Consider the following 72,089-nt stretch of genomic DNA (forward strand, 5'->3'; position numbering starts at 1 on the left):
TGTCACCCTATTGGGTTATGGTCTGCACAACATGGGGAGTGCATTCTGATCGTATTGGTTTATTGTCTGTACAACATGGAGAACGCAGTCTCACCCTGTTATGTCTTAATCTGTGCAACATGGAGAGGGCATTCTCACTCTGTTGCATTATAGCTTGTACAACATGAAGCGTTCACAGTTGCCCTTTTGGGTTCTGTTCTGTACAACATTGGGAGTGTACTCTCGCCCTCTTTTTAAACATTTACCGGGCAAATTGCAGAATGTAAAGTCTTGTTGGCTCGAACATGCACAGTAACAGAAATCCATTCCTTCCACTTACAATCAGAAACAAAATCAATGCTGAACTCAAATCCACACAAACAAGAGAAATGTCTGCACAAACGCCATATACGAACATGAAAAAAGTTAGAATACAATAATTCCTTGCTCCACCATGTTTCACATGTAACCCCCATAAAAAACATCAGCACATTTAAAATTGTGAATTTAGTTCTGATCTGAAGTCCATGCAGATTCTCAGGAAGAATTTCTATCGTAAACATTAAAGGGAACTGTTGTTTCAATGATTTCTGTGGTAAACATTCAACAAGTATTACAATTTTAATTGAGAAATCACATCAGGGAAATAAGAAAATCACTTGGCATTTAAATGACACTAATAACACGGAAAATATAACATTGATATTCAACATTCACTGTATTATTTCACTGTCTGACCAGGAATACTGATGGCTGCAAGAAACGGGTAGTAAATGAGCTCGATCTGATAAATCACAGAGTATTCTATTTCTTGTGCGAAACACCAATGGAGAGACTTCTTCAGAGGGACCCTTATTAATAGCACAGAGCAACCTCCATGGGGACAGTCATCTCAGGAATGTCTGCAGGGATATTAGTTACATTCTACTGAGCAACCTTACGAATGAAACATTGTTGGTTGTGTGTCATGCGATATAGTCTTCAGAGCATATGGAAAAAAACATAATTTTAGAAATTCGTTATAACCTCCTTCAAAGAACGATTAGCAAATTATTTTGTTATGATCACAGGTGTTGATGTGGACGAACCGTCTCAGGAACAATAGCCCTGGTGTTGATGTGGATGAACAGTCTCAGGAACAAGAGCCCTGGTGTTGATGTGGATGAAGAGTCTCAGGAACAATAGCCCTGGTTTTGATGCAGATAAACAGTCTCAGGAACAATAGCCCTGGTTTTGAAGTGGATGAACAGTCTCTGGAACAAGAGCCCTGATATTGATGTGGATGAACAGTCTCAAGAACAATAGCCCTGGTTTTGATGTGGAGGAACAGTCTATGGAACAAGAGCCCTGCTATTGATGTGGATGAACAGTCTCAGGAACAATAGCCCTGGTTTTGATGTGGATGAACAGTATCAGGAACAATAGCTCTGGTGTTGATGTGGATGAACAGTCTCAGGAACAATAGCCATGGTGTTGATGTGGATGAACAATCTCAGGAACAATAGCCCTGGTGTTGATGTGGATGAACAGTCTCAGGAACAAGAGCCCTGCTATTGATGTGTATGAACAATCTCAGGAACAATAGCCCTGCTTTTGATGTGGATGAACAGTCTCAGGAATAATAGCCCTGGTGTTGATGTAGATGAACAGTCTCTGGAACAAGAGCCCTGTTATTGATGTGGATGAACAGACACAGGAACAATAGCCCTGGTTTTGATGTGGATGAACAGTCTCAGGAACAATAGCCCTGGTGTTGATGTTGATGAACAGTCTCAGGAACAATAGCCCTGGTTTTGATGTGGATGAACAGTCTCAGGAACAATAGCCCTGGTGTTGATGTGGATGAAAAGTCTCAGGAACAAGAGCCCTGCTACTGATGTGGATGAACAGTCTCAGGTACAATAGAACTGGTTTTGATGTGGATGTACAGTCTCAGGAATAATAGCCCTGGTGTTGATGTGGATGAAAAGTCTCAGGAACAAGAGCCCTGCTACTGATGTGGATGAACAGTCTCAGGTACAATAGAACTGGTTTTGATGTGGATGAACAGTCTCAGGAACTATAGCCATGATGTTGATGTGGATGAACAGTCTCTGGAACAAGTGCCCTGCTATTGAAGTGGATGAACAGTCTCAGGAACAGTAGCCCTGGTTTTGATGTGGATGAACAGTCTCAGGAACAATAGCCCTGGTGTTGATGTGGATGAACAGTCTCAGGAACAAGAGCCCTGCTATTGATGTGGATGAACAGTCTCAGGAACAATAGCCCTGGTTTTGATGTGGATGAACAGTATCAGGAACAATAGCACTGGTGTTGATGTGGATGAACAGGATCAGGACCAATAGCCCTGGTGTTGATGTGGATGAACAATCTCAGGAACAATAGCCCTGGTGTTGATGTGGATGAACAGTCTCAAGAACAATAGCCCTGGTGCTGATGTGGATGAACAGTATCAGGAACAATAGCCCTGGTGTTGATGTGGATGAACAGTCACAGGATCAAGAGCCCTGCTGTTGATGTGGATGAACAGTCTCAAGAACAATTGCCCTGTTGTTGATGTGGATGAACAGTCTCTGGAACAATAGCCCTGGTGTTGATGTGGTTGAAAAGTCTCAGGAACAAGAGCCCTGGTGTTGATGTGGAAGAACAATCTCAGGAACAATAGCCCTGGTTTCGATGTGGATGAACAGTCTCAGGAACAAGAGCCCTGCTATTGATGTGGATGAACAGTCTCAGGAACAATAACCCTGGTGTTGGTGTGGATGAACAGTATCAGGAACAATAGCCCTGGTGTTGATGGGGATGAACTCTCTCAGGAACAATAGCCCTGGTTTTGATGTGGATGAACAGACTCAGGAACAATAGCCCTGGTGTTGATGTGGATGAACAGTCTCAGGAACAATAGCCCTGGTGTTGATGTGGATGAACAGTCACAGGAAAAATAGCCCTGGTGTTGATGTGGATGAACAGTATCAGGAACAATAGCCCTGGTGTTGATGTTGATGAACAGTCACAGGAACAATAGCCCTGGTGTTGATGTCAATGAACAGTCTCAGGAACAATAGCCCTGGTGTTGATATGGATGAACAGTCTGAGGAACAATAGCCCTGGTGTTGATGTGGATGAACAGTCTGAGGAACAATAGCCCTGGTGTTGATGTGGATGAACAGTCTCAGGAACAATAGTCCTGGTGTTGATGTGGAAGAACAGTCTCAGGAACAATAGCCCTGGCTTGATGTCGATGAACAGTCTCAGGAGCAATAGCCCTGGTGTTGATGTGGATTAACAGTCTCAGGAACAAGAGCACTGCTATTGAGGTGGATGAACATTCTCAGGAACAATATCCCTGGTTTTTATGTAGATGAACAGTCTCAGGAACAATAGCCCTGTTGTTGATGTGGATGAACAGTCTCAGGAACAAGAGCCCTGCTATTGATATGGATGAACAGTCTCAGGAACAGTAGCTCTGTTGTTGATGTGGATGAACAGTCTCAGGAACAATAGCCCTGGTGTTGATGCGGATTAACAGTCACAGGAACAAGAGCCCTGCTATTGATGTGGATGAACAGTCTCAGGAACAATAGCCCTGGGTTATGATGTGGATGAACAGTCTCAGGAACAATAGCCCTGGTGTTGATGTGGATGCACAGTCTCTGGAACAAGAGCCCTGTTATTGATGTGGATGAACAGCCACAGGAACAATAGCCCTGGTTTTGATGTGGATGAACAGTCTCAGGAACAATAGCCCTGGTGTTGATGTTGATGAACAGTCTCAGGAACAATAGCTCTGGTTTTGATGTCGATGAACAGTCTCAGGAACAATAGCCCTGGTGTTGATATGGATGAAAAGTCTCAGGAACAAGAACCCTGCTACTGATGTGGATGAACAGTCTCAGGGACAATAGAACTGGTTTTGATGTGGATGAACAGTCTCTGGAACTATAGCCATGATGTTGATGTGGATGAACAGTCTCTGGAACAAGTGCCCTGCTACTCAAATGGATGAACAGTCTCAGGAACAATAGCCCTGGTTTTGATGTGGATGAACAGTCTCAGGAACAATAGCCAAGGTGTTGATGTGGATTAACAGTCTCAGGAACAAGAGCCCTGCTATTGAGGTGGATGAGCAGTCTCAGGAACAAAAACCATGGTTTTGATGTGGATGAACAGTCTCAGGAACAATAGCCCTGGTGTTGATGTGGATGAACAGTCTCAGGAACAAGAGCCCTGCTATTGATGTGGATGAACAGTCTCAGGAACTATAGCCCTGGTTTTGATGTGGATGAACAGTCTCAGGAACAATAGCCCTGGTGTTGATGTGGATGAACAGGATCAGGACCAATAGCCCTGGTGTTGATGTGGATGAACAATCTCAGGAACAATAGCCCTGGTGTTGATGTGGATGAATAGTCTCAAGAACAATAGCCCTGGTGCTGATGTGGATGAACAGTATCAGGAACAATAGCCCTGGTGTTGATGTGGATGAACAGTCTCAGGATCAAGAGCCCTGGTGTTGATGTGGTTGAAAAGTCTCAGGAACAAGAGCCCTGGTGTTGATGTGGAAGAACAATCTCAAGAACAATAGCCCTGGTTTCGATGTGGAAGAACAGTCTCGGGAACAAGAGCCCTGCTATTGATGTGGATGAACAGTCTCAGGAACAATAACCCTGGTGTTGATGTGGATGAGCAGTATCAGGAACAATAGCCCTGGTGTTGATGGGGATGAACTCTCTCAGGAACAATAGCCCTGGTTTTGATGTGGATGAACAGACTCAGGAACAATAGCCCTGGTGTTGATGTGGATGAACAGTCTCAGGAACAATAGCCCTGGTGTTGATGTGGATGAACAGTCACAGGAACAATAGCCCTGGTGTTGAAGTGAATGAACAGTATCAGGAACAATAGCCCTGGTGTTGATGTTGATGAACAGTCACAGGAACAATAGTCCTGGTGTTGATGTGGATGAACTGTCTCAGGAACAATAGCCCTGGTGTTGATGTCAATGAACAGTCTCAGGAACAGTAGCCCTGGTGTTGATATGGATGAACAGTCTGAGGAACAATAGCCCTGGTGTTGATGTGGATGAACAGTCTGAGGAACAATAGCCCTGGTGTTGATGTGGATGAACAGTCTCAGGAACAATAGCCCTGGTGTTGATGTGGATGAACAGTATCAGGAACAATAGCCCTGGTGTTGATGTGGATGAACAGTCTCAGCAACAATAGCCCTGGTGTTGATGTGGATGTACAGTCTCATTTAGAGTACCCCTTGTTCGTTGTCGAAGTTAAATTGATTTCAATTACATTCTGTACAAACAGAGATAAAGATAGAGCAGGTTGAGGACAGAATCAATTTGGTTATATCTCGGGGGGGGGGGAAAACAAGGTGTGGTTACATTGCTTGGTGTTGTCTACAGGCCAACAGCTACTGGGAAGGAAGTGGAGGAACAAAGTTCAAGCAAATTTCAGTGAAGAGCAAAAACGTTAGTGTAGTTAAAATATTCGACTTTACTTATCCAAACAAAAACTTGGATAATGGTAGTGTAAAGGACAAGAGGTTCAAGAGTTCCTAGAACGTGTTCAGAATAAATCTCTCATCAATATCCTGCATGTCCAACGAGAACGGAGGCACTGTTGGAGCTGTTTCTTGGGAATGCGGTGTGTCAAGTGGATCAAGTATCAGGAGGAGAGCATTTCAGGGATAGTGATCATTGCATCATAAAGTTGAGGCTGACCACGGAAAAGGACAAAGGGATGTCCTGAGTAAGAATAAATAATTGGGGCAAAGCCAACCTCAATATGGTTAAGAATGGAGCTGGGGTGAATAAATTGAGTCAAAATCTGTCAGGAAAACTGATAGATGAACAATGGGCTACCTTCAAAGGAAAGATAGTTGGGTACAGTCAAGGTGTGTTTCCTCGAAGGGGAAAAGTAGTGCAAACAAATCCAGATATAAAGAAGAAAGATTTGGCTTCTGACAGATGCCAGATCGAAAATACTTTAGTTTAGTTTAGAGATACAGCACTGAAACAGGCCCTTCGGCCCACCGAGTCTGTGCCGACCATCAACCACCCATTTATACTAATCCTACACTAATCCCATATTCCTACCACATCCCCACCTGTCCCTATATTTCCCTACCACCTACCTATACTAGGGGCAATTTATAATGGCCAATTTACCTATCAACCTGCAAGTCTTTGGCATGTGGGAGGAAACCGGAGCAACCGGAGGAAACCCACGCAGACACAGGGAGAACTTGCAAACTCCACACAGGCAGTACCCAGAATTGAACCCGGGTCGCTGGAACTGTGAGGCTGCAGTGCTAACCACTGTGCCACTGTGCCGCCCTACTATTGAGAACAAGGCTGAATATAGAAGGTCCAGAGGGTAGTGAAAAAGCAAATAAGAGAAGTAAAGAGAGAGCATGAAAAGAGACTGGCAGCTAGCGGTAAAGGAAATCCCACAGTTTTTTTAGGCATTTCCATAGTAAAGGGTTGGTAAAAGGAGGAGTGGGGACAATTAGAGACAGAAAGGGGATTTACACATGGAGGCAGAGGGCATAGCTGAGGTAGTAAATGAATATTTAGCATCTGTCTTTCCCAAAGAAGAAGATGAAACACAGGCAATTTTGAAAAAGGAGGTAGTTAAGACACTAGAGAGGTTTAAAATTGATAAGGAGGAACTATTCGATCGGTTGTCTGTACTTAAAGTGGATAAAACACCAGGACCAGATTAAATGCTTCCAAGTATACTGAGTGAAGTGAAAGTGGAAATCATATAGGAACTGGCTATAATCTTTCAGTCTTCCTTAGACTCAGGGGTGGTGAGAGAGGACTGTAGAATTGCAAACGCTAAGCCCTTATCAAAAAAGGGTGTGAAGATCAGCCCAACAACTACAGGCAGGTCAGTTTAACTTCAGTTGGAGCTTATTCAAGGAGCAGCTAATGCGTGTCCTTGATAAGTATGTACCTGTCAGGCAGGGAGGAAGTTGTCGAGCAAGGGAGCCGTGGTTTACTCAAGAAGTTGAAGCGCTTGTCAAGAGGAAGAGGGCGGCTTATGTTAGGATGAGACGTGAAGGCTCAGTTAGGGCGCTTGAGAGTTACAAGCTAGCCAGGAAGGATCTAAAGGGAGGGCTAAGAAGAGCAAGGAGAGGACACGAGAAGTCATTGGCGGATAGGATCAAAGAAAACCCTAAGGCTTTCTATAGGTATATCAGGAATAAACGAATGATAAGAGTTAGAACAGGGCCAATCAAGGATAGTAGTGGGAAGTTGTGTGCGGAATCAGAGGAGATAGGGGAAGCGTTAAATGAATATTTTTCGTCAGTATTTACAGTAGAGAAAGAAAATGTTGCCGAGGAGATTACTGAGATACAGCCTACTAGGCTAGATGGGATTGAGATTCACAAGGAGGAGGTGTTAGCAATTTTGGAAAGAGTGAAAATAGATAAGTCCCCTGGGCCAGATGGGATTTATCCTAGGATTCTCTGGGAAGCCAGGGAGGAGATTGCAGAGCCGTTGTTGTTGATCTTTAAGTCGTCATTGTCGACAGGAGTAGTGCCGGAGGACTGGAGGATAGCAAATGTTGTCCCCTTGTTCAAGAAGGGGAGTAGAGACAACCCTGGTAATTATAGACCTGTGAGCCTTACTTCGGTTGTGGGTAAAATGTTGGAAAAGGTTATAAGAGACAGGATTTATAATCATCTTGAAAAGAATAAGTTCATTTGCGATAGTCAGCACGGTTTTGTGAAAGGTAGGTCGTGCCTCACAAACCTTATTGAGTTTTTCGAGAAGGTGACCAAACAGGTGGATGAGGGTAAAGCCGTGGATGTGGTGTATATGGATTTCAGTAAGGCGTTTGATAAGGTTCCCCACGGTAGGCTATTGCAGAAAATACGCAAGTATGGGGTTGAAGGTGATTTAGAGCTTTGGATCAGAAATTGGCTAGCTGAAAGAAGACAGAGGGTGGTGGTTGATGGCAAATGTTCATCCTGGAGTTTAGTTACTAGTGGTGTACCGCAAGGTTCTGTTTTGGGGCCACTGCTGTTTGTCATTTTTATAAACGACCTGGATGAGGGTGTAGAAGGGTGGGTTAGTAAATTTGCGGATGACACGAAGGTCGGTGGAGTTGTGGATAGTGTCGAAGGGTGTTGTAGGGTACAGAGGGACATAGATAGGCTGCAGAGCTGGGCTGAGAGATGGCAAATGGAGTTTAATGCGGAGAAGTGTGAGGTGATTCACTTTGGAAGGAGTAACAGCAATGCAGAGTACTGGGCTAATGGGAAGATTCTTGGTAGTGTAGATGAGCAGAGAGATCTTGGTATCCAGGTACATAAATCCCTGAAAGTTGCTACCCAGGTTAATAGGGCTGTTAAGAAGGCATATGGTGTGTTAGCCTTTATTTGTAGGGGGATCGAGTTTCAGAGCCACGGGGTCATGATGCAGCTGTACAAAACTCTGGTGAGGCCGCACCTGGAGTATTGCGTGCAGTTCTGGTCACCGCATTATAGGAAGGATGTCGAAGCTTTGGAAAGGGTGCAGAGGAGATTTACTAGGATGTTGCCTGGTATGGAAGGAAGGTCTTACGAGGAAAGGCTGAGGGACTTGGGGTTGTTTTCGTTAGAGAGAAGGAGGAGGAGAGGTGACTTAATAGAGACATACAAGATAATCAGAGGGTTAGATAGGGTGGATAGTGAGAGTCTTTTTCCTCGGATGAGGATGGCAAACACGAGGGGACATAGCTTTAAGTTGAGGGGTGAAAGATATAGGACAGATGTCAGAGGTAGTTTCTTTACGCAGAGAGTAGTAGGGGCGTGGAACGCCCTGCCTGCAACAGTAGTAGACTCGCCAACTTTAATGGCATTTAAGTGGTCATAGGATAGACATATGGATGTAAATGGAGTAGTGTAGGTCAGATGATCGGCGCAACATCGAGGGCCGAAGGGCCTGTACTGCGCTGTAATATTCTAATTCTAATTCTAATTCTAATTCTAAAACATCTAGAAAAAAAAGGGACAGAATCAATAGTCACATGGACAAAAGCAAGATAATTAAGGAAAACCAGCATGGAGTTATTCAGGGAAAATCATGTTTAACTAACTTGCTGGAGTTTTTTTGAGGAGGTGACAAAGAGGGTTGATGAGGGCAATGCTGTGGATGTGGTAGACATGCACTGTCAAAGGCACTTCTAACAGTGCCATACAACAGAATTGTGAGCAAACTTGCAGCTCTTGGAACAAAAGAAACAATAGCAATATGGACTGAGTGAGTGCAAACAAAGGGTAGTGGTTAATGGATGTTTTTGGGCTGGAGGACGGTTTGAAGTGGAGTTCCCCAGAGATTAGTTTTGGGACCCTTGCTTTTCCTGATATATATTAATGACCTAGGCCTTTGTGTGCAGGCACAATGTCCTAGTTCACAGAAGACACGAAACTTGGAAACATTGTGAACTGTGAGGAGGATAATGTAGAACTTCAAAAGGGCATAGACACGATGGTGGAATGGGCAGACAAGTGGCAGATGAGGAAAAACTTTGTTACACAGCGAGTGGTTAAGGTATACAATGCACTGCCTGAGAAAGTGTTAGCGGCAGGTTCAATTGAAGCGTTCAAAAGGCAATTATCAGTGATATGGAAATAAGGACTATGCAGGGTTATGGGGAGAAGGCAGGGGACTGGAACTGAGGGAGTTTCTCTTTCAGAGAGCCAGTACTGACGTGATGGGCCGAATGTCCTCCTTCTGCGCTGTAACGATTCTGTGATTCTGTTCAATGTAGATAGAATAGCCTGTGAGTGCAATGTTCATTATTCAATAGTTACCCAGAATTTTGGCAGAGATGTTGTGAGTGTGAATGGAGAAAGGCTTCCACGAGATAACAACCGAAATGTTAAGCAGTTGATACTTTTGAAGACCAGACTTTGATGCTCAGTTTCCATATCTCCGTGCAGCCCAGATTAGATTTGGTTGAATCCTCTTTTTATGCAGAGCCGTTTCACATCCGATGATCACACGGAGAGTGCAGAGGGAGATCTGCTTGTTGATTGGTTTTCTTCCTCTGAACTATAAGTGGAGGATGGAGCTTGTGCAGTGCAGATGAACAGTCGCTGAAGGAAAAGCCTTTCATTATCTATGAGGTCCCTGCTCCACTCATAGCCAGTGTAACTGCTTTTGTCTCAATTTATTTGGGAAAGTTAAAGAGCCCTGTGAAGTGCAGCCAACACTGAATATTGTGAACAAATTCTAATGATTGAGTTGCTGTCTGTTGCTGAAACAGGAAGAAATCCAGGTGCATTGCTGTTAAGTCTAATTGTGGATGTAACTCAGTGGTACAGTGGCAACTTTGTCCATATAGACCTTGGTTTAAGGCCCCAGAACCATGAGAATCATTGAATCTGAAAGGTCAGAATGAGTCTATTCAACTCATGGTGCCTTTGCTGAGATTTTTAAAGATTAATCCCATTAATCCCACTTCCCTGCTGAGTCTCCTTTGTCCTGTAAATGCTTAATTTGAAAATATATATCCAATTCACTGCTGAAAGTTGTGAATGAATTGTCTATCCCGGGCCTTTTAGGGAGTGAATTCCAGGTTGTATCAATGAACAATGGAGAGATGCTTCACTTTTAAATCATTGGTTCAACCTCAGCTGAAACAATTTTAGACACCACACTACAGAAAGGATAGGAAAGTCTGAGAGATTTACCAAAATTACAAAAGACGTGGTGGACTTCTGTTTTGTAGATAGACTAGGATTACAGGGAAGCAGAAGGGGAGATTTAATGAATGTGTTAATGTTGATGAGAGTTTGTAATAGATTCAGAGTGGTCTTGGTTAGACTTTGCTTATAGAAATGTGGTTGGTTCTGGTCTTCATAGTACAAAATGTTGATAAAAGCATTGGAGGAAGTGTGAAAAGAACTGCAGAATGATATCAGAACTAAGATGGTAGAACTTTAAAGACAGATTGGACAGGCTGGAGATCTTTTCTCTGTAAAAGTGAGGTTTGAGAGATTTCTTCATAATTAAGAGGGTTTAATCAGGCAGAAATAGAGAAGGAGTTTTTCAATTGGTGGGAAGGGAGGTTTGACATTGAAGTATAGAACCATAGAATCATAGAATGGTTGCAGCACAGAAGGAGGCCATTCAACCCATTGTGTCCATCCTGGACTCTACGAGAGCAACACAGCAAGCCCCACTCCCCCATCTTTTCTCCAGAGGCCTGCATTTATTTCTATTCCAATAATTATCTAATTCCCTTCTGAAAGACATGATTGCATCTCCCTCCATCACACTCTCAGGCAGTGTATTCCAGATCCTAACCACACGATGCATTAAAACGTTTTTCCTCATGTCACCTTTGATTCTTTTACCATTCACCTAAAATCTGTGTCCTCTGGTTCTCTCCCTTTCTTCCAATGGGAACCGTTTGTCCTTAACTACCCCGCCTAGACCCCTCATAATTCTGAACAATTCTATCAAATCTCAGCTCAACCTTCTCTTCTCCAAAGAGAACAGTCGCAGCTTTGCCAGTCTATCCATGGACATGAAGTCTCTCATCCTTAAAACCATTCTCTTCAATCTTTTCTGTATCCTCTCTAATTCTTCACAAGTGTAGTGCCCAGAATTGGACAGAATAATCCAGTTGAGGCCAAACCAGCGTTTTGTAAATATTCACCATAACGTCCTTGCTTTTGTACTGTGTGCCTCCAGTTATAAAGCCCAGGATCCCAAATGCCTTTTTAACCACTTTCTCAACATGTCCTGCTACTGTCAATGATTTGTTCACAAATATTCCCAGGATTTTCTGGTTGCAAACTGTAACTGGTGGAGTGCTGGGCCCTGACCTGTTTACAATCTTTATTAATGACTCGAATGAAGGGATTCAGTGTATTGTAGGCAAATTGGATGACGGTTTAAAGATAGACAGGAAAGCAAATTATTGGGAGGACACATAGAGGACAGGATTTTACAGACCCCCCGATGTCGGGTTTTGTGGCGGGGTGGGGAGGAGCAAAATGCCTGTGGAAGAGGGTTGACACACACCTCGAGACCGGGAGGAGGTCCTGGCGTGATATCGCCTGTGGTGGTGAGGCCTTGTGGTGCCAAGCCCACCACCCCCCGCCCTCACTCCCTGGCACTCTGTGACAGGAACCCATTTGTATTTTCAAATAAATGTAAAGAAATGCATTCTTTATCCTCCTGTTCCCACTCAGATCTTCAGTTTGGTGACCGGCACTCCCCAGCCTTCGGATCTCCATCTGAGGAAATGAAGTGGAACGCTTGTAGGGAGGGGAGAGGAGGGAGGTTCCTCAGTGCGGGAGGTGGAAGGAGGCACAGGCTCAAAGTGACATCATTGTGTAGCAGATGGTGGAAAAAATGTGAGGTTAAAGTTTATGTCCGTTGTGGGGGGAAGAAGCTAATGTGGACAGGTAAATGTTTTAGTGGAGGGGGGTGGACGGGAAGAGGGCAAGTTATTAATTTAATTGCTATTGGCGGGTGAGAGAGGGGAGAAGAAATGTCCTTAATTAATTTTATGCCCTTGCACTTTAAACATGTAAACATAACGGTCGGACTCAAAGCCCTTTGAAAATGGTGTCAGCACCTGTGTACAGACAGCTGACACCATTACCAGAAACAGACAGACAGTCCACTCCATGTGATCGGGGGCACCTACCCCGGTTATTTAAATGAGCTGCCACACTTCGGATTGCAGCAGCTTCATGAGGTGCAGCCTGCCCAGGCAGACAGCCATTGATTTTGACGACAGGCTGATAAAATTCAGCCCAGAGTCTGTGAAGAGATTTCGATAGGTTAAGTGAGTCAGCAAAAAATTGGCAGATGGTGTTTGTAGGTTTGTAGGTTTGTCCACTTTGTTGACAAGACTGGAAAACAGAATTTCTTTTAAATAGAGAGAGATTGCAGAATGCTCTGGGATCTGGGTGTATGAATCACAAAACATTCGCAGGCAGGTACAGCAAGTAATTACAAAGGAAAGGAATGTTGCCCTTTATTGCAGAAGGGATGGTGTATAAAAGCAGTGAAGTCTTGTAACAGCTGTAGAGGATGTCGGTGAGTCCACACCTAAAATAATGCGGAGAGTTTTGGTCTCCTTATTTAAGGAGGGATATACTTAAATTGGAAGCAGTTCAGTGAAGTTTCACGAGGTTAATTCCTGTGCTAAAGGGGTTTTCTTATGAAGAAATGTTGAACAGGTAGAATCACTACTCATTGAAGTTTGGAAGAATTAGAGGTGGTTTCGAGGCCATTAAAACATTTGTTTAATTTTCATAGTTTTCAAACTATATTTGTCCCCTCTTTGGGTAGTTTCAGAAACACTTCCCTTTGTTGAAAGAGTTTTTTTTTTATTTCATTTGATCTAAGTTCCCATGTGTGGCCATAAATATGATAAATATTTTTAATATTACTTTTCCACCTATAGGAGGATGCAGACGAACCTCTGAATTAGATCTTAGAAGAGAAGTCAAAATTAAGCAATTATAAAGACAAAGAGGAACTATGAAATTAAATTAACAAGGAATGTAAAGCAAGACACTTAAATAATTTCCAGGAACCTCAATGAAAAAGGAATTATGGGATCGGAATATAACCATTTAGAGATAGTTAGTATACTACCACAGGTAACAATAATGATAGTGATAGTGATACTAATGATACTGATATGGAAAGAATGCTGAAGACCGCAGTAAGCATGGTGTAAGTTTTGTAATGTGTCACCACCTGACAACGTCAATTGATCCGCCAGTAGCAACCTCGGAGAGCCTCAACTCCCAGTGTTATCATCTGATGGATACACAGTCAACATCATATGTGTCTATGCACCAATTCTGAACACCAGCATCTCAGATAAAGAGCATTTCTATGACTCTCTAAGTGACATTCTGAGGAACACACAGTTGTGGAGAAAATCTAACCACTCTCAAGATCATGGGATTAAAACAAATATTAACTTTATTTCAAGCATATGAGGGGGAGAAGCTTCTGGTAACCCAAATATCTTCACAGTGATACAGAGTTACAGCACACATTTAGAGGATATAATAGTCATTACTCACTGTTCACACTACACCCGACACCTTCCAGGTATACGACTTGATCAATAAACTGGATTGTATTGCCCCACAGATGTCTTCCTGGGTTCACCTCTCCTGACCTTGAAGCTGGTAGTTCCCATGGCTTATTGCTGCCTGTCTGATCTCCGGTCTTCCCTTATCTCTTTGATCAGTGAAGGAAGGACAGCATGTTTACAAAGGCTGTAGAGGCAACTAGGTACTGAGTTGTATAATCCCAGCACAATGGTCAAGTATCCCATCATTAAACCGGTCCTTCACAACTACAGTGTTTCTTCTGAGCTTATTAATGCATAATAAGGCCAGATCTACTAATGTTGCCCCTTTGGTCTCACTTCAGTCCCTCCTTTTAGACCCCTGGTGCACCACCTGACACAGGCGGGACATTCCCGAAATCCTTTACTCACCAATTGTTCCAGGGATGCTAGTGGAGTTCAGTGGGATTCGGACATCCTTGTTTACAGTTCTCTTACATGTCAAGAATGTCCTATTAACCTAGGCTGGTCCCGGAACCATCATCCCATTAGATTGCAACATCCTCATAAATGTTGCCGACATTTATATTCCCTGGGAGATGGGCTTCAACTGTGGTGGATACCAATCTGCACCCTTTGTTACCCAACATCACCATCTGCACCACATGTGATAGCGTCAGCCTCTGGTGGCAACAAATAGAGAAACTGACCAAAAGTACCACAACGGACACAATGGCTGTAGTGATTCTTCCCATTTCCCACATGTTATACGGCATTCTTGACATCTTGGCTTGATTACTGGCTGAGTCCTCAAATACCACAGCCACTCCATTGGGTAGGTTTACCTGCACCTTGCCCCTCGTGATTGCTTGACAGCTTTGCTCCATAAACCTCCTTGTGGTGGCTCGGGCACATTATGCCATTTCCCGGGCTATTCTTCCTGGGATATCATCAATGTTTAACAAACCAACACACCATGGGCTGAATCCATATCCCATGAGGGCCCTGCCTGCAAGGTGGAATTCTCTCACTGTAAAGGAATCTGTCATCTGTAGGCAGAAGGAATGGTTATTGTCACACTCCAATCCTATATATAAGAGCCTCATCCTGTCTGTCATAAAGCATCACTGTGTATGGGAGGTTAGGATTGCCTTAAATGATTTTTCAAGAGGGTTGACCGAAACCACTATTGCAGAGTCACTACTGATGGGTGTCAGGGTATTACAAGAGCAGGTGATGTAATACTGCGACTCAGTACAACATTCAACATTCTGGTGTTGTCATAGAAAGGGCACCAATTAAACCTGGAGCTATATACCCCCCGGAACACACCAGATACACCAACCCATTCCTCTCCACTCCCAGGGATTCAAATTCATATCCCTTTCAATAAGTTCCGTTAGCATGTTCTTGAGGCACAATCATTAGGAACTTAGGTCTCTGATACCCACAAGTTGACAAATGAAAGCATCATATATCATTACATCAAAGCTGATTAACAATGTCTTCATTGCTCTTGACAATATTGTCCCTCTAACTCTGGTTCCTAAACTAATGAAGGCAGATTAATCCATCCCACCATGATGTCCAATCCGGTGTTGGACACCCTCGAGCTGCTCTCTCCTTTAGGTAGGTACACATACTCTCCTGGATGTAGACAAGTGGTTCTGTTGATATTTACGGTGGGTGCCTCTCATGCCACCACAGTTACCAGGAGGGTGATCACCGTGACTGCTACCCACCGGGCTGCCATTGCTCCAGTGGTTTACCAGAAACAAAATAATTCAGAGATCTGCTGCTGCTCTTCCTGTTGGCAGAAACAGAATGTGAGTCAAGTAGTTTGACCTGAGACCATTGGGAGTGATGTCACACCGTGAGGCATTCCTGGAAAGTAAAGTACCAATCACATCATTTTAAGAATTTTCCTTTTACAATCTAAATATACAGGATATCCCTGTATCAAACCTCTGAGCTGAAACACAGTGATGTTGTTTTCATATTCAATCCACTATTTACTGTTGTCCAAACAGAAAGCACGGAGACTGATTCTATTGTTTTATTGTTTTCTAAAAATCTCTTTAAATTTCATATTAGAAAACCAAATCAAAGGAATTTAATATAATTCAACAATTTCAATTCATTGCAGATGTCTAATCAAACTATTGAAGCTGTTGACAATCTTGTTGCACTTTCAGTTCGCTAGAAATAGAAACTTAGAATCATAGAAAGTTTAAGGCAAAGAAAGAGGCCACTTGGCATTTCGTGTCTGTGCCAGCTGAAAAATGATGCAGCTATTCAAAACGCTGGTTTGGCCTCAACTGGATTATTCTGTCCAATTCTGGGCACTACACTTGTGAAGAATTAGAGAGGATGCTAAAAAGATTGAAGAGAATGGTTCCAGGAATGAGGGACTTCATGTCCATGGATAGACTGGAGAAGCTGCGACTGTTCTCTTCGGAGAAGAGAAGGTTGAGATGAGATTTGATAGAATTGTTCAGAATTATGAGTGGTCTAGGCGGGGTAGTTAAGGACAAACGGTTCCCATTGGAAGAAAAGGAGAGAAACAGAGGACACTGAGTTAAGGTGAATGGTAACAGAATCAAAGGTGACATGAGGAAAAACGTTTTAATGCATCGTGTGGTTAGGATCTGGAATACACTGCCTGAGAGTGTGATGGAGGGAGATGTAATCATGTCGGTCAGAAGGGAATTAGATAATTATCGGAATAGAAATAAATGCAGGCCTCTGGAGAAAAGGTGGGGGAGTGGGGCTCGCTGTATTACTCTCGTAGAGTCCAGGATGGACACAATGGGTTGAATGGCCTCCTTCTGTGCTGTAACCATTCGATGATTCTATGGTTCTATGCTTCAATGTCAAATTTCCCCTCCTACCATTTGAAAAACTCCTTCTCTATTTCGACCTGATTAAACCCCTCCTAATGATGAAGAAACCTCTCAAACTTCACTTTTACAGAGAAAAGATCTCCAGCCTGTTCAATCTTTCATGAAGGTTCGAACATCTTAGTTCTGATATCATTGTGCAATTCTTTTCACACTTTCTCCAATGCTTTTATAAATATTTTGTACTATGAAGACCAGAACTAAACACATTTCTATAAGCAAAGTCTAACCAAGACCACTCTAAGTCTATTACAAACTCTCATCAACATTAACACCTTCATTAAATCTCCCCTTCTGCTTCCCTGTAATCCTAGTCTATCTACAAAACAGAAGTCCACCACGTCTTTTGTAATTTTGGTAAATCCCTCAGACTTTCCTATCCTTTCTAAAGTTTGGTGCCTAAAATTGTTTCAGCTGAGGTTGACCCAATGATTTAAAAGTCAAGCATCTCTCCATTGTTCATTGATACAACATGCAATTCACTCCCTTAAAGGCCCGGGATAGACAATTCAATCACAACTTTCAGCAGGGAATTGGATATATATTTTCAAATTAAGCATTTACAGGACAAAGGAGACTCAGCAGGGAAGTGGGATTAATGGGATTAATCTTTAAAAATCTCAGCAAAGGCACCATGAGTTGAATAGACTCATTCTGCCCTTTCAGATTCAATGATTCTCATGGTTCTGGGGCTTTAAACCAAGGTCTATGTGGACAAAGTTGCCACTGTAACACTAAGTTACACCCACAATTGGAGTTAACAGCAATGCACCTGGATTTCTTCCTGTTTCAGTAACAGACAGCTACTCAATCCTTAGGATTTGTTCACAATATTCAGTGTTGGCTGCACTTCACAGGGCTCTTTAACTTTCCCAAATAAATTGAGACAAAAGCAGTTACACTGGCTATGAGTGGTGCAGGGACCTCATAGATAATAAAAGGCTTTTCCTTCAGCAACTGTTCATCTGCACTGCACAAGCTCCATCCTCCACTTCTAGTTCAAAGGAAGAAAACAAGCAGATCTCACCCCGCACTCTCCGTGTGATCATCGGATGTGAAACGTCTCTGGATAAAAAGAGGATTCAGCCAAATCTAATCTGGGCTGCACGGAGATATGGAAACTGAACATCGAGGGCCGAAGGGCCTGTACTGCGCTGTAATGTTCTAAAAAAAAGTCTGGTCTTCAAAAACATCAACTGCTTAACATTTCGGTTGATATCTCGTGGAAGCCTTTCTCCATTCACAATCACAATATCTCTGCCAAAATTCTGGGTAACTATTCAATAATGAACATTGCACGAACAGACTATTCTATCGTCTCTCTTTGGCCTCCTTATCTCGAGAGACAATGGATACGCGCCTGGAGGTGGTCAGTGGTTTGTGAAGCAGCGCCTGGTGTGGCTATAAAGGCCAATTCTGGAGTGACAACCTCTTCCACAGGTGCTGCAGATAAATTTGTTTGTCGGGGCTGTTGCACAGTTGGCTCTCCTCTTGCGCCTCTGTCTTTTTTCCTGCCAACTACTAAGTCTCTTCAACTCGCCACATTTTAGCCCCGTCTTTATGGCTGCCCGCCAGCTCTGGCGAACGCTGGCAACTGACTCCCACGACTTGTGATCAATGTCACAGGATTTCATGTCGCGTTTGCAGACGTCTTTCTAGCGGAGATAATGACGGTCGGTGGGTCTGATACCAGTGGCGAGCTCGCTGTACATTGTGCCTTTGGGGATCCTGTCATCTTCCATGCGGCTCACATGGCCAAGCCATCTCAAGCGCCGCTGACTCAGTAGTGTGTACAAGCTGGGGATGTTGGCCGTCTCGAGAATTCTGTGTTGGAGATACGGTCCTGCCACCTGATGCCAAGTAATCTTCTGATGCAGCGAAGATGGAATAAATTGAGACGTCGCTCTTGGCTGACATACGTTGTCCAGGCCTCGCTGCCATAGAGCAAGGTACTGAGGACACAGGCCTGATACACTCGGACTTTTGTGTTCCGTGTCAGTGCGCCATTTTCCCACACTCACTTGGCCAGTCTGGAAATAGCAGTGGAAGCCTTTCCCATGCGCTTGTTGATTTCTGCATCTAGAGACAGGTTACTGGTGATAGTTGAACCTCGGTACGTGAACTCTTGAACCACTTCCAGAGCGTGGTCGCCAATATTGATGGATGGAGCATTTCTGACGTCCTGCCCCATGATGTTCGTTTTCTTGAGGCTGATGCTTAGGCCAAATTCATTGCAGGCAGCCACAAACCTGTCGATGAGACTCTGCAGGCATTCTTCAGTGTGAGATGTTAAAGCAGCATCGTCAGCAAAGAGGAGTTCCCTGATGAGGACTTTCCGTACTTTGGACTTCGCTCTTCGATGGGCAAGGTTGAACAACTTGCCCCCTGATCTTGTGTGGAGGAAGATTCCTTCTTCAGAGGACTTGAACGCATGTGAAAGCAGCAGAGAGAAGAAAATCCCAAAAAGTGTGGGTGCGAGAATACAACCCTGTTTCACGCCACTCAGGATAGGAAAAGGCTCTGATGAGGAGCCACCATGTTGAATTGTGCCTTTCATATTGTCATGGAATGAGGTGATGATACTTAGTAGCTTTGGTGGGCATCCAATCTTTTCTAGTAGTCTGAAGAGACCACGTCTGCTGACAAGGTCAAAGGCCTTGGTGAGATCAATGAAAGGAATGTCGAGGGGCATCTGTTGTTCACGGAATTTCTCCTGTATCTGACGAAGGGAGAACAGCATGTAAACGGTCGATCTCTCTGCACGAAAGCTACACTGTGCCTCAGGGTAGACGCACTCGGCCAGATTCTGGAGCCTGTTCAGAGCGACTCGAGCAAAGACCTTCCCCACTATGCTGAGCAGGGAGATTCGACGGTAGTTGTTGCAGTCACCGCGGTCACCTTTGTTTTTATCGAGGGTGAAGATATTGGCATTGCGCATGTCCTGGGGTACTGCTCCCTCGTCCCAGCACAGGCAAAGCAGTTCATGTAGTGCTGAGAGTATAGCAGGCTTGGCACTCTTGATTATTTCAGGGGTAATGCTGTCCTTCCCAGGGGCTTTTCCGCTGGCTAGAGAATCAATGGCAGCACTGAGTTCCGATTTGGTTGGCTGTATGTGCAGCTCATCCATGACTGCTCGAGGCTGGGCTGCATTGAGGGCAGTCTCAGTGACAACATTCTCCCTGGAGTCCAGTTCTCGGTAGTGCTCAACCCAGCGGTCCATTTGTTTGTGTTGGTCAGTGATTATGTCCCCTGATTTAGATTTAAGTGGAGCGATCTTCCTGATGGTTGGCCCAAAAGCTCTCTTCATGCCATCATACATTCCTCTGATGTTTCCGGTGTCTGAGGCCAGCTGAATATGACTGCATAGGTGTTGCCAGTAGTCGTTTGCGCAGCGCCTGGCTGTTCTTTGTGCAGTGCTTCTGGATGCTTTAAGTGCTGCGGATGTTAAATCGCTGGGGGCTTTCTTGTAGTTCAACAGTGCAATGCTCCTAGCGGCTATGACAGGTTCCAGCTCTTCATTATGGGATTGAAACCAGTCTGCATTTCTCTTCGCACTTTTGCCATAAATGGTCAAAGCTGACTCATAGATGGTGTCTCTGATGTGGGCCCACTTGGTCTCAGCATCCCCTGTGGGAGTGTTTTGAAGAGCTGTTACAAGTGAATTTACAAATTTTTGTAACAGCTGTGGGTGAGAAATTCTGCTCGTGTTGATGTGCGGGTGGACCTTCTGCTTGGAATGATGCAACTTATTTGGTCTGAGTCTAACCTTGCTGCACACCAGGGAGTGGCCGGTGTCGCAATCCGCACTGTGGAAGCTGCGTGTGATTTGAACACTGTTTAAGGCAGCTCGCCTTGTGACAATGAGGTCTAGCCGGTGCCAACGACGCGATCTTGGGTGCCTCCATGAAACCTGGTGACAGGGTTTAGTGTGAAAGAACGAGTTGGTGATGCAGAGGGTATGATAGGTACACAACTCAAGCAGTCTCTGCCCATTCTCATTCATCCTTCCAACGCCATAGCGCCCACGGCAGGAGGGCCATGAGTCATGGTTGGCCCCAACACTGGAATTAAAGTCCCCCAGCAGGAATCGGTGTTCGGCATTGGGGATGCTGCTAATGATGTTATGGAGTTCCTCGTAGAACTGATCTTTAGCTTCAGGTGGGGAGCAGAGTGTTGGAGCATAGATGCTGAGTAGGTGAACTGGACCAGAAGTGGTGAGCATTCGGATGGACAGTATGCGTTCCGAGCCATTTGAGGGAGGCTCTATCATGCTGAGCAAGGAGTTTCTGATGGCGAAGCCCACTCCATGCTGTCTTGGTTCTTCAGGATCCCTGCCCTGCCAGAAGAAGGTGTAGTCTTGCTCTGCTAGAGATCTACTCGCGGGGAGGCGTGTCTCCTGAAGTGCTGCAATGTCTACATTGAGTCTACTGAGCTCGTTGTTAATGATGGCGGTCTTCCGAGAATCGTTGATTTGTGTAAGGTCTTCTGATAGGCCAGGACACATAGTTCTGACGTTCCAGCTTGCAAAGCGAAGGGCTGGTACCTTCTTTCCTTTGTTTGTGTTGTTTGGTGCGGTGTATCAGTCCACCTTTCGGGCAATGACCGAGCTCCAAGCACCCATTGAAGCAGGTAGACTGTGGCGGGACAGAACCTTATTGACCGGCGGCTGCCCGGTTTGAGGCGGGCGGTAGCTGTCCAGTGAGGTGCAATGACCTCTCCCACCGACAAAGGCAACCGGGGCGCCTAGTTTCTTCGCCAATTTATCTGGACTTATAACCCGTAACTGCTGCCTTCCGTGTTGTTTCAGTCGCTGTGAGGCAACTATGGAGTGACCTCTCCACGGCGCATGCCTGGGCAAATTTATGGAGGTTGAGAGTTGCCCAGTCGTCAAAATCCCCCTCTCGGCCGTTCTGGTGTGGTCCAAAGGAGTGCAGGGCACGACGTTTGGCACCAGTATGGCTGCAGGAACTGCCGGAAACATGCCAAAGGTGACACATGACCGCCTCCGGGGTTCCACTCCGGATAATCTGTTAGGGTTTACTCCCTTAGCCTTGGTCTCTCCCGAGACGCCCACAAGGCAGTGGGGTTGTTAGGGCCCCTACACAGGTGCAGGATGATGCCGGTAGGAGGAGGGGATGCGAGGGGGAGGGGTGGAGGCAGTGGGGTGCGAGGGGGAGCTGGGAAGGGGGCTGTCAGGGGGTGGGGGGGTGCAGGGGAAGGGGGTGTGAGGGGGTGAGCTGAGAGGGTGGAGCAGGGAAGGGGACGGGGGTGGAAGGGGGGAAAGGGGAGGGGAAAGGGTCGGGGGGAAGCGGATGCAGGTAATAAGCCATTTCCTCAGTGCCCACCATCGACGTCCGGAAAGCTCATCCACGTCCTTCGGGAGGTGAAGCATCTTTTGGCAGACTGACAGAGGTGATTACATTCGCAAAGGGTTTCTTGCGGTGGTTTAAATAAAGGCATACAGCATTTACGACAGTGCGCTGCAGATGCTCTCCGAGCCATCTCCCGCGGGCACTTTGAAGTTGCGGCCGGGGGGGCCGTTCGTGGATTTTTTGGGAATTCTATCTCCACTGAACAGAATACCAGAATCGTTACAGCGCAGAAGGATGACATTCGGCCCATCACGTCTGTACTGGCTCTCTAAAAGTGAAACTCCCTCAGTTCCATTCCCCTGCCTTCTCCCCATAACCCTGCATAGTCCTTCTTTCCATATCACTGGTAATTGCCTATTGAACGCTTCAATTGAACCTGCCGCCAACGCTTTCTCAGGCAGTGCATTGTATACCTTAACCACTCGCTGTGTAACAAAGTTTTTCCTCATCTGCCACTTGTCTGCCCATTCCACCAACTTGTCTATGTCCTTTTGAAATTCTACATTATCCTCCTCACAGTTCACAATGTTTCCAAGTTTCGTGCCTTCTGCGAACTAGGACATTGTGCCTGCACACAAAGGCCTTGGTCATTAATATATATCAGGAAAAGCAAGGGTCCCAAAACTAATCTCTGGGGAACTCCAATACAAACCTTCCTCCAGCCCAAAACCATCCATTAACCACTACCCTTTGTTTGCACTCACTCAGTCCATATTGCTATTGTTCCTTTTGTTCCAAGAGCTTCACGTTTGCTCACAATTCTGTTGTATGGCACTGTTTAAAGTTCCTTTGACAGTGCATGTATGCCACATCCACAGCATTGCCCTCATCAACCCTCTTTGTTACCTCCTCAAAAAACTCCAGCAAGTTAGGTAACATGATTTTCCCTGAATAACTCCATGCTGGTTTTCCTTAATTACCTTGCAATTGTCCATGTAACTATTGATTCAGTTCCCTTTTTTTTCGAGCTGTTTTCTTTCAACTGAAGTTAAACTGACTGGCCTGTAGTTGCTGGGCTGATCTTCACACCCTTTTTTGAACAAGGGTGTAGCATTTGCAATTCTCCAGTCCTCGATCACCACCCTTGAGCCTACGTAAGACTGAAAAATTGGGACTAGTGCCTCTATGATTTCCACCCACAGTTCACTCAGTATACTTGGAAGCATTTAATCTGGTCCTGATGCTTTATCCACTTTAAGTCCAGACTACATATCTAATAGTTGCTCCTTATCAATTTTAGCCTCTCTAGTTTCTAAACTCCCTCCTCTTTCAACATTGCCTGTTTTTCATCTTCTTCTTTGGGAAAGACAGGTGCTAAATATTCCTTTAATACCTCAGGTATGCCCTCTGCCTCCATGTGTAAATCCCCTTTCTGTCTCTAATTGTCCCCACTCCTCCTTTTACCAACCATTTACAGTGTATATGCATAAAGAAAACTGTGGGATTTCCTTGAATGCTAGCTGCCAGTCTCTTTTCATGCTCTCTCTTTGCCTCTCTTATTTGCCTTTTCACTACTGTCTGGACCTTCGATATTCAGCCTTGTTCTCAATAGTTTTTTCTATCTGGCATCTGTCAGAAGCAAACATTTTCATCTTTATCTCTGGATTTGTTTGCACTACTTTTCCCCTTCGAGGAAACACACCTTGACTGTGCCCAACTATCTCTCCGTTGAAGGTCGGCCATTGTTCATCTATCAGTTTTCCTGACAAATTTCGGCTCAATTTATTCACCCCAGCTCCATTCTTACCTCATTGAAGTTGGCTTTGCCCCAATTATTTATTCCTACTCTGGACTTCTCTTTGTCCTTTTCCGTGGTGAGCCTAAACTTTATTATACAACGATCACTATCCCTGAAATGCTCTCCAACTGATACTTGATCCACGTGGCCCACCTCATTCCCAAGAAACAGCTCCAACAGTGCCTTCGTTCTCGTTGGACTCACAGGAGACTGATGAAGGATTTGTTTCTGAACACACTCTCGGGACTCTTGCCTCTCTTGTCCTTTAAACTACCAATATCCCAGATTTTGTTGGATAAGTAAAGTATAACATTTTAACTGCCCTATCATTATTGCACCTCACTGAAATTTGCATGAAATTTGTTCCTCCACTTCCTTCCCAGTAGCTGGTGGCCGGGAAACAAGACCAAGCAATGTAACCACACCTACTTTTTTCTCCCCCTAGCTCTAAGCAAATTGATTCTGTCCTCAACCTGCTCTGTATTTTATCTCTGTTCGCACACAATGTAATACAAACCAATTTAACCTCGACAACTAACAAGGGCTACTCAAAATCAAACTGTTCATCCACATCAACACCAGGGCTATTGTTCCTGAGACTGTTCATCGACATCAATACCAGGACTATTGTTCCTGAGAATGTTCATCCACATCAACACCAGGGCTATTGTTCCTGAGATTGTTCATCCACATCAACACCTGGGCTATTGTTCCTGAGACTGTTCATCCAAATCAACACCAGGAATATTGTTCCTGAGAATGTTCATCCACATCAACACCAGGGCTATTGTTCCTGAGACTGTTCATCGACATCCATAAAAGGACTATTGTTCCTGAGAATGTTCATCCACATCAACAGCAGGGCTATTGTTCCTGAGATTGTTCATCCACATCAACACCTGGGCTATTGTTCCTGAGACTGTTCATCCATATCAACACCAGGAATATTGTTCCTGAGAATGTTCATCCACATCAACACCAGGGCTATTGTTCCTGAGACTGTTCATCGATAACAATACCAGGACTATTGTTCCGGAGAATGTTCATCCACATCAACAACAGGGCTATTGTTGCTGAGACTGTTCATCCACATCAATACCAGGACTATTGTTCCTGCGATTGTTCATCCACATCAACACCAGGGCTATTGTTCCTGAGACTGTTCATCCACATCAACACCAGGGCTATTGTTCCTGAGAATGTTCATCCACATCAACATCAGGAATATTGTTCCTGAGACTGTTCATCCACATCAACACTAGGGCTATTGTTCCTGAGAATGTTTATACACATCAACAATAGGGTTATTGTCCCTGAGACTGTTCATCCACATCAATACCAGGGTTGTTGTTCCTGAGACTGTTCATCCACAACAACACCAGGGCTATTGTTCCTGAGACTGTTTATCCACATCAACAACAGTGTTATTGTTCCTGAGACTGTTCATCCACATCAATACCAGGGCTGTTGTTCCTGAGACTGTTCATCCACAACAACACCAGGACTAATGTTCCTGAGACTGTTCATCCACAACAATACCAGGGCTGTTGTTCCTGAGAATGTTTATCCTCATCAACACCAGGGCTATTGGTCCTGAGACTGTTCATCCACATCAACACCAGGGCTATTGTTCCTGAGATTGTTCATCCACATCAACACCAGGGCTGTTGTTCCTGAGATTGCTCATCCACATCAACACCAGGGCTATTGTTCCTGAGATTGTTCATCCACATCAACGCCAGGGCTATTGTTCCTGAGACTGTTCATCAACATCAACACCAGGGCTATTGTTCCTGAGAATGTTCATCCAAATCAACACTAGTGCTATTGTTCTTGAGATTGTTATTCCACATCAGCACCAGGGTAATTGTTCCTGAGATTGTTCATCCACATCAACACCAGGGCTACTGTTCCTGAGATTGTTCATCCACAGCAACACCAGGGCTATTGTTCCTGTGATTGTTCATCCACATCAACACCAGGGCTACTGTTCCTGAGAATGTTCATCCACATCAGCACCAGGGCTATTGTTCCTGAGATTGTTCATCCACATCAACGCCAGGGGCTATTGTTCCTGAGACTGTTCATCAACATCAACACCAGGGCTATTGTTCCTGAGATTGTTCATCCACATCAACACCAGGGTTATTGTTCCTGAGACTTTTCATCCACAGCAACACCAGGTCTATTGTTCCTGAGATTGCTCATCCACATCAACACCGGGGCTATTGTTCCTGAGATTGTTCATCCACATCAACACCAGGGCTATTGTTCCTGAGATTGTTCATCCACATAAACACCAGGGCTGTTGTTCCTGAGACTGCTCATCCACATCAACCCCAGGGCTATTGTTCCTGAGACTGTTTATCCACATCAACACCAGTGTTATTGTTCCTGAGACTGTTCATCCGCATCAATACCAGGGCTGTTGTTCCTGAGAATGTTTATTCTCATCAACACCAGGACTAATGTTCCTGAGATTGTTCATCCACATCAACACCATGGCTATTGATCCTGAGATAGTTCATCAACATCAACACCAGGGCTGTTGTTCCTGAGATTGCTCATCCACATCAACACCAGGGCTATTGTTCCTGAGATTGTTCATCCACATCAACGCCAGGGCTATTGTTCCTGAGACTGTTCATCAACATCAACACCAGGGCTATTGTTCCTGAGGATGTTCATCCAAATCAACAATAGTGCTATTGTTCTTGAGATTGTTATTCCACATCAGCACCAGGGTAATTGTTCCTGAGATTGTTCATCCACATCAACACCAGGGCTACTGTTCCTGAGATTGTTCATCCACATCAACACCAGGGCTATTGTTCCTGTGATTGTTCATCCACATCAACACCAGGGCTACTGTTCCTGAGAATGTTCATCCACATCAGCACCAGGGCTATTGTTCCTGAGATTGTTCATCCACATCAACGCCAGGGGCTATTGTTCCTGAGACTGTTCATCAACATCAACACCAGGGCTATTGTTCCTGAGATTGTTCATCCACATCAACACCAGGGTTATTGTTCCTGAGACTTTTCATCCACAGCAACACCAGGTCTATTGTTCCTGAGATTGCTCATCCACATCAACACCGGGGCTATTGTTCCTGAGATTGTTCATCCACATCAACACCAGGGCTATTGTTCCTGAGATTGTTCATCCACATAAACACCAGGGCTGTTGTTCCTGAGACTGCTCATCCACATCAACCCCAGGGCTATTGTTCCTGAGACTGTTTATCCACATCAACACCAGTGTTATTGTTCCTGAGACTGTTCATCCGCATCAATACCAGGGCTGTTGTTCCTGAGAATGTTTATTCTCATCAACACCAGGACTAATGTTCCTGAGATTGTTCATCCACATCAACACCATGGCTATTGATCCTGAGATAGTTCATCAACATCAACACCAGGGCTATCGTTCCCGAGATTGTTCATCCACATCAACACCTGGGCTATTGTTCCTGAGATTGTTCATCCACATCAACACCAGGGCTATTGTTCCTGAGATTGTTCATCCACATCAACACCAGGGCTATTGTTCCTGAGATTGTTCATCCACATCAACACCATGGCTATTGTTCCTGAGAATGTTCATCCACATCAACACCAGGGCAGTTGTTCCTGAGACTGTTCATCCACAACAACACCAGGGCTATTGTTCCTGACATTGTTCATTAACATCAACACCAGGGCTATTGTTCCTGAGAATGCTCATCCACATCAACACCATTGCTATTGTTCCTGAGACTGTACATCCACATCAACACCAGGGCAATTGTTCCTGAGATTGTTCATCCACATCAACACCAGGGCTATTGTTCTTGAGATTGTTTTTCCTCATCAACACCAGGGCTATTGTTCCTGAGATTGTTCATCCTCATCAACACCAGGGCTATTACTCCTGAGACTGTTCATCCTCATCAACACCACGGCTTTTGTTCCTGAGTCTGTTGATCCACATCATCACCACGGCTATTGTTCCTGACAATGTTGATCCACATCAACAGCAGGGCTATTGTTCCTGAGACTGTTCATCCACATCAACACCAGGGCTATTGTTCCTGAGACTGTTCATCGATAACAATACCAGGACTATTGTTCCGGAGAATGTTCATCCACATCAACAACAGGGCTATTGTTGCTGAGACTGTTCATCCACATCAATACCAGGACTATTGTTCCTGCGATTGTTCATCCACATCAACACCAGGGCTATTGTTCCTGAGACTGTTCATCCACATCAACACCAGGGCTATTGTTCCTGAGAATGTTCATCCACATCAACATCAGGAATATTGTTCCTGAGACTGTTCATCCACATCAACACTAGGGCTATTGTTCCTGAGAATGTTTATACACATCAACAATAGGGTTATTGTCCCTGAGACTGTTCATCCACATCAATACCAGGGTTGTTGTTCCTGAGACTGTTCATCCACAACAACACCAGGGCTATTGTTCCTGAGACTGTTTATCCACATCAACAACAGTGTTATTGTTCCTGAGACTGTTCATCCACATCAATACCAGGGCTGTTGTTCCTGAGACTGTTCATCCACAACAACACCAGGACTAATGTTTCTGAGACTGTTCATCCACAACAATACCAGGGCTGTTGTTCCTGAGAATGTTTATCCTCATCAACACCAGGGCTATTGGTCCTGAGACTGTTCATCCACATCAACACCAGGGCTATTGTTCCTGAGATTGTTCATCCACATCAACACCAGGGCTGTTGTTCCTGAGATTGCTCATCCACATCAACACCAGGGCTATTGTTCCTGAGATTGTTCATCCACATCAACGCCAGGGCTATTGTTCCTGAGACTGTTCATCAACATCAACACCAGGGCTATTGTTCCTGAGAATGTTCATCCAAATCAACACTAGTGCTATTGTTCTTGAGATTGTTATTCCACATCAGCACCACGGTAATTGTTCCTGAGATTGTTCATCCACATCAACACCAGGGCTACTGTTCCTGAGATTGTTCATCCACATCAACACCAGGGCTATTGTTCCTGAGATTGTTCATCCACATCAACACCAGGGTTATTGTTCCTGAGACTTTTCATCCACAGCAACACCAGGTCTATTGTTCCTGAGATTGCTCATCCACATCAACACCGGGGCTATTGTTCCTGAGATTGTTCATCCACATCAACACCAGGGCTATTGTTCCTGAGATTGCTCATCCACATCAACACCGGGGCTATTGTTCCTGAGATTGTTCATCCATATCAACACCAGGGCTATTGTTCCTGAGATTGTTCATCCACATAAACACCAGGGCTGTTGTTCCTGAGACTGCTCATCCACATCAACCCCAGGGCTATTGTTCCTGAGACTGTTTATCCACATCAACACCAGTGTTATTGTTCCTGAGACTGTTCATCCGCATCAATACCAGGGCTGTTGTTCCTGAGAATGTTTATTCTCATCAACACCAGGACTAATGTTCCTGAGATTGTTCATCCACATCAACACCATGGCTATTGATCCTGAGATAGTTCATCAACATCAACACCAGGGCTATCGTTCCCGAGATTGTTCATCCACATCAACACCTGGGCTATTGTTCCTGAGATTGTTCATCCACATCAACACCAGGGCTATTGTTCCTGAGATTGTTCATCCACATCAACACCAGGGCTATTGTTCCTGAGATTGTTCATCCACATCAACACCATGGCTATTGTTCCTGAGAATGTTCATCCACATCAACACCAGGGCAGTTGTTCCTGAGACTGTTCATCCACAACAACACCAGGGCTATTGTTCCTGACATTGTTCATTAACATCAACACCAGGGCTATTGTTCCTGAGAATGCTCATCCACATCAACACCATTGCTATTGTTCCTGAGACTGCACATCCACATCAACACCAGGGCAATTGTTCCTGAGATTGTTCATCCACATCAACACCAGGGCTATTGTTCTTGAGATTGTTTTTCCTCATCAACACCAGGGCTATTGTTCCTGAGATTGTTCATCCTCATCAACACCAGGGCTATTACTCCTGAGACTGTTCATCCTCATCAACACCACGGCTTTTGTTCCTGAGTCTGTTGATCCACATCATCACCACGGCTATTGTTCCTGACAATGTTGATCCACATCAACAGCAGGGCTATTGTTCCTGAGACTGTTCATCCACATCAACACCAGGGCTATTGTTCCTGAGACTGTTCATCGATAACAATACCAGGACTATTGTTCCGGAGAATGTTCATCCACATCAACAACAGGGCTATTGTTGCTGAGACTGTTCATCCACATCAATACCAGGACTATTGTTCCTGCGATTGTTCATCCACATCAACACCAGGGCTATTGTTCCTGAGACTGTTCATCCACATCAACACCAGGGCTATTGTTCCTGAGAATGTTCATCCACATCAACATCAGGAATATTGTTCCTGAGACTGTTCATCCACATCAACACTAGGGCTATTGTTCCTGAGAATGTTTATACACATCAACAATAGGGTTATTGTCCCTGAGACTGTTCATCCACATCAATACCAGGGTTGTTGTTCCTGAGACTGTTCATCCACAACAACACCAGGGCTATTGTTCCTGAGACTGTTTATCCACATCAACAACAGTGTTATTGTTCCTGAGACTGTTCATCCACATCAATACCAGGGCTGTTGTTCCTGAGACTGTTCATCCACAACAACACCAGGACTAATGTTCCTGAGACTGTTCATCCACAACAATACCAGGGCTGTTGTTCCTGAGAATGTTTATCCTCATCAACACCAGGGCTATTGGTCCTGAGACTGTTCATCCACATCAACACCAGGGCTATTGTTCCTGAGATTGTTCATCCACATCAACACCAGGGCTGTTGTTCCTGAGATTGCTCATCCACATCAACACCAGGGCTATTGTTCCTGAGATTGTTCATCCACATCAACGCCAGGGCTATTGTTCCTGAGACTGTTCATCAACATCAACACCAGGGCTATTGTTCCTGAGAATGTTCATCCAAATCAACACTAGTGCTATTGTTCTTGAGATTGTTATTCCACATCAGCACCAGGGTAATTGTTCCTGAGATTGTTCATCCACATCAACACCAGGGCTACTGTTCCTGAGATTGTTCATCCACATCAACACCAGGGCTATTGTTCCTGAGATTGTTCATCCACATCAACACCAGGGTTATTGTTCCTGAGACTTTTCATCCACAGCAACACCAGGTCTATTGTTCCTGAGATTGCTCATCCACATCAACACCGGGGCTATTGTTCCTGAGATTGTTCATCCACATCAACACCAGGGCTATTGTTCCTGAGATTGTTCATCCACATAAACACCAGGGCTGTTGTTCCTGAGACTGCTCATCCACATCAACCCCAGGGCTATTGTTCCTGAGACTGTTTATCCACATCAACACCAGTGTTATTGTTCCTGAGACTGTTCATCCGCATCAATACCAGGGCTGTTGTTCCTGAGAATGTTTATTCTCATCAACACCAGGACTAATGTTCCTGAGATTGTTCATCCACATCAACACCATGGCTATTGATCCTGAGATAGTTCATCAACATCAACACCAGGGCTATCGTTCCCGAGATTGTTCATCCACATCAACACCTGGGCTATTGTTCCTGAGATTGTTCATCCACATCAACACCAGGGCTATTGTTCCTGAGATTGTTCATCCACATCAACACCAGGGCTATTGTTCCTGAGATTGTTCATCCACATCAACACCATGGCTATTGTTCCTGAGAATGTTCATCCACATCAACACCAGGGCTGTTGTTCCTGAGACTGTTCATCCACAACAACACCAGGGCTATTGTTCCTGACATTGTTCATTAACATCAACACCAGGGCTATTGTTCCTGAGAATGCTCATCCACATCAACACCATTGCTATTGTTCCTGAGACTGTACATCCACATCAACACCAGGGCAATTGTTCCTGAGATTGTTCATCCACATCAACACCAGGGCTATTGTTCTTGAGATTGTTTTTCCTCATCAACACCAGGGCTATTGTTCCTGAGATTGTTCATCCTCATCAACACCAGGGCTATTACTCCTGAGACTGTTCATCCTCATCAACACCACGGCTTTTGTTCCTGAGTCTGTTGATCCACATCATCACCACGGCTATTGTTCCTGACAATGTTGATCCACATCAACAGCAGGGCTATTGTTCCTGAGACTGTTCATCCACATCAACACCAGGGCAATTGTTCCTGAGAATGTTCATCCACATCAACACCACGGCTATTGTTCCTGAGACTGTTCATCCACATCAACACCAGGGCGATTGTTCCTGAGAGTGTTCATCCACATCAACACCATGGCTATTGTTCCTGAGACTGTTCATCCACATCAACACCAGGGCTATTTTCCCTGAGAATGTTGATCCACATCAACACCAGGACAATTGTTCCTGAGAATGTTCATCCACATCAACACCACGGCTATTGTTCCTGAGACTGTTCTCCACATCAACACCAGGGCTATTGTTCCTGAGACTTTTCATCCACATCAACACCATGGCTATTGTTCCTGAGACTGTTCATCCACATCAACACCAGGGATATTTTTCCTGAGAATGTTGATCCACATCAACACCAGGACAATTGTTCCTGAGACTGTTTATCCACATCAACACCAGGGCTATTGTTCCTGAGACTGTTCATCCACAACAACAACAGGGCTATTGTTCCTGACGTTGTTCATTAACATCAACACCAGGGCTATTGTTCCTGAGACTGTTCATCCACATCAACAGAAGGGCTATAGTTCCTCAGAATCTTTACCCTCATCAACACCCGGGCTATTGTTCCTGAAACTGTTCATCCACATCAACACCAGGGCAATTGTTCCTGAGATTGTTCATCCACATCAACACCAGGGCTATTGTTCTTGAGACTGTTCATCCTCATCAACACCACGGCTTTTGTTTCTGAGTCTGTTTATCCACATCATCACCACGGCTATTGTTCCTGACAATGTTGATCCACATCAACATCAGGGCTATTGTTCCTGAGACTGTTCATCCACATCAACACCAGGGCTATTGTTCCTGAGAATGTTCATCCACATCAACACCACGGCTATTGTTCCTGAGACTGTTCATCCACATCAACACCAGGGCTATTGTTCCTGAGAGTGTTCATCCACAACAACACCATGGCTATTGTTCCTGAGACTGTTCATCCACATCAACACCAGGGCTATTTTCCCTGAGAATGTTGCTCCACAACAACACCAGGACAATTGTTCCTGAGAATGTTCATCCACATCAACACCACGGCTATTGTTCCTGAGACTGTTCTCCACATCAACACCAGGACAATTGTTCCTGAGAATGTTCATCCACATCAACACCAGGGATATTTTTCCTGAGAATGTTGATCCACATCAACACCAGGACAATTGTTCCTGAGACTGTTCATCCACATCAACACCAGGGATATTTTTCCTGAGAATGTTGATCCACATCAACACCAGGACAATTGTTCCTCAGACTGTTTATCCACATCAACACCAGGGCTATTGTTCCTGAGACTGTTCATCCACAACAACAACAGGGCTATTGTTCCTGAGAATGTTCATCCACATCAACACCACGGCTATTGTTCCTGAGACTGTTCATCCACATCAACACCAGGGCGATTGTTCCTGAGAGTGTTCATCCACATCAACACCATGGCTATTGTTCCTGATACTGTTCATCCACATCAACACCAGGGCTATTTTCCCTGAGAATGTTGATCCACATCAACACCAGGACAATTGTTCCTGAGAATGTTCATCCACATCAACACCACGGCTATTGTTCCTGAGACTGTTCTCCACATCAACACCAGGGCTATTGTTCCTGAGACTGTTCATCCACATCAACACCATGGCTATTGTTCCTGAGACTGTTCATCCACATCAACACCAGGGATATTTTTCCTGAGAATGTTGATCCACATCAACACCAGGACAATTGTTCCTGAGACTGTTTATCCACATCAACAACAGGGCTATTGTTCCTGAGACTGTTCATCCACAACAACAACAGGGCTATTGTTCCTGACGTTGTTCATTAACATCAACACCAGGGCTATTGTTCCTGAGACTGTTCATCCACATCAACAGAAGGGCTATAGTTCCTCAGAATCTTTACCCTCATCAACACCCGGGCTATTGTTCCTGAAACTGTTCATCCACATCAACACCAGGGCAACTGTTCCTGAGATTGTTCATCCACATCAACACCAGGGCTATTGTTCTTGAGATTGTTTTTCCTCATCAACACCAGGGCTATTGTTCCTGAGATTGTTCATCCTCATCAACACCAGGGCTATTACTCCTGAGACTGTTCATCCTCATCAACACCACGGCTTTTGTTCCTGAGTCTGTTTATCCACATCATCACCACGGCTATTGTTCCTGACAATGTTGATCCACATCAACATCAGGGCTATTGTTCCTGAGACTGTTCATCCACATCAACACCAGGGCTATTGTTCCTGAGAATGTTCATCCACATCAACACCACGGCTATTGTTCCTGAGACTGTTCATCCACATCAACACCAGGGCTATTGTTCCTGAGAGTGTTCATCCACATCAACACCAGGGCTATTTTCCCTGAGAATGTTGCTCCACAACAACACCAGGACAATTGTTCCTGAGAATGTTCATCCACATCAACACCACGGCTATTGTTCCTGAGACTGTTCTCCACATCAACACCACGGCTATTGTTCCTGAGACTGTTCATCCACATCAACACCAGGGCGATTGTTCCTGAGAGTGTTCATCCACATCAACACCATGGCTATTGTTCCTGAGACTGTTCATCCACATCAACACCAGGGCTATTTTCCCTGAGAATGTTGATCCACATCAACACCAGGACAATTGTTCCTGAGAATGTTCATCCACATCAACACCACGGCTATTGTTCCTGAGACTGTTCTCCACATCAACACCAGGGCTATTGTTCCTGAGACTTTTCATCCACATCAACACCATGGCTATTGTTCCTGAGACTGTTCATCCACATCAACACCAGGGATATTTTTCCTGAGAATGTTGATCCACATCAACACCAGGACAATTGTTCCTGAGACTGTTTATCCACATCAACACCAGGGCTATTGTTCCTGAGACTGTTCATCCACAACAACAACAGGGCTATTGTTCCTGACGTTGTTCATTAACATCAACACCAGGGCTATTGTTCCTGAGACTGTTCATCCACATCAACAGAAGGGCTATAGTTCCTCAGAATCTTTACCCTCATCAACACCCGGGCTATTGTTCCTGAAACTGTTCATCCACATCAACACCAGGGCAATTGTTCCTGAGATTGTTCATCCACATCAACACCAGGGCTATTGTTCTTGAGACTGTTCATCCTCATCAACACCACGGCTTTTGTTTCTGAGTCTGTTTATCCACATCATCACCACGGCTATTGTTCCTGACAATGTTGATCCACATCAACATCAGGGCTATTGTTCCTGAGACTGTTCATCCACATCAACACCAGGGCTATTGTTCCTGAGAATGTTCATCCACATCAACACCACGGCTATTGTTCCTGAGACTGTTCATCCACATCAACACCAGGGCTATTGTTCCTGAGAGTGTTCATCCACAACAACACCATGGCTATTGTTCCTGAGACTGTTCATCCACATCAACACCAGGGCTATTTTCCCTGAGAATGTTGCTCCACAACAACACCAGGACAATTGTTCCTGAGAATGTTCATCCACATCAACACCACGGCTATTGTTCCTGAGACTGTTCTCCACATCAACACCAGGACAATTGTTCCTGAGAATGTTCATCCACATCAACACCAGGGATATTTTTCCTGAGAATGTTGATCCACATCAACACCAGGACAATTGTTCCTGAGACTGTTCATCCACATCAACACCAGGGATATTTTTCCTGAGAATGTTGATCCACATCAACACCAGGACAATTGTTCCTCAGACTGTTTATCCACATCAACACCAGGGCTATTGTTCCTGAGACTGTTCATCCACAACAACAACAGGGCTATTGTTCCTGAGAATGTTCATCCACATCAACACCACGGCTATTGTTCCTGAGACTGTTCATCCACATCAACACCAGGGCGATTGTTCCTGAGAGTGTTCATCCACATCAACACCATGGCTATTGTTCCTGATACTGTTCATCCACATCAACACCAGGGCTATTTTCCCTGAGAATGTTGATCCACATCAACACCAGGACAATTGTTCCTGAGAATGTTCATCCACATCAACACCACGGCTATTGTTCCTGAGACTGTTCTCCACATCAACACCAGGGCTATTGTTCCTGAGACTGTTCATCCACATCAACACCATGGCTATTGTTCCTGAGACTGTTCATCCACATCAACACCAGGGATATTTTTCCTGAGAATGTTGATCCACATCAACACCAGGACAATTGTTCCTGAGACTGTTTATCCACATCAACACCAGGGCTATTGTTCCTGAGACTGTTCATCCACAACAACAACAGGGCTATTGTTCCTGACGTTGTTCATTAACATCAACACCAGGGCTATTGTTCCTGAGACTGTTCATCCACATCAACAGAAGGGCTATAGTTCCTCAGAATCTTTACCCTCATCAACACCCGGGCTATTGTTCCTGAAACTGTTCATCCACATCAACACCAGGGCAACTGTTCCTGAGATTGTTCATCCACATCAACACCAGGGCTATTGTTCTTGAGATTGTTTTTCCTCATCAACACCAGGGCTATTGTTCCTGAGATTGTTCATCCTCATCAACACCAGGGCTATTACTCCTGAGACTGTTCATCCTCATCAACACCACGGCTTTTGTTCCTGAGTCTGTTTATCCACATCATCACCACGGCTATTGTTCCTGACAATGTTGATCCACATCAACATCAGGGCTATTGTTCCTGAGACTGTTCATCCACATCAACACCAGGGCTATTGTTCCTGAGAATGTTCATCCACATCAACACCACGGCTATTGTTCCTGAGACTGTTCATCCACATCAACACCAGGGCTATTGTTCCTGAGAGTGTTCATCCACATCAACACCAGGGCTATTTTCCCTGAGAATGTTGCTCCACAACAACACCAGGACAATTGTTCCTGAGAATGTTCATCCACATCAACACCACGGCTATTGTTCCTGAGACTGTTCTCCACATCAACACCAGGGCTATTGTTCCTGTGACTGTTCATCCACATCAACACCATGGCTATTGTTCCTGAGACTGTTCATCCACATCAACACCAGGGATATTTTTCCTGAGAATGTTGATCCACATCAACACCAGGACAATTGTTCCTGAGACTGTTTATCCACATCAACACCAGGGCTATTGTTCCTGAGACTGTTCATCCACAACAACAACAGGGCTATTGTTCCTGACGTTGTTCATTAACATCAACACCAGGGCTATTGTTCCTGAGACTGTTCATCCACATCAACAGAAGGGCTATAGTTCCTCAGAATCTTTACCCTCATCAACACCCGGGCTATTGTTCCTGAAACTGTTCATCCACATCAACACCAGGGCAATTGTTCCTGAGATTGTTCATCCACATCAACACCAGGGCTATTGTTCTTGAGACTGTTCATCCTCATCAACACCACGGCTTTTGTTTCTGAGTCTGTTTATCCACATCATCACCACGGCTATTGTTCCTGACAATGTTGATCCACATCAACATCAGGGCTATTGTTCCTGAGACTGTTCATCCACATCAACACCAGGGCTATTGTTCCTGAGAATGTTCATCCACATCAACACCACGGCTATTGTTCCTGAGACTGTTCATCCACATCAACACCAGGGCTATTGTTCCTGAGAGTGTTCATCCACAACAACACCATGGCTATTGTTCCTGAGACTGTTCATCCACATCAACACCAGGGCTATTTTCCCTGAGAATGTTGCTCCACAACAACACCAGGACAATTGTTCCTGAGAATGTTCATCCACATCAACACCACGGCTATTGTTCCTGAGACTGTTCTCCACATCAACACCAGGACAATTGTTCCTGAGAATGTTCATCCACATCAACACCAGGGATATTTTTCCTGAGAATGTTGATCCACATCAACACCAGGACAATTGTTCCTGAGACTGTTCATCCACATCAACACCAGGGATATTTTTCCTGAGAATGTTGATCCACATCAACACCAGGACAATTGTTCCTCAGACTGTTTATCCACATCAACACCAGGGCTATTGTTCCTGAGACTGTTCATCCACAACAACAACAGGGCTATTGTTCCTGAGAATGTTCATCCACATCAACACCACGGCTATTGTTCCTGAGACTGTTCATCCACATCAACACCAGGGCGATTGTTCCTGAGAGTGTTCATCCACATCAACACCATGGCTATTGTTCCTGATACTGTTCATCCACATCAACACCAGGGCTATTTTCCCTGAGAATGTTGATCCACATCAACACCAGGACAATTGTTCCTGAGAATGTTCATCCACATCAACACCACGGCTATTGTTCCTGAGACTGTTCTCCACATCAACACCAGGGCTATTGTTCCTGAGACTGTTCATCCACATCAACACCATGGCTATTGTTCCTGAGACTGTTCATCCACATCAACACCAGGGATATTTTTCCTGAGAATGTTGATCCACATCAACACCAGGACAATTGTTCCTGAGACTGTTTATCCACATCAACACCAGGGCTATTGTTCCTGAGACTGTTCATCCACAACAACAACAGGGCTATTGTTCCTGAGAATGTTCATCCACATCAACACCACGGCTATTGTTCCTGAGACTGTTCATCCACATCAACACCAGGGCGATTGTTCCTGAGAGTGTTCATCCACATCAACACCATGGCTATTGTTCCTGATACTGTTCATCCACATCAACACCAGGGCTATTTTCCCTGAGAATGTTGATCCACATCAACACCAGGACAATTGTTCCTGAGAATGTTCATCCACATCAACACCACGGCTATTGTTCCTGAGACTGTTCTCCACATCAACACCAGGGCTATTGTTCCTGAGACTGTTCATCCACATCAACACCATGGCTATTGTTCCTGAGACTGTTCATCCACATCAACACCAGGGATATTTTTCCTGAGAATGTTGATCCACATCAACACCAGGACAATTGTTCCTGAGACTGTTTATCCACATCAACAACAGGGCTATTGTTCCTGAGACTGTTCATCCACAACAACAACAGGGCTATTGTTCCTGACGTTGTTCATTAACATCAACACCAGGGCTATTGTTCCTGAGACTGTTCATCCACATCAACAGAAGGGCTATAGTTCCTCAGAATCTTTACCCTCATCAACACCCGGGCTATTGTTCCTGAAACTGTTCATCCACATCAACACCAGGGCAACTGTTCCTGAGATTGTTCATCCACATCAACACCAGGGCTATTGTTCTTGAGATTGTTTTTCCTCATCAACACCAGGGCTATTGTTCCTGAGATTGTTCATCCTCATCAACACCAGGGCTATTACTCCTGAGACTGTTCATCCTCATCAACACCACGGCTTTTGTTCCTGAGTCTGTTTATCCACATCATCACCACGGCTATTGTTCCTGACAATGTTGATCCACATCAACATCAGGGCTATTGTTCCTGAGACTGTTCATCCACATCAACACCAGGGCTATTGTTCCTGAGAATGTTCATCCACATCAACACCACGGCTATTGTTCCTGAGACTGTTCATCCACATCAACACCAGGGCTATTGTTCCTGAGAGTGTTCATCCACATCAACACCAGGGCTATTTTCCCTGAGAATGTTGCTCCACAACAACACCAGGACAATTGTTCCTGAGAATGTTCATCCACATCAACACCACGGCTATTGTTCCTGAGACTGTTCTCCACATCAACACCACGGCTATTGTTCCTGAGACTGTTCATCCACATCAACACCAGGGCGATTGTTCCTGAGAGTGTTCATCCACATCAACACCATGGCTATTGTTCCTGAGACTGTTCATCCACATCAACACCAGGGCTATTTTCCCTGAGAATGTTGATCCACATCAACACCAGGACAATTGTTCCTGAGAATGTTCATCCACATCAACACCACGGCTATTGTTCCTGAGACTGTTCTCCACATCAACACCAGGGCTATTGTTCCTGAGACTTTTCATCCACATCAACACCATGGCTATTGTTCCTGAGACTGTTCATCCACATCAACACCAGGGATATTTTTCCTGAGAATGTTGATCCACATCAACACCAGGACAATTGTTCCTGAGACTGTTTATCCACATCAACACCAGGGCTATTGTTCCTGAGACTGTTCATCCACAACAACAACAGGGCTATTGTTCCTGACGTTGTTCATTAACATCAACACCAGGGCTATTGTTCCTGAGACTGTTCATCCACATCAACAGAAGGGCTATAGTTCCTCAGAATCTTTACCCTCATCAACACCCGGGCTATTGTTCCTGAAACTGTTCATCCACATCAACACCAGGGCAATTGTTCCTGAGATTGTTCATCCACATCAACACCAGGGCTATTGTTCTTGAGACTGTTCATCCTCATCAACACCACGGCTTTTGTTTCTGAGTCTGTTTATCCACATCATCACCACGGCTATTGTTCCTGACAATGTTGATCCACATCAACATCAGGGCTATTGTTCCTGAGACTGTTCATCCACATCAACACCAGGGCTATTGTTCCTGAGAATGTTCATCCACATCAACACCACGGCTATTGTTCCTGAGACTGTTCATCCACATCAACACCAGGGCTATTGTTCCTGAGAGTGTTCATCCACAACAACACCATGGCTATTGTTCCTGAGACTGTTCATCCACATCAACACCAGGGCTATTTTCCCTGAGAATGTTGCTCCACAACAACACCAGGACAATTGTTCCTGAGAATGTTCATCCACATCAACACCACGGCTATTGTTCCTGAGACTGTTCTCCACATCAACACCAGGACAATTGTTCCTGAGAATGTTCATCCACATCAACACCAGGGATATTTTTCCTGAGAATGTTGATCCACATCAACACCAGGACAATTGTTCCTGAGACTGTTCATCCACATCAACACCAGGGATATTTTTCCTGAGAATGTTGATCCACATCAACACCAGGACAATTGTTCCTCAGACTGTTTATCCACATCAACACCAGGGCTATTGTTCCTGAGACTGTTCATCCACAACAACAACAGGGCTATTGTTCCTGAGAATGTTCATCCACATCAACACCACGGCTATTGTTCCTGAGACTGTTCATCCACATCAACACCAGGGCGATTGTTCCTGAGAGTGTTCATCCACATCAACACCATGGCTATTGTTCCTGATACTGTTCATCCACATCAACACCAGGGCTATTTTCCCTGAGAATGTTGATCCACATCAACACCAGGACAATTGTTCCTGAGAATGTTCATCCACATCAACACCACGGCTATTGTTCCTGAGACTGTTCTCCACATCAACACCAGGGCTATTGTTCCTGAGACTGTTCATCCACATCAACACCATGGCTATTGTTCCTGAGACTGTTCATCCACATCAACACCAGGGATATTTTTCCTGAGAATGTTGATCCACATCAACACCAGGACAATTGTTCCTGAGACTGTTTATCCACATCAACACCAGGGCTATTGTTCCTGAGACTGTTCATCCACAACAACAACAGGGCTATTGTTCCTGACGTTGTTCATTAACATCAACACCAGGGCTATTGTTCCTGAGACTGTTCATCCACATCAACAGAAGGGCTATAGTTCCTCAGAATCTTTACCCTCATCAACACCCGGGCTATTGTTCCTGAAACTGTTCATCCACATCAACACCAGGGCAACTGTTCCTGAGATTGTTCATCCACATCAACACCAGGGCTATTGTTCTTGAGATTGTTTTTCCTCATCAACACCAGGGCTATTGTTCCTGAGATTGTTCATCCTCATCAACACCAGGGCTATTACTCCTGAGACTGTTCATCCTCATCAACACCACGGCTTTTGTTCCTGAGTCTGTTTATCCACATCATCACCACGGCTATTGTTCCTGACAATGTTGATCCACATCAACATCAGGGCTATTGTTCCTGAGACTGTTCATCCACATCAACACCAGGGCTATTGTTCCTGAGAATGTTCATCCACATCAACACCACGGCTATTGTTCCTGAGACTGTTCATCCACATCAACACCAGGGCTATTGTTCCTGAGAGTGTTCATCCACATCAACACCAGGGCTATTTTCCCTGAGAATGTTGCTCCACAACAACACCAGGACAATTGTTCCTGAGAATGTTCATCCACATCAACACCACGGCTATTGTTCCTGAGACTGTTCTCCACATCAACACCAGGGCTATTGTTCCTGTGACTGTTCATCCACATCAACACCATGGCTATTGTTCCTGAGACTGTTCATCCACATCAACACCAGGGATATTTTTCCTGAGAATGTTGATCCACATCAACACCAGGACAATTGTTCCTGAGACTGTTTATCCACATCAACACCAGGGCTATTGTTCCTGAGACTGTTCATCCACAACAACAACAGGGCTATTGTTCCTGACGTTGTTCATTAACATCAACACCAGGGCTATTGTTCCTGAGACTGTTCATCCACATCAACAGAAGGGCTATAGTTCCTCAGAATCTTTACCCTCATCAACACCCGGGCTATTGTTCCTGAAACTGTTCATCCACATCAACACCAGGGCAATTTGTTCCTGAGATTGTTCATCCACATCAACACCAGGGCTATTGTTCTTGAGACTGTTCATCCTCATCAACACCACGGCTTTTGTTTCTGAGTCTGTTTATCCACATCATCACCACGGCTATTGTTCCTGACAATGTTGATCCACATCAACATCAGGGCTATTGTTCCTGAGACTGTTCATCCACATCAACACCAGGGCTATTGTTCCTGAGAATGTTCATCCACATCAACACCACGGCTATTGTTCCTGAGACTGTTCATCCACATCAACACCAGGGCTATTGTTCCTGAGAGTGTTCATCCACAACAACACCATGGCTATTGTTCCTGAGACTGTTCATCCACATCAACACCAGGGCTATTTTCCCTGAGAATGTTGCTCCACAACAACACCAGGACAATTGTTCCTGAGAATGTTCATCCACATCAACACCACGGCTATTGTTCCTGAGACTGTTCTCCACATCAACACCAGGACAATTGTTCCTGAGAATGTTCATCCACATCAACACCAGGGATATTTTTCCTGAGAATGTTGATCCACATCAACACCAGGACAATTGTTCCTGAGACTGTTCATCCACATCAACACCAGGGATATTTTTCCTGAGAATGTTGATCCACATCAACACCAGGACAATTGTTCCTCAGACTGTTTATCCACATCAACACCAGGGCTATTGTTCCTGAGACTGTTCATCCACAACAACAACAGGGCTATTGTTCCTGAGAATGTTCATCCACATCAACACCACGGCTATTGTTCCTGAGACTGTTCATCCACATCAACACCAGGGCGATTGTTCCTGAGAGTGTTCATCCACATCAACACCATGGCTATTGTTCCTGATACTGTTCATCCACATCAACACCAGGGCTATTTTCCCTGAGAATGTTGATCCACATCAACACCAGGACAATTGTTCCTGAGAATGTTCATCCACATCAACACCACGGCTATTGTTCCTGAGACTGTTCTCCACATCAACACCAGGGCTATTGTTCCTGAGACTGTTCATCCACATCAACACCATGGCTATTGTTCCTGAGACTGTTCATCCACATCAACACCAGGGATATTTTTCCTGAGAATGTTGATCCACATCAACACCAGGACAATTGTTCCTGAGACTGTTTATCCACATCAACACCAGGGCTATTGTTCCTGAGACTGTTCATCCACAACAACAACAGGGCTATTGTTCCTGACGTTGTTCATTAACATCAACACCAGGGCTATTGTTCCTGAGACTGTTCATCCACATCAACAGAAGGGCTATAGTTCCTCAGAATCTTTACCCTCATCAACACCCGGGCTATTGTTCCTGAAACTGTTCATCCACATCAACACCAGGGCAACTGTTCCTGAGATTGTTCATCCACATCAACACCAGGGCTATTGTTCTTGAGATTGTTTTTCCTCATCAACACCAGGGCTATTGTTCCTGAGATTGTTCATCCTCATCAACACCAGGGCTATTACTCCTGAGACTGTTCATCCTCATCAACACCACGGCTTTTGTTCCTGAGTCTGTTTATCCACATCATCACCACGGCTATTGTTCCTGACAATGTTGATCCACATCAACATCAGGGCTATTGTTCCTGAGACTGTTCATCCACATCAACACCAGGGCTATTGTTCCTGAGAATGTTCATCCACATCAACACCACGGCTATTGTTCCTGAGACTGTTCATCCACATCAACACCAGGGCTATTGTTCCTGAGAGTGTTCATCCACATCAACACCAGGGCTATTTTCCCTGAGAATGTTGCTCCACAACAACACCAGGACAATTGTTCCTGAGAATGTTCATCCACATCAACACCACGGCTATTGTTCCTGAGACTGTTCTCCACATCAACACCAGGGCTATTGTTCCTGTGACTGTTCATCCAGATCAACACCATGGCTATTGTTCCTGAGACTGTTCATCCACATCAACACCAGGGATATTTTTCCTGAGAATGTTGATCCACATCAACACCAGGACAATTGTTCCTGAGACTGTTTATCCACATCAACACCAGGACTATTGTTCCTGAGAATGTTCATCCACAACAACAACAGGGCTATTGTTCCTGACGTTGTTCATTAACATCAACACCAGGGCTATTGTTCCTGAGACTGTTCATCCACATCAACAGAAAGGCTATAGTTCCTCAGAATGTTTACACTCATCAACACCAGGGCTATTGTTCCTGAAACTGTTCATCCACATCAACACCAGGGCTATTGTTCCTGAGAATGTTGATCCACATCCACACCAGGACAATTGTTCCTGAGACTGTTCATCCACATCAACACGAGCGCTGTTGTTCCTGAGACTGTTCATCCACAACAACAAGTGGGCTGTTGTTCCTGAGAATGTTTATCCTCATCAACACCAGGACTAATGTTCCTGAGATTGTTCATCCACATCAACACCAGTGCAATTGGTCCTGAGACTGTTCATCCACATCAACACCAGGGCTTTTGATCCTGAGATAGTTCATCAACATCAACACCTGGGCTATCGTTCCCGAGATTGTTCATCCACATCAACACCATGGCTATTGTTCCTGAGATTGTTCTTCCACATCAACACCAGGGCTATTGTTCCTGAGATAGTTCATCAACATCAACACCAGGGCTATTGTTCCTGTGATTGTTCTTCCACATCAACACCAGGGCTATTGTTCCTGAGATTGTTCATCCACATCAACACCATGGCTATTATTCCTGAGAATGTTCATCCACATCTACACCAGGGCTATTGTTCCTGAGATTGTTCATCCACATCAACACCAGGTCTATTGTTCCTGAGATTGTTCACCCACATCAACACCAGGGCTATTGTTCCTGAGAATGTTCATTCACATCAACACCAGGGCTATTGTTCCTGAGAATGATCATCCACATCAACACCAGGGCTATAGTTCCCGACAATGTTTATTCACATCAACACCAGGGTTATTGTTCCAGAGTCTGTTCATCCACATCAACACCAGGGCTATTGTTCCTGAGACTGTTCATTCACAACAACACCAGGGCTATTGTTCCTGACATTGTTCATTAACATCAACACCAGGGCTTTTGTTCCTGAGACTGCTCATCCACATCAACACCATTGCTATTGTTCCTGAGACTGTACATCCACATCAACACCAGGGCAATTGTTCCTGAGATTGTTCATGCACATCAAGACCAGGGCTACTGTTCTTGAGATTGTTTTTCCTCAACAACACCAGGGCTATTGTTCCTGAGATTGTTAATCCACATCAACACCAGGGCTATTGTTCCTGAGATTGTTCATCCTCATCAACACCAGGGCTATTACTCCTGAGACTGTTCATCCTCATCAACACCACGGCTATTGTTCCTGAGTCTGTTTATCCACATCATCACCACGGCTATTGTTCCTGACAATGTTGATCCACATCAACAGCAGGGCTATTGTTCCTGAGACTGTTCATCCACATCAACACTAGGGCTATTGTTCCTGAGAATGTTCATCCACATCAACACCACGGCTATTGTTCCTGAGACTGTTCATCCGGATCAAAACCAGCGCTATTGTTCCTGAGACTGTTCATCCACATCAAACCGTGGCTACTGTTCCTGTGACTGTTCATCCACATCAACACCAGGGATATTTTTCCTGAGAATGTTGATCCTCATCAACACCAGGACAATTGTTCCTGAGACTGATTATCCACATCAACACCAGGGTAATTGTTCCGGAGACTGTTCATCCACATCAGCACCAGGCTGTTGTTCCTGAGACTGTTCATCCAGATCAAAACCAGCGCTATTGTTCCTGAGACTGTTCATCCACATCAAACCATGGCTATTGTTCCTGTGACTGTTCATCCACATCAACACCAGGGATATTTTCCTGAGATTGTTCATCCACATCAACGCCAGGGCTATTGTTCCTGAGAATGTTCATCCACATCAACACCAGGGCTAATGTTCCTGAGATTGTTCATCCACAGCAACACCAGGGCTATTGTTCCTGAGATTTTTCATCCAGATCAACACCAGGGCTATTGTTCCTGAGAATGTTCATCCACATCTCACCAGGGCTTTTGTTCCTGAGAATGATCATCAACATCAACACCAGGTCTATTGTTCCCGACAATGTTTATTCACATCAACACCAGGGTTATTGTTCCAGAGTCGGTTGATCCACATCAACACCAGGGCTATTGTTGCTGAGACTGTTCATCCAAAACAACACCAGGGCTATTGTTCCTGACGTTGTTCATTAACCTCAACACCATGGCTATTGTTCCTGAGACTGTTCATCCACATCAACACCAGGGCTATTGTTCCTGAGAATGTTGATCCACATCCACACCAGGACAATTGTTCCTGAGACTGTTCATCCACATCAACACGAGGGCTGTTGTTCCTGAGACAGTTCATCCACAGCAACACCAGGGCCATTGTTCCTGAGACTGTTTATCCACATCAACACCAGGGCTGTTCTTCCTGAGACTGCTCATCCACATCAACACCCGGGCTATTTTTCCTGAGAATGTTGATCCACATCAACACCAGGACAATTGTTCCTGAGACTGTTCATCCACATCAACACCAGTGTTATTGTTCCTGAGATTGTTCATCCACATCAATACAAGGGCTGTTGTTCCTGAGACTGTTCATCCACAACAACACCAGGGCTATTGTTCCTGAGACTGTTTATCCACATCAACACCAGGGTTATTGATCCGGAGACTGTTCATCCACATCAACACCAGGGCTGTTGTTCCTGAGACTGCTCATCCACATCAACACCAGGGCTATTGTTCCTGAGACTGTTTATCCACGTCAACACCAGGGTTATTGTTCCTGAGACTGTTCATCCGCATCCTTACCAGGGCTATTGTTCCTGGGAATGTTTATCCTCATCAACACCAGGGCTATTGTTCCTGAGATTGTTCATCCACATCAGCACCAGGGATATTGTTCCTGAGACTGTTCATCCGCATCAATACCAGGGCTGTTGTTCCTGAGAATGTGTATCCACATCAACACCAGGACTAATGTTCCTGAGTTTGTTTATCCACATCAACACCAGGGCTATTGTTCCTGAGAATGTTTAACCACATCGATACCAGGGCTATTGTTCCTGAGAATGTTTATCCTCATCAACACCAGGGCTATTGTTCCTGAGATTTTTCATCCACATCAACACCAGGGCTATTTTTCCTGAGATTGTTCATCCACATCAACACCCGGGCGATTGTTCCTGAGAATGTGTATCCACATCAACACCAGGGCTGTTCTTCCTGAGACTGCTCATCCACATCGACACCAGGGCTATTGTTCCTGAGACTGTTCATCCACATCAACACCAGGGCTATTGTTCCTGAGAATGTTCATCCACATCAACACCAGGGCTATTTTTCCTGAGGTTGTTCATCGACATCAACACCAGGGATATTGTTCCTGAGATTGTTCATCCACATCAACACCCGGACTATTTTTCCTGAGAATGTTGATCCACATCAACACCAGGACAATTGTTCCTGAGACTGTTCATCCACATCAACACCAGTGTTATTGTTCCTGAGATTGTTCATCCACATCAATACAAGGGCTGTTTTTCCTGAGACTGTTCATCCACAACAACACCAGGGCTATTGTTCCTGAGACTGTTTATCCACATCAACACCAGGGTTATTGATCCGGAGACTGTTCATCCACATCAACACCAGGGCTGTTGTTCCTGAGACTGCTCATCCACATCAACACCAGGGCTATTGTTCCTGAGACTGTTTATCCACGTCAACACCAGTGTTATTGTTCCTGAGACTGTTCATCCGCATCCTTACCAGGGCTATTGTTCCTGGGAATGTTTATCCTCATCAACACCAGGGCTATTGTTCCTGAGATTGTTCATCCACATCAGCACCAGGGATATTGTTCCTGAGACTGTTCATCCGCATCAATACCAGGGCTGTTGTTCCTGAGAATGTGTATCCACATCAACACCAGGACTAATGTTCCTGAGTTTGTTTATCCACATCAACACCAGGGCTATTGTTCCTGAGAATCTTTAACAACATCGATACCAGGGCTATTGTTCCTGAGAATGTTTATCCTCATCAATACCAGGGCTGTTGTTCCTGAGAATGTGTATCCACATCAACACCAGGACTAATGTTCCTGAGATTGTTCATCCACATCAACACCAGGGCGATTGTTCCTGAGAATGTGTATCCACATCGACAGCAGGGCTGTTCTTCCTGAGACTGCTCATCCACATCGACACCAGGGCTATTGTTCCTGAGACTGTTCATCCACATCAACACCAGGGCTATTGTTCCTGAAAATGTTCATCCACATCAACACCAGGGCTATTTTTCCAGAGGTTGTTCATCGACATCAACACCAGGGATATTGTTCCTGAGATTGTTCATCCACATCAACACCAGGGCAATTGTTCCTGAGAATGTTCATCCACATCTCACCAGGGCTATTGTTCCTGACAATGTTTATCCACATCAAAACCCGGGTTATTGTTCCCGACAATGCTTATTCAGATCATCACCAGAGTTATTGTTCCAGAGTCTGTTCATCCACAACAACACCAGGGCTTTTGTTCCTGACGTTGTTCATTAACATCAACACCATAGCTATTGTTCCTGAGTCTGTTCATCCACATCAACACCAGGGCTATTGTTCCTGAGACTGTTCTTCCACATCAACACCAGGGCTATTGTTCCTGAGACTGTTCATCCACATCAACACCAGGGCTATTGTTAATGAGACTGTACATCCACATCAACACCAGGGCAATTGTTCCTGAGATTGTTCATCCTCATCAACACCAGGGCTATTACTCCTGAGACTGTTCATCCACATCAACACCACGGCTATTGTTCCTGAGACTGTTCATCCACAATAACACCAGGGCTATTGTTACTGACATTGTTCATTAACATCAACACCGGGGCTATTGTTCCTGAGACTGCTCATCCACAACAACACCATTGTTATTGTTCCTGAGACTGTACATCCTCATCAACACCAGGGCAATTGTTCCTGAGATTGTTCATCCACATCAACAACAGTGCTATTGTTCCTGAGATTGTTTTTCCTCAACAACACCAGGGCTATTGTTCCTGAGATTGTTATTCCACATCAACACCAGGGCTATTGTTCCTGAGATGGTTCATCCTCATCAACACCAGGGCTATTACTCCTGAGCCTGTTCATCCTCATCAACACCACGGCTATTGTTCCTGATTCTGCTTATCCACATCATCACCACGGCTATTGTTCCTGACACTGTTGGTCCACATCAACAGAAGGGCTATTGTTCCTAAGAATGTTCATACTCATCAACACCACGGCTATTGTTCCTGAGACTGTTCATCCACATCAACACCAGGGTTATTTTTCCTGAGAATGTTGATCCACATCAACACCAGGGCTGTTGTTCCTGAGACTGTTTATCCACATCATCACCAGGGTTATAGTTCCTGAGAGTGTTCATCCACATCAACACCAGGGCTATTGATCCTGAGATAGGTCATCAACATCAACACCAGGGCTATCGTTCCTGAGATTGTACATCCACATCAACACCAAGGCTATTGTTCCTGAGACTTTTTATCCACATCAACACCAGGGTTATTGTTCCGGAGACTGTTCATCAACATCAACACCGGGGCTGTTGTTCCTGAGACTGCTCATCCACATCAACACCAGGGCTATTGTTCCTGAGACTGTTTATCCACATCAACACCAGGGCTATTGATCCTGAGATAGTTCGTCTACATCAACACCAGGGCTATCGTTCCCGAGATTGTTCATCCACATCAACACCAGGGCAATTGTTCCTGAGATAGTTCATCTACATCAACACCAGGGCTATCGTTCCCGAGATTGTTCATCCACATCAACACCAGGGCAATTGTTCCTGAGAATGTTCATCCACATCAACACCAGGGCTAATGTTCCTGAGATAGATCATCAACATCAACACCAGGGCTATTGTTCCTGAGATTGTTCATCCACATCAATACAAGGGCTGTTGTTCCTGAGACTGTTCATCCACAACAACACCAGGGCTATTGTTCCTGAGACTGTTTATCCACATCAACACCAGGGTTATTGATCCGGAGACTGTTCATCCACATCAACACCAGGGCTGTTGTTCCTGAGACTGCTCATCCACATCAACACCAGGGCTATTGTTCCTGAGACTGTTTATCCACGTCAACACCAGAGTTATTGTTCCTGAGACTGTTCATCCGCATCCTTACCAGGGCTATTGTTCCTGGGAATGTTTATCCTCATCAACACCAGGGCTATTGTTCCTGAGATTGTTCATCCACATCAGCACCAGGGATATTGTTCCTGAGACTGTTCATCCGCATCAATACCAGGGCTGTTGTTCCTGAGAATGTGTATCCACATCAACACCAGGACTAATGTTCCTGAGTTTGTTTATCCACATCAACACCAGGGCTATTGTTCCTGAGAATGTTTAACCACATCGATACCAGGGCTATTGTTCCTGAGAATGTTTATCCTCATCAACACCAGGGCTATTGTTCCTGAGATTTTTCATCCACATCAACACCAGGGCTATTTTTCCTGAGATTGTTCATCCACATCAACACCAGGGCGATTGTTCCTGAGAATGTGTATCCACATCAACACCAGGGCTGTTCTTCCTGAGACTGCTCATCCACATCGACACCAGGGCTATTGTTCCTGAGACTGTTCATCCACATCAACACCAGGGCTATTGTTCCTGAGAATGTTCATCCACATCAACACCAGGGCTATTTTTCCTGAGGTTGTTCATCGACATCAACACCAGGGATATTGTTCCTGAGATTGTTCATCCACATCAACACCCGGACTATTTTTCCTGAGAATGTTGATCCACATCAACACCAGGACAATTGTTCCTGAGACTGTTCATCCACATCAACACCAGTGTTATTGTTCCTGAGATTGTTCATCCACATCAATACAAGGGCTGTTTTTCCTGAGACTGTTCATCCACAACAACACCAGGGCTATTGTTCCTGAGACTGTTTATCCACATCAACACCAGGGTTATTGATCCGGAGACTGTTCATCCACATCAACACCAGGGCTGTTGTTCCTGAGACTGCTCATCCACATCAACACCAGGGCTATTGTTCCTGAGACTGTTTATCCACGTCAACACCAGTGTTATTGTTCCTGAGACTGTTCATCCGCATCCTTACCAGGGCTATTGTTCCTGGGAATGTTTATCCTCATCAACACCAGGGCTATTGTTCCTGAGATTGTTCATCCACATCAGCACCAGGGATATTGTTCCTGAGACTGTTCATCCGCATCAATACCAGGGCTGTTGTTCCTGAGAATGTGTATCCACATCAACACCAGGACTAATGTTCCTGAGTTTGTTTATCCACATCAACACCAGGGCTATTGTTCCTGAGAATCTTTAACCACATCGATACCAGGGCTATTGTTCCTGAGAATGTTTATCCTCATCAATACCAGGGCTGTTGTTCCTGAGAATGTGTATCCACATCAACACCAGGACTAATGTTCCTGAGATTGTTCATCCACATCAACACCAGGGCGATTGTTCCTGAGAATGTGTATCCACATCGACAGCAGGGCTGTTCTTCCTGAGACTGCTCATCCACATCGACACCAGGGCTATTGTTCCTGAGACTGTTCATCCACATCAACACCAGGGCTATTGTTCCTGAAAATGTTCATCCACATCAACACCAGGGCTATTTTTCCAGAGGTTGTTCATCGACATCAACACCAGGGATATTGTTCCTGAGATTGTTCATCCACATCAACACCAGGGCAATTGTTCCTGAGAATGTTCATCCACATCTCACCAGGGCTATTGTTCCTGATAATGATCATCCACATCAACACCAGGGCTATTGTTCCCGACAATGCTTATTCACATCATCACCAGGGTTATTGTTCCAGAGTCTGTTCATCCACAACAACACCAGGGCTTTTGTTCCTGACATTGTTCATTAACATCAACACCAGGGCTATTGTTCCTGAGACTGTTCATCCACATCAACACCAGGGCTATTGTTCCTGAGAATATTCATCCACAGCAAGACCAGGGCTATTGTTCCTGACAATGTTTATCCACATCAAAACCCGGGTTATTGTTCCCGACAATGCTTATTCAGATCATCACCAGAGTTATTGTTCCAGAGTCTGTTCATCCACAACAACACCAGGGCTTTTGTTCCTGACATTGTTCATTAACATCAACACCATAGCTATTGTTCCTGAGTCTGTTCATCCACATCAACACCAGGGCTATTGTTCCTGAGACTGTTCATCCACATCAACACCAGGGCTATTGTTAATGAGACTGTACATCCACATCAACACCAGGGCAATTGTTCCTGAGATTGTTCATCCTCATCAACACCAGGGCTATTACTCCTGAGACTGTTCATCCACATCAACACCACGGCTATTGTTCCTGAGACTGTTCATCCACAATAACACCAGGGCTATTGTTACTGACATTGTTCATTAACATCAACACCGTGGCTATTGTTCCTGAGACTGCTCATCCACAACAACACCATTGTTATTGTTCCTGAGACTGTACATCCTCATCAACACCAGGGCAATTGTTCCTGAGATTGTTCATCCACATCAACAACAGTGCTATTGTTCCTGAGATTGTTTTTCCTCAACAACACCAGGGCTATTGTTCCTGAGATTGTTATTCCACATCAACACCAGGGCTATTGTTCCTGAGATGGTTCATCCTCATCAACACCAGGGCTATTACTCCTGAGCCTGTTCATCCTCATCAACACCACGGCTATTGTTCCTGATTCTGCTTATCCACATCATCACCACGGCTATTGTTCCTGACACTGTTGATCCACATCAACAGAAGGGCTATTGTTCCTAAGAATGTTCATACTCATCAACACCACGGCTATTGTTCCTGAGATTGTTCATCCACATCAACACCAGGGTTATTTTTCCTGAGAATGTTGATCCACATCAACACCAGGGCTGTTGTTCCTGAGACTGTTTATCCACATCATCACCAGGGTTATAGTTCCTGAGAGTGTTCATCCACATCAACACCAGGGCTATTGATCCTGAGATAGGTCATCAACATCAACACCAGGGCTATCGTTCCTGAGATTGTACATCCACATCAACACCAAGGCTATTGTTCCTGAGACTTTTTATCCACATCAACACCAGGGTTATTGTTCCGGAGACTGTTCATCAACATCAACACCGGGGCTGTTGTTCCTGAGACTGCTCATCCACATCAACACCAGGGCTATTGTTCCTGAGACTGTTTATCCACATCAACACCAGGGCTATTGATCCTGAGATAGTTCGTCTACATCAACACCAGGGCTTTCGTTCCCGAGATTGTTCATCCACATCAACACCAGGGCAATTGTTCCTGAGATAGTTCATCTACATCAACACCAGGGCTATCGTTCCCGAGATTGTTCATCCACATCAACACCAGGGCAATTGTTCCTGAGAATGTTCATCCACATCAACACCAGGGCTAATGTTCCTGAGATAGATCATCAACATCAACACCAGGGCTATTGTTCCTGAGATTGTTCATCCACATCAACACCAGCGCTATTGTTCCTGAGATTGTTCATCCACATCAACAACAGGGTTATTGTTCCTGAGACTGTTCATCCACATCAACACCAGATCTATTGTTCTAGAGATTGTTCATCCACATCAACACCAGGGCTATTGTTCCTGAGAATGTTCATCCACATCAACACCAGGGCTATTGTTCCTGAGAAAGATCATCCACATCAACACCAGGGCTATTGTTCCTGAGACTGTTTATACACATCCACACCAGGGTTATGGTTCCTGAGACTGTTCATGCGCATCAATACCAGGGCTGTTGTTCCTGAGAATGTTTATCCACATCAACACCAGGACTAATGTTCCTGAGTTTGTTTATCCAAATCAACATCAGGGCTATTGTTCCTGAGAATGTTTAACCACATCGATACCAGGGCTATTGTTCCTGAGAATGTTTATCCTCATCAACACCAGGGCTATTGTTCCTGAGATATTTCATCCACATCAACACCAGGGCTATTGTTCCTGAGATTGTTCATCCACATCAACACCAGGGCTATTGTTCCTGAGACTGCTCATCCACATCAACACCAGGGCTATTGTTCCTGAGACTGTTCATCCACATCAGCACCAGGGCTATTGTTCCTGAGAATGTTCATCCACATCAACACCAGGGCTATTGTTCCTGAGGTTGTTCATCGACATCAACACCAGGGCGATTGTTCCTGAGATTGTTCATCCATATCAACACCAGGGCAATTGTTGCTGAGAATGTTCATCCACATCTCACCAGGGCTATTGTTCCTGATAATGATCATTCACATCAACACCAGGGCTATAGTTCCCGACAATGCTTATTCACATCAACAGCAGGGCTATTGTTCCTGAGAATGTTCATCCAGATCAACACCACGGCTATTGTTCCTGAGACTGTTCATCCACATCAACACCAGGGCTATTGTTCCTGACACTGTTGATCCACATCAACAGCAGGGCTATTGTTCCTGAGAATGTTCATACACATCAACACCACGGCTATTGTTCCTGAGACTGTTCATCCACATCAACACCAGGGTTATTTTTCCTGAGAATGTTGATCCACATCAACACCAGGGCTGTTGTTCCTGAGACTGTTTATCCACATCAACACCAGGGTTATAGTTCCTGAGAGTGTTCATCCACATCAACACCAGGGCTATTGATCCTGAGATAGGTCATCAACATCAACACCAGGACTATCGTTCCTGAGATTGTACATCCACATCAACACCAGGGCTATTGTTCCTGAGATTGTTCATCCACATCAACAGCAGGACAATTGTTCCTGAGACTGTTCATCCACATCAACACCAATGTTATTGTTCCTGAGATCGTTCATCCACATCAATACAAGGGCTGTTGTTCCTGAGACTTTTTATCCACATCAACACCAGTGTTATTGTTCCGGAGACTGTTCATCAACATCAACACCGGGGCTGTTGTTCCTGAGACTGCTCATGTACATCAACACCAGGGCTATTGTTCCTGAGTCTGTTCATCCACATCAACACCAGGGCTATTGATCCTGAGATAGTTCATCTACATCAACACCAGGGCTATCGTTCCCGAGATTGTTCATCCACATCAACACCAGGGCAATTGTTCCTGAGAATGTTCATCCACATCAACACCAGGGATAATGTTCCAGAGATAGATCATCAACATCAACACCAGGGCTATTGTTCCTGAGATTGTTCATCCACATCAACACCAGGGCTATTGTTCCTGAGATTGTTCATCAACATCAACAACAGGGTTATTGTTCCTGAGACTGTTCATCCACATCAACACCAGGGCTATTGTTCAAGAGATTGTTCATCCACATCAACACCAGGGCTATTGTTCCTGAGAATGTACATCCACATCAACACCAGGGCTATTGATTCTGAGATAGTTCATCTACATCAACACCAGGGCTATCGTTCCCGAGATTGTTCATCCACATCAACACCAGGGCAATTGTTCCTGAGAATGTTCATCCACATCAACACCAGGGATAATGTTCCTGAGATAGATCATCAACATCAACACCAGGGCTATTGTTCCTGAGATTGTTCATCCACATTAACACCAGGGCTATTGTTCCTGAGATTGTTCATCCACATCAACAACAGGGTTATTGTTCCTGAGACTGTTCATCCACATCAACACCAGGGCTATTGTTCCTGAGAATGTTCATCCACATCAACACCAGGGTTATTGTTCCTGAGAAAGATCATCCACATCAACACCAGAGTTATGGTTCCTGAGACTGTTCATGCGCATCAATACCAGGGCTGTTGTTCCTCAGAATGTTTATCCACATCAACACCAGGACTAATGTTCCTGAGTTTGTTTATCCACATCAGCACCAGGGCTATTGTTCCTGAGAATGTTTAACCACATCGATACCAGGGCTATTGTTCCTGAGAATGTTTATCCTCATCAACACCAGGGCTATTGTTCCTGAGATTTTTCATCCACATCAACACCAGGGCTATTATTCCTGAGATTGTTCATCCACATCAACACCAGGGCTATTGTTCCTGAGAATGTGTATCCACCTCTACACCAGGGCTGTTCTTCCTGAGACTGCTCATCCACATCAACACCAGGGCTATTGTTCCTGAGACTGTTCATCCACATCAGCACCAGGGCTATTGTTCCTGAGAATGTTCATCCACATCAACACCAGGGCTATTGTTCCTGAGGTTGTTCATCGACATCAACACCAGGGCTATTGTTCCTGAGACTGTTCATCCTCATCAACACCAGGGCAATTGTTCCTGAGAATGTTCATCCACATCTCACCAGGGCTATTGTTCCTGATAATGATCATCCACATCAACACCAGGGCTATTGTTCCCGACAATGCTTATTCACATCAACACCAGGGTTATTGTTCCAGCGTCTGTTCATCCACATCAACACCAGGGCAATTGTTCCTGAGACTGTTCATCCACAACAACACCAGGGCTATTGTTCCTCAGAGTGTTTACCCTCATCAACACCCGGGCTATTGTACCTGAGATTGTTCATCCACATCAACACCAGGGCAATTGTTCCTGAGACTGTTCATCCACATCAACACCAGGGCTATTGATCCTGAGATAGTTCATCAACATCAACACCAGGGATTTTGTTCCTGAGAATGTTCATCCAAATCAACACCAGGGCTATTGTTCCTGAGAATGTTCATCCACATCAAGACCAGGGCTATTGTTCCTGACAATGTTTATCCACATCAAAACCCGGGTTATTGTTCCTGAGTCTGTTCGTCCACATCAACACCAGGGCTATTGTTCCTGAGACTGTTCTTCCACATCAACACCAGGGCTATTGTTCCTGAGACTGTTCATCCACATCAACACCAGGGCTATTGTTCCTGAGACTGTACATCCTCATCAACACCAGGGCTATTGTTCCTGAGATTTTTCATCCACATCAACACCAGGGCTATTATTCCTGAGATTGTTCATCCACATCAACACCAGGGCTATTGTTCCTGAGAATGTGTATCCACCTCTACACCAGGGCTGTTCTTCCTGAGACTGCTCATCCACATCAACACCAGGGCTATTGTTCCTGAGACTGTTCATCCACATCAGCACCAGGGCTATTGTTCCTGAGAATGTTCATCCACATCAACACCAGGGCTTTTGTTCCTGAGGTTTTTCATCGACATCAACACCAGGGCTATTGTTCCTGAGACTGTTCATCCTCATCAACACCAGGGCAATTGTTCCTGAGAATGTTCATCCACATCTCACCAGGGCTATTGTTCCTGATAATGATCATCCACATCAACACCAGGGCTATTGTTCCCGACAATGCTTATTCACATCAACACCAGGGTTATTGTTCCAGCGTCTGTTCATCCACATCAACACCAGGGCAATTGTTCCTGAGACTGTTCATGCACAACAACACCAGGGCTATTTTTCCTGACATTGTTCATTAACATCAACACCAGGGCTATTGTTCCTGAGACTGTTCATCCACATCAACACCAGGGCTATTGTTCCTCAGAGTGTTTACCCTCATCAACACCCGTGCTATTGTTCCTGAGATTGTTCATCCACATCAACACCAGGGCAATTGTTCCTGAGACTGTTCATCCACATCAACACCAGGGCTATTGATCCTGAGATAGTTCATCAACATCAACACCAGGGATTTTGTTCCTGAGAATGTTCATCCAAATCAACACCAGGGCTATTGTTCCTGACAATGTTTATCCACATCAAAACCCGGGTTATTGTTCCTGAGTCTGTTCATCCACATCAACACCAGGGCTATTGTTCCTGAGACTGTTCTTCCACATCAACACCAGGGCTATTGTTCCTGAGACTGTACATCCACATCAACACCAGGGCTATTGTTCCTGAGACTGTACATCCACATCAACACCAGGGCAATTGTTCCTGAGATTGTTCATCCACATGAACACCAGGGCTATTGTTCCTGAGATTGTTTATCCTCATCAACACCAGGGCTATTGTTCGTGAGATTGTTAATCCACATCAACACCAGGGCTATTGTTCCTGAGATTGTTCATCCTCATCAACACCAGGGCTATTACTCCTGAGACTGTTCATCCACATCAACAGCACGGCTATTGTTCCTGAGTCTGTTTATCCAAATCATCACCAGGACTATTGTTCCGGACAATGTTGATCCACATCAACAGCAGGGCTATAGTTCCTGAGACTGTTCATCCACATCAACACCACGGCTATTGTTCCAGTAATGTTCATCCACATCAACACCAGGGCTATTGTTCCTGAGACTGTTCATCAACATCAACACCATGGCTATTGTTCCAGAGACTGTTCATCCACATCAACACCACGGCTATTTTTCCTGAGAATGTTGATCCACAACAACACAAGGAAAATTGTTCCTGAGGCTGTTCATCCACATCAACACGAGGGCAATTGTTCTTGAGACTGTTCATCCACATCAATACCAGGGCTAAAGTTTCTGAGATTGTTCGTCCACATCAACACCAGTGCAATTGTACCTGAGAATGTTCATCCACATCAACACCAGGGCTATTGTTCCTGGGATTGTTCATCCACATCAACACCAGGGCTATAGTTCCTGAGATTGTTCATCCACATCAACACCAGGGCAATTGTTCCTGAGAATGTTCATCCACATCAACACCAGGGCTATTGTTCCTGAGATTGTTCATCCACATCAACACCAGGGCTTTTGTTCCTGAGATTGTTCATCCACATAAACACCAGGGCAATTGTTCCTGAGAATGTTCATCCACATCAACACCAGGGCTATTGTTCCCGACAATGTTTATTCACATCAACACCAGGGTTATTATTCCAGATTCTGTTCATGCACATCAACACCAGGGCTATTGTTCCTGAGATTGTTCATCCACATCAACATGAGGGCAATTGTTCCTGAGACTGTTCATCCACATCAACACCAGGGCTATAGTTCCTGAGATTGTTCATCCACATCAACACCAGGGCAATTGTTCCTGAGAATGTTCATCCACATCAACACCAGGGCTATTGTTCCAGAGATTGTTCATCCACATCAACACCAGGTCTATTGTTCCTGAGATTGTTCATCCACATAAACACCAGGGCTATTGTTCCTGAGAATGTTCATCCACATCTCACCAGGGTTATTGTTCCTGAGAATGATCATCCACATCAACACCAGGGCTATTGTTCCCGACAATGTTTATTCACATCAACACCAGGGTTATTATTCCAGATTCTGTTCATGCACATCAACACCAGGGCTATTGTTCCTGAGATTGTTCATCCACATCAACACGAGGGCAATTGTTCCTGAGACTGTTCATCCACATCAACACCAGGGCTATTGTTCCTGAGATAGTTCATCAAAATCAACACCAGGGATTTTGTTCCTGAGAATGTTCATCCACATCAACACCAGGGCTATTGTTCCTGAGAATGTTCATCCACATCAACAGAAGGGCTATTGTTCCTGACAATGTTTATCCACATCAACACCAGGGTTATTGTTCCTGAGTCTGTTCATCCACATCAACACCAGTGCTATTGTTCCGGAGACAGTTCATCCACATCAACGCCAGGGCTATTGTTGTTGAGACTGTTCATCCACATCAACACCAGGGCTATTGTTCCTGAGACTGTACAGCCACATGAACACCAGGGAAATTGTTCCTGAGATTGTTCATCCTCATCAACACCAGGGCTATTTTTCCTGACAATGTTGATCCACAACAACAGCAGGGCTATTGTTCCTGAGACTGCACAGCCACATCAACACCAGGGCAATTGTACCTGAGATTGTTCATCCACATCAACAACAGGACTATTGTTCCTGAGATTGTTCATCCACATCAACACCAGGGCTATAGTTCCTGAGATTGTTCATCCACATCAACACCAGGGCAATTGTTCCTGAGAATGTTCATCCACATCAACACCAGGGCTATTGTCCCTGAGATTGTTCATCCACATCAACACCAGGTCTATTGTTCCTGAGATTGTTCATCCACATAAACACCAGGGCTATTGTTCCTGAGAATGTTCATCCACATCTCACCAGGGCTATTGTTCCTGAGATTCTTCATCCACATCAACAAGAGGGCAATTGTTACTGAGACTGTTCATCCACATCAACACCAGGGCTATTGTTCCTGAGATAGTTCATCAAAATCAACACCAGGGATTTTGTTCCAGAGAATGTTCATCCACATCAACACCAGGGCTATTGTTCCTGAGAATGTTCATCCACATCAACAGAAGGGCTATTGTTCCTGACAATGTTTATCCACATCAATACCAGGGTTATTGTTCCTGAGTCTGTTCATCCACATCAACACCAGTGCTATTGTTCCGGAGACAGTTCATCCACATCAACGCCAGGGATATTGTTGTTGAGACTGTTCATCCACATCAACACCAGGGCTATTGTTCCTGAGACTGCACAGCCACATCAACACCAGGGCAATTGTTCCTGAGATTGTTCATGCTCATCAACACCAGGGCTATTGTTCCTGACAATGTTGATCCACATCAACAGCAGGGCTATTGTTCCTGAGACTGTTCATCCACATCAACACCAGGTCTATTGTTCATGAGAATGTTCATCCACATCAACACCACGGCTATTGTTCCTGGACTGTTCATCCACATCAACACCAGGGCTATTGTTCCTGAGATTGTTCATCCACATCAGCACCAGGGCTATTGTTCCTGAGAATGTTCATCCACATCAACACCAGGGCTATTGTTCCTGAGGTTGTTCATCGACATCAACACCAGGGCTATTGTTCCTGAGATTGTTCATCCACATCAACACCAGGGCAATTGTTCCTGAGAATGTTCATCCACATCTCACCAGGGCTATTGTTCCTGATAATGATCATCCACATCAACACCAGGGCTATTGTTCCCGACAATGCTTATTCACATCAACACCAGGGTTATTGTTCCAGAGTCTGTTCATCCACATCAACACCAGGGCAATTGTTCCTGAGACTGTTCATCCACAACAACACCAGGGCTTTTTTCCTGACATTGTTCATTAACATCAACAGCAGGGCTATTGTTCCTGAGACTGTTCATCCACATCAACACCAGGGCTATTGTTCCTCAGAATGTTTACCCTCATCAACACCCGGGCTATTGTTCCTGAGATTGTTCATCCACATCAACACCAGGGCAATTGATCCTGAGACTGTTCATCCACATCAACACCAGGGCTATTGTTCCTGAGACTGTACATCCACATCAACACCTGGGCAATTGTTCCTGACATTGTTCATCCACATCAACACCAGGGCTATTGTTCCTGAGATTGTTTATCCTCATCAACACCAGGGCTATTGTTCCTGAGATTGTTAATCCACATCAACACCAGGGCTATTGTTCCTGAGATTGTTCATCCTCATCAACACCAGGGCTATTACTCCTGAGACTGTTCATCCACATCAACACCACGGCTATTGTTCCTGAGTCTGTTTATCCAAATCATCACCAGGGCTTTTGTTCCGGACAATGTTGATCCACATCAACACCAGGGCTATTGTTCCTGAGACTGTTCATCCACATCAACACCACGGCTATTGTTCCAGTAATGTTCATCCACATCAACACCAGGGCTATTGTTCCTGAGACTGTTCATCAACATCAACACCATGGCTATTGTTCCAGAGACTGTTCATCCACATCAACACCACGGCTATTTTTACTGAGAATGTTGATCCACAACAACACGAGGGCAATTGTTCCTGAGACTGTTCATCCACATCAATACCAGGGCTATAGTTCCTGAGATTGTTCATCCACATCAACACCAGTGCAATTGTACCTGAGAATGTTCATCCACATCAACACCAGGGCTATTGTTCCTGAGATTGTTCATCCACATCAACACCAGGGCTATAGTTCCTGAGATTGTTCATCCACATCAACACCAGGGCAATTGTTCCTGAGAATATTCATCCACATCAACACCAGGGCTATTGTTCCTGAGATTGTTCATCCACATCAACACCAGGGCTATTGTTCCTGAGATTGTTCATCCACATAAACACCAGGGCTATTGTTCCTGAGAATGTTCATCCACATCTCACCAGGGCTATTGTTCCTGAGAAAGATCATCCCCCTCAACACCAGGGCTATTGTTCCCGACAATGTTTACTCACATCAACACCAGGGTTATTATTACAGATTCTGTTCATGCACATCAACACCAGGGCTATTGTTCCTGAGATTGTTCATCCACATCAACACGAGGGCAATTGTTCCTGAGACTGTTCATCCACATCAACACCAGGGCTATTGTTCCTGAGATAGTTCATCAAAATCAACACCAGGGATTTTGTTCTTAAGAATGTTCATCCACATCAACACCAGGGCTATTGTTCCTGAGAATGTTCATCCACATCAGCAGACGGGCTATAGTTCCTGACAATGTTTATCCACATCAATACCAGGGTTATTGTTCCTGAGTCTGTTCACCCACATCAACACCAGTGCTATTGTTCCGGAAACAGTTCATCCACATCAACGCCAGGGCTATTGTTGTTGAGACTGTTCATCCACATCAACACCAGGGCTATTGTTCCTGAGATTGTTCATCCACATAAACACCGGGGCTATTGTTCCTGAGAATGTTCATCCACATCTCACCAGGGCTATTGTTCCTGAGAATGATCATCCACATCAACACCAGGGCTATTGTTCCCGACAATGTTTATTCACATCAACACCAGGGTTATTCTTACAGATTCTGTTCATGCACATCAACACCAGGACTATTGTTCCTGAGATTGTTCATCCACATCAACACGAGGGCAATTGTTCCTGAGACTGTTCATCAACATCAACACCAGGGCTATTGTTCCTGAGATAGTTCATCAAAATCAACACCAGGGATTTTGTTCCTGAGAATGTTCATCCACATCAACACCAGGGCTATTGTTCCTGAGAATGTTCATCCACATCAGCAGACGGGCTATTGTTCCTGACAATGTTTATCCACATCAATACCAGGGTTATTGTTCCTGAGTCTGTTCATCCACATCAACACCAGTGCTATTGTTCCGGAGACAGTTCATCCACATCAACACCAGGGCTATTGTTGTTGAGACTGTTCATCCACATCAACACCAGGGCTATTGTTCCTGAGACAGTACAGCCACATGAACACAAGGGCAATTGTTCCTGAGATTGTTCATCCTCATCTACACCAGGGCTATTGTTCCTGACAATGTTGATCCACATCAACAGCAGGGCTATTGTTCCTGAGACTGCACAGCCACATCAACACCAGGGCAATTGTACCTGAGAATGTTCATCCACATCAACACCAGGGCTATTGTTCCTGAGATTGTTCATCCACATCAACACCAGGGCTATAGTTCCTGAGATTGTTCATCCACATCAACACCAGGGCTATTGTTCCTGAGAATGTTCATCCACATCAACACCAGGGCTATTGTTCCTGAGATTGTTCATCCACATCAACACCAGGTCTATTGTTCCTGAGATTGTTCATCCACATAAACACCAGGGCTATTGTTCCTGAGAATGTTCATCCACATCTCACCAGGGCTATTGTTCCTGAGAATGATCATCCACATCAACACCAGGGCTATTGTTCCTGAGAATGTTCATCCACATCTCACCAGGGCTATTGTTCCTGAGAATGATCATCCACATCAACAGCAGGGCTATTGTTCCTGAGACTGTTCAACCACATCAACACCAGGGCTACTGTTCATGAGAATGTTCATCCACATCAACACCACGGCTATTGTTCCTGGACTGTTCATCCACATCAACACCAGGGCTATTGTTCCTGAGACTGTTCAGCCACATCAACACCATGGCTATTGTTCCAGAGACTTTTCTTCCACATCAACACCAGGGCTATTCTTCCTGAGAATGTTGATCCACATCAAAATCAGGATAATTGTTCCTGAGGCTGTACGTCCACATCAACACGAGGGCAATTGCTCCTGAGACTGTTAATCCACATCTACACCAGTGTTATTGTTCCTGAGACTGTTCATCCACATCAATACAAGGGCTGTTGTTCCTGAGACTGTTCATCCACAACAACACCAGGGCTATTGTTCCTGAGACTGTTTATCCACATCAACACCAGGGTTATTGTTCTGGAGACTGTTCATCCACATCAATACCAGGGCTGTTGTTCCTGAGACTGTTCATCCACATCAACACCAGGGCTATTGTTCCTGAGACTGTACATCCACATCAGCACCAGGGCAATTGTTCCTGAGATAGTTCATCCACATCAACACCAGGGCTATTGTTCATGAGTTTGTTTATCCTCATCAACACCAGGGCTGTTGTTCCTGAGATTGTTAATCCACATCAACACCAGGCATATTGTTCCTGAGACTGTTCATCCTCATCAGCACCAGGGCTATTACTCCTGAGACTGTTCATCCACATCAACACCACGGCTATTGTTCCTCAGTCTGTTTATCCACATCATCACCAGGGCTATTGTTCCTGACAATGTTGATCCACATCAACAGCAAGGCTATTGTTCCTGAGACTGTTCATCCACATCAACACCATGGTTATTGTTGCAGAGACTGCTCATCCATATCAACACAAGGGCTATTTTCCCTGAGAATGTTGATCCACATCAACACCAGGACAATTGTTCCTGAGGCTGTTCATCCACATCAACACGAGTGCAATTGTTCCTGAGAATGTTAATCAACATCAACACAAGTGTTATTGTTCCTGAGACTGTTCATCCACATCAATACAAGGGCTGTTGTTCCTGAGACTGTTCATCCACAACAACACCAGGGCTATTGTTCCTGAGACTGTTTATCCACATCAACACCAGGGTTATTGTTCTGGAGAATGTTCATCCACATCAATACCAGGGCTGTTGTTCCTGAGACTGTTCATCCACATCAACACCAGTGCTATTGTTCCGGAGACAGTTCATCCACATCAACGCCAGGGCTATTGTTGTTGAGACTGTTCATCCACATCAACACCAGGGCTATTGTTCCTGAGACTGCACAGCCACATCAACACCAGGGCAATTGTTCCTGAGATTGTTCATCCACATAAACACCAGGGCTATTGTTCCTGAGAATGTTCATCCACATCTCACCAGGGCTATTGTTCCTGAGAAAGATCATCCACCTCAACACCAGGGCTATTGTTCCCGACAATGTTTACTCACATCAACACCAGGGTTATTATTACAGATTCTGTTCATGCACATCAACACCAGGGCTATTGTTCCTGAGATTGTTCATCAAAATCAACACCAGGGATTTTGTTCCTGAGAATGTTCATCCACATCAACACCAGGGCTATTGTTCCTGAGAATGTTCATCCACATCAGCAGACGGGCTATAGTTCCTGACAATGTTTATCCACATCAATACCAGGGTTATTGTTCCTGAGTCTGTTCATCCACATCAACACCAGTGCTATTGTTCCGGAGACAGTTCATCCACATCAACGCCAGGGCTATTGTTGTTGAGACTGTTCATCCACATCAACACCAGGGCTATTGTTCCTGAGATTGTTCATCCACATAAACACCAGGGCTATTGTTCCTGAGAATGTTCATCCACATCTCACCAGGGCTATTGTTCCTGAGAATGATCATCCACATCAACACCAGGGCTATTGTTCCCGACAATGTTTATTCACATCAACACCACGGCTATTGTTCCTGAGACTGTTCATCCACATCAACACCAGGGCTATTGTTCCTGAGATAGTTCATCAAAATCAACACCAGAGATTTTGTTCCTGAGAATGTTCATCCACATCAACACCAGGGCTATTGTTCCTGAGAATGTTCATCCACATCAGCAGACGGGCTATTGTTCCTGACAATGTTTATCCACATCAATACCAGGGTTATTGTTCCTGAGTCTGTTCATCCACATCAACACCAGTGCTATTGTTCCGGAGACAGTTCATCCACATCAACACCAGGGCTATTGTTGTTGAGACTGTTCATCCACATCAACACCAGGGCTATTGTTCCTGAGACAGTACAGCCACATGAACACAAGGGCAATTGTTCCTGAGATTGTTCATCCTCATCAACACCAGGGCTATTGTTCCTGACAATGTTGATCCACATCAACAGCAGGGCTATTGTTCCTGAGACTGCACAGCCACATCAACACCAGGGCAATTGTACCTGAGAATGTTCATCCACATCAACACCAGGGCTATTGTTCCTGAGATTGTTCATCCACATCAACACCAGGGCTATAGTTCCTGAGATTGTTCATCCACATCAACACCAGGGCTATTGTTCCTGAGAATGTTCATCCACATCAACACCAGGGCTATTGTTCCTGAGATTGTTCATCCACATCAACACCAGGTCTATTGTTCCTGAGATTGTTCATCCACATAAACACCAGGGCTATTGTTCCTGAGAATGTTCATCCACATCTCACCAGGGCTATTGTTCCTGAGAATGATCATCCACATCAACACCAGGGCTATTGTTCCTGAGAATGTTCATCCACATCAACAGCAGGGCTATTGTTCCTGAGACTGTTCAACCACATCAACACCAGGGCTATTGTTCATGAGAATGTTCATCCACATCAACACCACGGCTATTGTTCCTGGACTGTTCATCCACATCAACACCAGGGCTATTGTTCCTGAGACTGTTCAGCCACATCAACACCATGGCTATTGTTCCAGAGACTTTTCTTCCACATCAACACCAGGGCTATTCTTCCTGAGAATGTTGATCCACATCAAAATCAGGATAATTGTTCCTGAGGCTGTACGTCCACATCAACACGAGGGCAATTGCTCCTGAGACTGTTAATCCACATCTACACCAGTGTTATTGTTCCTGAGACTGTTCATCCACATCAATACAAGGGCTGTTGTTCCTGAGACTTCATCCACAACAACACCAGGGCTATTGTTCCTGAGACTGTTTATCCACATCAACACCAGGGTTATTGTTCTGGAGACTGTTCATCCACATCAATACCAGGGCTGTTGTTCCTGAGACTGTTCATCCACATCAACACCAGGGCTATTGTTCCTGAGACTGTACATCCACATCAGCACCAGGGCAATTGTTCCTGAGATAGTTCATCCACATCAACACCAGGGCTGTTGTTCCTGAGATTGTTAATCCACATCAACACCAGGCATATTGTTCCTGAGACTGTTCATCCTCATCAACACCAGGGCTATTACTCCTGAGACTGTTCATCCACATCAACACCACGGCTATTGTTCCTCAGTCTGTTTATCCACATCATCACCAGGGCTATTGTTCCTGACAATGTTGATCCACATCAACAGCAAGGCTATTGTTCCTGAGACTGTTCATCCACATCAACACCACGGCTATTGTTCCTGGACTGTTCATCCACATCAACACCAGGGCTATTGTTCCTGAGACTGTTCATCCACATCAACACCATGGTTATTGTTGCAGAGACTGCTCATCCATATCAACACAAGGGCTATTTTCCCTGAGAATGTTGATCCACATCAACACCAGGGCAATTGTTCCTGAGGCTGTTCATCCACATCAACACGAGGGCAATTGTTCCTGAGAATGTTAATCAACATCAACACAAGTGTTATTGTTCCTGAGACTGTTCATCCACATCAATACAAGGGCTGTTGTTCCTGAGACTGTTCATCCACAACAACACCAGGGCTATTGTTCCTGAGACTGTTTATCCACATCAGCACCAGGGTTATTGTTCTGGAGACTGTTCATCCACATCACTACCAGGGCTGTTGTTCCTGAGACTGTTCATCCACATCAACACCAGTGCTATTGTTCCGGAGACAGTTCATCCACATCAACGCCAGGGCTATTGTTGTTGAGACTGTTCATCCACATCAACACCAGGGCTATTGTTCCTGAGACTGCACAGCCACATCAGCACCAGGGCAATTGTTCCTGAGATAGTTCATCCACATCAACACCCAGGCTATTGTTCCTGAGATTGTTCATCCTCATCAACACCAGGGCTATTGTTCCTGACAATGTTGATCCACATCAACAGCAGGGCTATTGTTCCTGAGACTGTTCATCCACATCAACACCAGGGCTATTGTTCTGGAGACTGTTCATCCACATCAATACCAGGGCTGTTGTTCCTGAGACTGTTCATCCACATCAACACCAGGGCTATTGTTCCTGAGACTGTACATCCACATCAGCACCAGGGCAATTGTTCCTGAGATAGTTCATCCACATCAACACCAGGGCTATTGTTCATGAGTTTGTTTATCCTCATCAACACCAGGGCTGTTGTTCCTGAGATTGTTAATCCACATCAACACCAGGCATATTGTTCCTGAGACTGTTCATCCTCATCAACACCAGGGCTATTACTCCTGAGACTGTTCATCCACATCAACACCACGGCTATTGTTCCTCAGTCTGTTTATCCACATCATCACCAGGGCTATTGTTCCTGACAATGTTGATCCACATCAACAGCAAGGCTATTGTTCCTGAGACTGTTCATCCACATCAACACCACGGCTATTGTTCCTGAGACTGTTCATCCACATCAACACCATGGTTATTGTTGCAGAGACTGCTCATCCATATCAACACAAGGGCTATTTTCCCTGAGAATGTTGATCCACATCAACACCAGGACAATTGTTCCTGAGACTGTTCATCCTCATCAACACCAGGGCTATTACTCCTGAGACTGTTCATCCACATCAACACCATGGTTATTGTTGCAGAGACTGCTCATCCATATCAACACAAGGGCTATTTTCCCTGAGAATGTTGATCCACATCAACACCAGGACAATTGTTCCTGAGACTGTTCATCCTCATCAACACCAGGGCTATTGTTCCTGAGGTTGTTCATCGACATCAACAAAAGGGCTATTGTTCCTGAGATTGTTCATCCACATCAACACCAGGGCATTTGTTCCTGAGAATGTTCATCCACATCTCACCAGGGCTATTGTTCCTGATAATGATCATCCACATCAACACCAGGGCTATTGTTCCCGACAATGCTTATTCACATCAACACCAGGGTTATTGTTCCAGAGTCTGTTCATCCACATCAACACCAGGGCAATTGTTCCTGAGACTGTTCATCCACAACAACATCAGGGCTTTTTTTCCTGACATTGTTCATTAACATCAACACCAGGGTTATTGTTCCAGAGTCTGTTCATCCACATCAACACCAGGGCAATTGTTCCTGAGACTGTTCATCCACATCAACACCAGGGCTATTGTTCCTCAGAATATTTACCCTCATCAACACCCGGGCTATTGTTCCTGAGATTGTTCATCCACATCAACACCAGGGCAATTGTTCCTGAGACTGTTCATCCACATCAACACCAGGGCTATTGTTCCTGAGACTGTACATCCACATCAACACCAGGGCAATTGTTCCTGAGATTGTTCATCCACATCAACACCTGGGCTATTGTTCCTGAGATTGTTCATCCTCATCAACACCAGGGCGATTACTCCTGAGACTGTTCATCCACATCAACACCACGGCTATTGTTCCTGAGTCTGTTTATCCAAATCATCACCAGGACTTTTGTTCCGGACAATGTTGATCCACATCAACAGCAGGGCTATTGTTCCTGAGACTGTTCATCCACATCAACACCACGGCTATTGTTCCAGTAATGTTCATCCACATCAACACCAGGTCTATTGTTCCTGAGACTGTTCATCAACATCAACACCATGGCTATTGTTCCAGAGACTGTTCATCCACATCAACACCACGGCTATTTTTACTGAGAATGTTGATCCACAACAACACAAGGACAATTGTTCCTGAGGCTGTTCATCCACATCAACACGAGGGCAATTGTTCCTGAGACTGTTCATCCACATCAATACCAGGGCTATAGTTCCTGAGATTGTTCATCCACATCAACACCAGTGCAATTGTACCTGAGAATGTTCATCCACATCAACACCAGGGCTATTGTTCCTGAGATTGTTCATCCACATCAACACCAGGGCTATAGTTCCTGAGATTGTTCATCCACATCAACACCAGGGCAATTGTTCCTGAGAATGTTCATCCACATCAACACCAGGGCTATTGTTCCTGAGATTGTTCATCCACATCAACACCAGGGCTATTGTTCCTGAGAATGTTCATCCACATCTCACCAGGGCTATTGTTCCTGAGAATGATCATCCACATCAACACCAGGGCTATTGTTCCCGACAATGTTTACTCACATCAACACCAGGGTTATTATTACAGATTCTGTTCATGCACATCAACACCAGGGCTATTGTTCCTGAGATTGTTCATCCACATCAACACGAGGGCAATTGTTCCTGAGACTGTTCATCCACATCAACACCAGGGCTATTGTTCCTGAGATAGTTCATCAAAATCAACACCAGGGATTTTGTTCCTGAGAATGTTCATCCACATCAACACCAGGGCTATTGTTCCTGAGAATGTTCATCCATATCAGCAGACGGGCTATTGTTCCTGACAATGTTTATCCACATCAATACCAGGGTTATTGTTCCTGAGTCTGTTCATCCACATCAACACCAGTGCTATTGTTCCGGAGACAGTTCATCCACATCAACGCCAGGGCTATTGTTGTTGAGACTGTTCATCCACATCAACACCAGGGCTATTGTTCCTGAGATTGTTCATCCACATAAACACCAGGGCTATTGTTCCTGAGAATGTTCATCCACATCTCACCAGGGCTATTTTTCATGAGAATGATCATCCACATCAACACCAGGGCTATTGTTCCCGGCAATGTTTATTCACATCAACACCAGGGTTATTATTACAGATTCTGTTCATGCACATCAACACCAGGACTATTGTTCCTGAGATTGTTCATCCACATCAACACGAGGGCAATTGTTCCTGAGACTGTTCATCCACATCAACACCAGGGCTATTGTTCCTGAGATAGTTCATCAAAATCAACACCAGGGATTTTGTTCCTGAGAATGTTCATCCACATCAACACCAGGGCTATTGTTCCTGAGAATGTTCATCCACATCAGCAGACGGGCTATTGTTCCTGACAATGTTTATCCACATCAATACCAGGGTTATTGTTCCTGAGTCTGTTCATCCACATCAACACCAGTGCTATTGTTCCGGAGACAGTTCATCC

This window comes from Heterodontus francisci, chromosome 22, assembly GCF_036365525.1.
Source record: "Heterodontus francisci isolate sHetFra1 chromosome 22, sHetFra1.hap1, whole genome shotgun sequence".
In the NCBI taxonomy this organism is placed as follows: Eukaryota; Metazoa; Chordata; class Chondrichthyes; order Heterodontiformes; family Heterodontidae; genus Heterodontus; species Heterodontus francisci.